Source organism: Sceloporus occidentalis, unplaced genomic scaffold (genome assembly GCF_023333645.1).
Source record: "Sceloporus occidentalis isolate IW3139 unplaced genomic scaffold, rSceOcc1.0.p SCAF_94, whole genome shotgun sequence".
NCBI lineage: Eukaryota > Metazoa > Chordata > Lepidosauria > Squamata > Phrynosomatidae > Sceloporus > Sceloporus occidentalis.
In genome coordinates, this window is record NW_028317074.1 from 2,724,096 (window position 1) to 2,782,340 (window position 58,245).

At 40.0% G+C, this 58,245-nt stretch overlaps 1 protein-coding gene across 1 annotated transcript; it reads right to left on the reverse strand.

Moving 5' to 3' along the window:
• Positions 1 to 11,433: 11,433 nt before the first annotated feature.
• On the reverse strand, positions 11,434 to 21,469 carry LOC149284404 (WW domain-binding protein 2-like). The gene is made up of 8 exons (XM_089496835.1): positions 21,411 to 21,469; positions 20,620 to 20,728; positions 19,525 to 19,660; positions 18,569 to 18,661; positions 14,556 to 14,762; positions 13,534 to 13,659; positions 12,759 to 12,835; positions 11,434 to 11,481 (listed from the first exon to the last, which is right to left on the reverse strand). Exons 1-8 carry the CDS (start codon positions 21,467 to 21,469, stop codon positions 11,434 to 11,436), a joined length of 855 nt encoding a protein of 284 aa, XP_089352961.1.
• Positions 21,470 to 58,245: the final 36,776 nt, after the last annotated feature.

The window sequence follows — 58,245 nt, forward strand, 5'->3', positions numbered from 1 at the left end:
ATTTTTTCCTTTTTTTTCTCCTCTAAAATCTAGGTGCGTCTTATCAGCAGGTGCGTCTTATAGAGCGAAAAATACGGTATGCACTCCGAAGCCTTGTTCATTTTGTTCACTTCTGTGCTGTGCTAATAGTTATTCAGGCCTTACTTATTCAAGCACCTCTACCAATGACGTAGGCTTGAATAACTTTATTAAACAGCACATAAGTTAACAAAATGGACAAGGCTTCGGAGTTTGTAGTTTGTAGAGGTCTGGCCCTCTAAAACATTCCAATTTCTCATGTGGCCCCATGGGAAAATTAATTGCCCACCCCTGCTCTAGGGCATGAAGTTCACCAGAGCTTCACCGGTTGCTACTGGATTCCTCTTCCACTCCTCCATGATGACATCACGGAGCTGGTGGATGTTAGAGACCTGCTCCCCCACCTTCTGTTTGAGGATGCCCCACAGATGCTCAATAGGGTTTTAGTCTGGAGACATGCTTGGCCAGTCCATCACCTTTACCCTCAGCTTCTTTAGTAAGGCAGTGGTCATCTTGGAGGTGTGTTTGGGGTCCTTATCATGTTGGAATACTGCCCTGCTGCCCAGTCTCCACAGGGAGGGGATCATGCTCTGCTTCAGTATGTCATAGTACATGCTGGCATTCATGGTTCCCTCAATGAACTGTAGCTCCCCAGTGCTGGCAGCACTCATGCAGGCACAGACCATGACACTCCCACCACCATGTTTGACTGTAGGCAAGGCACACTTGTCTTTGTACTCCTCACCTGGTTGCCGCCTCACACGCTTGACGCCATCTGAACCAAATAAGTTTATCCTGGTTTCATCGGACCACAGGACATGGTTCCAGTAATCCATGTCCTTAGTCTGCTTGTCTTCGGCAAACTGTTTGTGGGCTTTCTTGTGCATCATCTTTAGAAGAGGCTTCCTTCTGGGATGACAGCCATGCAGACAAATTTCATGCAGTGTGCAGCGTATGGTCTGAGCACTGACAGGCTGACCCCTCACCCATTCAACCTCTGCAGCAATGCTGGCAGCACTCATACATATATGTCCCAAAGACAACCTCTGGGTATGATGCTGAGCATGTGCACTCAACTTCTTTGGTCGACCATGGCAAGGCCTGTTCTGAGTGGAACCTGTCCTGTAAAACCGCTGTATGGTCTTGCCCTCCATGCTGCAGCTCAGTTTAAGGGTCTTGGCAATCTTCTTATAGCCTAGCCCATCTTTATGTAGAGCAACAATTCTTTTTTTCAGATCCTCAGAGAGTTCTTTGCCATGAGGTGCAATGTTGAACTTCCAGTGACCAGTATGAGAGAGTGTGAGAGCGATAACATCAAATTTAACACACCTGCTTCCCATTCACACCTGAGACCTTGTAACACTAACAAGTCACATGACACCCCACGGAGCGGAAATGGCTAATTGGGCCCAATTTGGACATTTCCACTTAGGGGTGTATTCACTTTAGTTGCCAAGGTTTAGACATTAATGGCCATGTGTTGAGTTATATTTGAGGGGACAGCAAATTTACGCTGTTATACAAGCTGTACACTCAATATTTTACATTGTAGCAGAGTGTCATTTCCTCAGTGTTGTCACATGAAAATATAACATAAAATACTTACAAAAATGTGAGGGTTGTACTCACTTTTGTGAGATACTCTATACATGCTAGCATACCCAGACAACCATACTAACATACCCAAAGACACATGTTCACATACTAACATACCCAGACACAGATGCTAACATACTGAAAGACACATGTTCTCACACTGACACACAAACATATATACTAACATACTCATACAAAGATACATGTTCACACACTAACATACACAGACATGCATACGTACCTCGGCATACACACACACTTTCTTATCCAGACAGACACACATCCCCAGACACACATACATACCTACACACATATATACCCAGGCAGACACACACTAACATACTCAGACAGACACACACTAACCCCGTGCAGTCTTAGCCTGTGTTTGATGCAGGTCGCCCAGTGACTTTGCGTGATCCTGCCTCCTCATGGAAGTTATTACAAACGAGGTGTATGTGTGTGAAATGTGGCACTTCTATGAATTATAACAACATGCGTACAGGCAGCTCCTCCTTAGTACTCCTCACAGTACTATTAAAACAATAGTAATGGATACAGGTAGGGAAGCGCAGGGTTAAATGATGTGGAAAAAATTGTATACAGGTGTGACGGCCCCGGGTTAATCGGTACCGTCTGTAATAGTTATTGTTTGTGATACCTGCATTTCCCAGTATATGTTGTAATTATGGTGTGTGCTTTTGTTCCCCTTGTTTGCTACCCTGTCCAGGTGCCACATGTCCTGCCCCCTCCCCCCTTACACAGACTACAGTAGAGACCCCCTACTGGGCTGAGTGCTAATACTCAGTCATATGCAAAGGAGGGCAGGATGTAATTCCCTTGTGTCTATTGGACGCAATTCCCTTGTGTCTATTGGACGCAATTCCCTTGTGTGTCCATTGGACGTAACTCAATCCCTTGTACTGTTTAAATACCCCTGTGTTCCCAAATAAAGAGAGTCCTGTTTTCCCCTCAACATGAGTGTTGCCTGATGCTTGGGGTGGGGTGCTATGATCCTGTATTGTCCTTTTCAGGACAATAACCATGCTGTGTAGCTAAGCTTCGGCTAGCCACAGTGCCAAGGTAGCTCCGGTGCAGCGACGCCCCCCCTTCTATCTACAACGCTGGTTCTGCCAGGCGCTGAAGGGGTTAATTGTTGGTGTCCCGGCAGGAGGAAGCAACGTTTGGCGGGAGTACCCAGTCGGGGTACAGGTCGGTCCCGTCACACCAGGACAATCTGAAATGTAGTCCTTTCCAATGATCTGTATAAAAGAAATTATACCATGGCACAGTATAGCAAGTAAAAAGTGTTGCCCCTATTTATTGGAGCAACTTACAAGAGGTGATGGCTCACAAAGTGAGCTACAGCAAGATAAAAGCTTCCACGAGGAATCCTCTGGTAAGTGATGATATGAATGGATGAAGATATAATCAGCGTTTCACCAGGTGCTGTGCTGGCTTCCTCAGGAGACAAATTTGCTGATCGCAAATAAATCAATAATAGTAGTCATGGAAGTTAGGAAGACTTCCCTACTCCTGGAGTATGCCACCGTCTATTTCTGGATCTACCAATGGAAGTTTATGAGGTTTGGCACGCAAGGGATGGTATTACACAGGACTCAAATAAATCCAGAGGGGTCTTCTCTTTATCAAACATTAATTGCATTGAGATACTAGCTATATGTTTATATTACAGCAGAAAAAGATGGTCTACTGGGAGCACGACATTGGAGGTAGGGCCAAAGCCTGTGATGACTTACCGAGGCCTTAGTCCTCCCGCCTCACACATCCCACAGGGCCCTTTCCACTTCAGAACCATCCAGGGATCCTTTGACTCAGGCAAAGATGGCCCTTGGTCAGGGCCGGCCCAAGGCAAAATGCCGCCTGGGGCAAATTTTAAAATGCCCCCCCCCCTTATCTACCCTTCCTCTCCCTCCGTCCCTCCCCCCCCCCTGTACTTACCTTTCAGCAGTCCTGCGGCGAGTCTCCCTGTTCAGTCTCGGTGCCGGCTTGTAATGCTGAGTGCCGGAAATCTTCCGGCAGTCAGCATTACATGCCGGCACCGAGACCGAGCAGGGAGACTCGCCGCAGAGGAGAGAGAGGGGCGCCGAGCGGGTACTGACAGCTTGGTAAGCGACAACCACTCAGCGCCCCTTTCTCTCTCTTTCGCTTTAGAAAGAAAAAAAAAGGGCTTGGGGCGGCGAAGTGCCGCCCCTTCAAAAGTGCCGCCTGGAGCGGCTGCCCCACTCGGCTCCATTGTCGGGCTGGCCCTGCCCTTGGTGATGCTGCAGTTTTTAGCCTCAGTCTAGAGAGACTAAAGGGTCTCAAAGATCCACACATTCAAGAAGGTACATAGCTCCTTCTTCCCCTGCTGCTGTGCATGGCAGCCAGACTTTTCTGTTCCGATGACAGTTGACAACGAGGGTGGCTCAGGCAGTAGGTACATTTCTGGCAGTTAGAACAAGCAGAACATTGTGGCTAGTTCCTGTCTGCCACCTAATACACCATCTACTCCATTGAGTTTTTTTGGATTGTAGGGGAAACTTCGGGTCCCAGGTCAGCCCTCATTTATCGCTAATAACACTCTAATGTGGAATATAATGGATCTTTTGGTGGGTGTTAATGAATTGTTACAGGTCTGCGAACAGCTCCTGAAGCAGTTTGTATGGTGGCTTCTGCCCCACAGCGGTTCTGTAGTGGCTTATTCAGAGGTAGGAAATTCAGGGAATGCCATCCTATGTAGCCAGTTCAAGTCAATGGAAAGGCAACAGACTAGCCCCGTGGGCCATTGGGGGCACATTTGAAGTACCGTATTTATCGGCGTATAACACGCACTTTTTTAACTAAAATATGAAGTTGAAACCCTACCTGCGTGTTATACGCCGATAAATCCTAGAGCTGCACAATCTTCCCCTGCACGGCTCTCTCGCGCGCCCTCTCTGATGCCGGGAGCCGGGTGATGAAGTCACTCCAGCCCCGGCATCAGCACAAAAAGTAAAATGCTGGAAGATAAAGAGGACCCATACCAGATCTCCCAAACGATAGGTAGTAATATATAAAATTAATGTGTTTGTGTGTGTGTCTCTGAGTGTGTGTCTTAGTGTGTGTGTCTGAGTGTGTGTGTCTGAGTGTGTGTCTCTGAGTGTGTGTCTGAGTGTGTGTGTCTGAGTGTGTGTGTGTGTCTTAGTGTGTGTGTGTCTTAGTGTTTGTGTGTCTGAGTGTGTGTGTCTGAGTGTGTGTCTGAGTGTGTGTGTCTGAGTGTGTGTGGTTTCCCAGATAGCAGTGATTCTGATTACACTTTTTTTTTTGTTCAGTTTTTTTGTTCAAAGATATAATAATTAATTAATTAATAATAATACTAATAAATGTTAAAATGTAATAAATATTATTCCAACATTAAGTTCAGAGCTTCCAAGTCATTTATTTTCAATTTATTTATTTTTACTCAAATTTCCTTGTTAAAATGGAGGTGCGTGTTATACACCAGTGCGTGTTATACGCCGATAAATACGGTATGTCTCCTTTGAGTGTTGCCCTGAAGAAGGAAGTTGGAAAGGTTTGGCTCATTCATCATCTTTCCTTTCTGAAAGTGTGGTTTGTATGTGACAGCAACGGACCTAAGCTTTGAAAAATTTCATATGCATCTTTTAATCGCGCTGTGTTGGGAAATGCGGCAGGGGGCTATTGATGGCAAAGACTGAGATTGAAGCACTTTTTCATTTACTGCTAGTTCACCTGGCTTGTTTTTGGCTTCTGTGATGCCAATGGAACAGTGGGTTACGTTAACAGGTGCCTTCCGATGGTTTGTTCTATTACGGTTGTTACAGGGTTGCTGTCAGTGGTATCATTACCTGGACAATTTTCTTTTAATTGGGCCAGCTGATTCTCAGGCATGTATGGATTTGCTCAAACTCATGCAGGTAATGATTTTACATTCTGGTTTTCCATTGTCACCTGGAAAATTGGTCATTGAGATTGATTCATACGGTATGCTTTGTTGTCTGCCATAGAACACGTTACAGTAACTGGGTGGATTACCGTATTTGCTCGATTATAGGACGACCCCCCAAATTTTAATATAACCGTATTGGCTCGAATATAGGCCGCACCCGAATATAGGCCGCACCCTTAAAGTTTGATGCTATTTTAAAGAACAAAATATTTTTAAAGAAAAATATACATTAGTGGAATGGTAAAACAGTATTTTATCTAATGAACAGGAATATATGTATTTTAACATTTTTGGCATCTACCGGTATTATACAGTTTGCCAGCATATGTTATAAATAAACAGAAAGCCAATAGCCATTTTAAGGTCCCCCCTTAATTCGTAATACACCTTCATAACCCCTGATATGCCATTCTGCCCCCCAGATATGCCACTCTGCCCCCCTTTATGCCCCTAGAAGTGTCACCCTGCCCCCTGAAATGCCACTCTGCTTCCTAAAAGTGCCACTCCCCCCCATAACTTACCAATGCACCCCCAGACTCCCTGGTGTCTAGCGGGGCTGGCCGATGGACATCTGCGCGATGCGTGCAGACAACCTCCGCTGCTGGTGACCGGACCACGTATCGTAGCTTTTAGACCTTCTGTCCGGTGCTGTTTAACCTCAAACGTCCGCCCTAGGCTACAGATTACATGAGAGTCCAGACAGTAATTTCACTACTGACTCATGAATCTCAGAAATAGGCCCATCAATTTATGTGTACTAACAGTTCCATGTTGATTCTCTGCCAGGGCATGGGCTCACTATATTATGACACCCAGAGGGCATCTTCTGCAACCATCTTGCTTTGTGTCTTAAATCAAAGCTGCTGTTCTGTAGAAGAATGTGTTATTGACTTCAGGTGACTAGCCACCAAGACCACCTGGAACAAGCCCTTTTGGTTGAATTCCATTATGGACTCTCAGAGACGTTCAAAGATGAGCTAGATAGAGTTGTATGCCACGCAATCCTCCTAGTCATTCAAACGACAGATGGCTAAGAGAAAGGCACCTGGTCTACAGGTGTACAGGTCTACAGTTATCCAAGCTGCCAACCTGCTGCCTTGTCTGCACCCACACCTGCACTACCCCTTAAAGAACCCATGCAAATAGGGGTAGCCCAATGACTATTGTTTAAAGAGGAGTAAAAAAACATAACCTGTGTTTATACAATGGAAGCAGGGGCATATTGTTTGAGACTGTAGGGCCATACAATGAGCATCAATAGGTGAGCACCTATCTGCCTATGGCTTTCAGACTCCTTATGCCTAGCTCCCCTTACCTTTCTGTCTTCCTCTGCTTGCAGTGGACTAGCTGGTCATGTTATCTGGTTTGGTGGGCTTAGGGGCAAGTGAACCTAGTCAGAACTCTGTCTATTCCCACAGTGACCAAACCTATCCATATACAAGTGGTAGGTGGCAGTTCTTTGGAATCTGGTCCTGTCACGGAAGAAACAGACCTACAATGTTGTCACATTGAATAGTTTTAAATATACCGTAGTATACAGCAGGGACATGAGTATACCATATACTCATGTCCCTGCTGTCGCTGTTACGCTGGTCCCTAGTGAAGGTTCCCACCGCAGAAGTTCTTCTGCCCAAGCTACTGCTGCTGGGAGAGGAGCCCCCCGGCAACAGTAGTCCAGGACTTAGATGATCCCAACAGTGAGATACCTCCTGCCAGCTGGAGATAGGCTCTGAGAAATAGCAGCAAGGTGAATACCAAATATAGCAGGAAACTAAGCGCCAACAGAGCAGTAGAGGAGCAAAGTCAGGAAGCTGGGTCAGTAACGGAGAGGGCCAAAACACACCAGAGGATGAAGCAGGAGCCAAGGTCAACAAAGCCGGGTCAGTACACAGGATTTACAGGCAACGGTACCAAATCGTGGAGCAAAGGGACGTCAGACAAGCAAGGGTCAATAACTAAATGGACAGCAGGAACAACAATACTAATCACAGTAAGGACCACAACAGGGTGCTTGTGAGAATCACAACCGGCCTTTTACAAGCCCCTCCCATATAACAAAAACCACGCCCCCGACCGTCCATCAATTCCCCGAACCACACACACACACATATACATGTACACTGCCCTTACACACACATACATATACACAGCCTTTACACACACATATATACACTTCCTTTACACACACATATACATGTACACTGCCCTTACACACACATATACATGTACACTGACCTTACACACCAGCTACCAAATAACTATACTGCTCTTACACACATCGGCCCATACACATACACAAGCTTACAAACACAAAAATACACATACACTGCCCTTACACCCCTTTCTCCCCCATCTCTTACCTCTTCCTCCATCCTTCTTCCTCCAGCCTCCATCCTGTATCCTGCATCCTGTGGTGGGAGTGCGGGGTCTGTCACTTCAGATCTCGCTTTACTGCTCCCTCATCACTACGCTGCTATTGTTGCAGAGTGCAGGGATGACGTCATATCCCCGCGCTCGGCATTATTTGGAATCAAAGCATTTGCTACTACAAATTTTTTTTGATGAAAAAGTTCCATTTTATTCAGTGGAACAAAACAGTGATTCCATTATTCTTCACAATATTTTTGTAAGAAACTTTTATTTCTTTATTACCGTATTTGCTCGATTATAAGACAAGTTTTTTTCCAGAGCAAATGTTCTGAAAAATACTCCTCATCTTATAATTGGGGTTGTCTTATATGATTGAGAAATTTTTGTTTTTGTTTCCTTTCATTTGCCAACCTGCCCCCCAGTTACAATTACATCTTTCCACTGTGATCAAAATATAAACCTCATATTGGCAACAATTCACCTAATCTATGACTTTAAAATAACAACATATCTGTAGCGGGCAGTGCAGGTGTCCTAAACTAATAAAACACAAATAATTTGAAATTTGGCCCACCTGACTGTACTAAATGAATTTAAAGGATTACCTTAGGAAAAATAAAAATAGATATTAAGGTCCTCTATTAAATTTTAGGTCCACTGGTCTCTCCAGGCCAATGTGCGCCGTCATGAGTTAAAGGGCCGTGCCACGCAACGCCATGGCTTTCTTTCTGTGGGTTACTTGGGTCAGGAAGTACGCGCACCTTGTTTTACCACATGCTGTGTCCCCACGGAGATGGGGCGTTTGTAACCACGTGCCATGTTGCTGTGTAACACCCTGTGCCTGCCGTACCGATTTCCGCTCTGTTCGACCGCTGTGTTCATTTGGCTCTGTAACTGTGTTTCGCTGTTGTGCTACCTGTATGCCGCACAGTGTGAACTGTACCTGTACCCCTCTCCCCCCCTTTTTTGATTTTTTGTACCCTTCCCCTTGTTCCTTTTAACGAAAAGTGAAAACCTCAATAAACATTGATTAACCCTGAAAGGCGTGCCAGTGAGTCTATTGGTCGCCTGCAGGGCTTACCTTGGTTTCTCTTTTACAACTCTTGTGTTAAACTTCTCTGCTGCTGCTGCGGTGCACAAACTGGCCACTTAGAGAAAGCAAGTCACTTGGAAAAATGCAAGCCCCTTACTGTTCCAGTTCTTTTGTGCAGATGTTGCTTCCAGAGTTTGTAACAGGTGATTGTAATGCGTTCATCACTCCACAACCTTGCTCTGCGAGTGTGCATGGTCTGTGGTTGCTCTTAGACACTTTAACTTCACCATAATAGCACTTACCGGGACAGATATTTCCACATTTAGCCACCTGGGGTCCTCAGTACGACCGATTCTACTCATTTTTTATATACCTGTTAGCAATGGGTTTGTCTGTAACACCTAAACTCAATAATTAAGAAGGGTGTCCACATACTTATGATCATATAGGGTATTTTAATACCTAAAAACATTTTACAGGCACAGTGGCAAGCCAGGGGGCAGATGTGCATAACTGGGAGGTAGGTTGGCAAACACAAGGAAAATGAAATAAAAACAAGAAATACATTTTTTCTCAATCATAGTTTTTATTAAATATGAAAAAATAGTTTACATGTGAATTAATATTTACTAGTAAAACTTTTTTCCTATAGAGTAGTCTTATATTTAGGCTTTTTATTTTTTCCTGAATTAATATTCAAATATTTTCATCTTATAATTGATTGCTAGTAGGTACAGTTTAGAGTTGGCCTTTTCTTCTCTATTGCTCATCCAACTCTCTGATTTTACCATCCATTGTAAGTGGTCCATTCCTGGCAAATTTCTCTACAAGAATAGCTAAACTGTCCTTGCATAATGCATAGCTAAATCAGTGAGGTGATTTTATACATCCAAGTTGTTCTTTGAGAAGTAGCTCACTAGGGCTAGCTCTTCATAACATGAAGACAGTGAAAGGACCTTGTCACTGCCAACTCCCTCTTTACTTGATAAAGCCTATAGTCTCCTAGGCAGATACAGACACATAGAATCAGCCTCAAAAATATTACATATCTATACACACACACACACACACACAACATCCCCAATAAGATAAGTGGGCAGCCTCTATACCTAAGGTTACAGTATGTCATTACAGTGGCCAGAAAGAAATCTGAAGTACTACTATATACAATACTGATTTTTATATATATATATATATATATATATATATATATATATATATATACACACACACACACACACATACTATACGTTCCAGTTCTGCCATTTTACCACATTACTGGAGGCTAACATTCAGAGCAGCGCGTTTCCAACAAATGTTTATTAAAGTCTAACAAAAAAAAAAAGAAGAGAAAAGCTAAAAGGGAGATATTTTGCCAGTTTTCCAATGGCACATGACTTGGGATGATTAAAGTGAACATGTCTTATAACAAGGGAAAAAAGTAAAAATTATAAAGATATTCTCAGTGAATCTGTAAAAACAGGCAAATAACTGGTTAGCACATGTTTGGTTTTGTCCACATGTTGTAGCAGCATTCACACAGACATATATTTCTACAATAATACTTTTATTTATATATAGATTACGTTATAAGAAAGTCTAAGAGTCACAGCTTTGAATTAGCTCTTGGGGAAAAAAAATTTGATGTGCCACCCACCCAACATTTCACTGGATATAACAAGTAACACCAGCAGAGGGTGCCACAGCCAAATTACAGAACTATACATTTGACAATGTACAAGTATTCAACGTTGTGCAGAATTATAAAGTTACTAGGGGACAATGTACAGAGAAAATAATTACATATATCATTATTAGAATACTACTGTGTTTTAATGTTAATTTATGATGAGTTTGTAAATAGTAGGCAGTTATAGTCACTACAGGTATGTTGAATTTATTGCTTTTAAAAGCTTATATATGTATGCTTTCAATATCTTTTAGTCAAAGCATGACACATTCATCAAGATGCAATATTCCTCACATGTATCTTTCTTTTTAGTTTTTTTTTTCTAAGAAAAATATGAGAAAAACTAAGTTACTGATATCAAGCCTATTGCCCATCTCTATTTTTGTAATGGGGAGAATGTCAGGATGAAAAGTAATTAGCAGTGAGAAACAAACACCATAAACACTATGTGTAAGCATAAAAGTAAACTGACTGGTGCCACAGACACCACACCATGTGGTTAATCGTTACTATTGTGCAAAATACTTATTTGATATTTTTACAAGAATTGTAGAGAGATAGGTAGAAACGCACAGAAGCAATTTATATTATATTACCATAATGTATTAAATAGGTGCAGAGAAAATATTTCTTGAGACTCAAATATACACGGTTCAGGTCTGGATAAATAACGGTTAAAAAACAATTATAAAAAGGATTTTATATGTTGCAGAGTACAAAGCACACAGAACCACATCAAATATGCGTTACTAAAGAGATGCTGGATCCTTAATAGTCTTAATTTGTCTTTTTGTCATCAGTAGGAGCATATGGTGGTGGGCGTTCCTACAAAATAAAACACATCATTTAGAATACCTTTATACAAATACAGCATGAATGCATGCTTACACATATCTATATTACATTGGTAAGTCTGTATATTGTGGCAAATGGGCAGGGTTTTCACCATAAAAAACTATAGCCAGCAGTGATTTTCTTAGGATGTATTAAAAAAAAAAACAACTAAAAATAGTACTATGTTTAGTAGCGTCCATCAACTGGACAGCTAATCCAGTAATCCTAGTTTGAAGTAATTTAACAGGATTTTAAACTCATGGAATAAGGTTAAATTACATCCACTTGAAAAAAGCTATATTTGATTTGTTATCCCTATCATGCAGAGAACAAAGAGTGTTTCAACCTGCTTCTCACTACAAATTTATCTTGAACCCTGCTACAATATGAGCATCAGTACTCCAAAGTGAAAGCTTTTTACACAAGTCCTCATTAATTGCATATGTATGAGATGTATTCAATCAGAAATGATCCGATTACAAATGGTCCAAATCAGCTCTATATGGCTCTGGATGTGAAGGAATAAGAAATTATATATTACAGATTACCATATCATGTCTGTTAATTTTGGGAATTAAAGTTTTGAGCTAGCAGGGGATTTAATCTTGTCTGAGATCGCACTTTTTGACATCAGGATTTGTTGTGGAAGTAGAACAAAAAAACAAAAAACATTAGTAACAGCAGAAATCTGACATGTAAATCCTTTGCCAATGATTTGGGTCTCTGTATATGCTTGTGTGTCTCTACACTTAATGTGTTCCATGCTTTGCATTTCTGTACCCCTTTCTCCTGCTTTCATTCATGTTATGTCAATAGGGTTTATTCACCAAACAGTTATGAGAAGAAACATGTAACCATCTCACCAATTTAACTGTGCATTAAGGAGGGTCACGTTAGCCTCACCAGAGAACAAACTCACCCTTCATAAAGTATAATTAACAAAGTGTTTCTGTCAGTGTAAACATTTTAACACAGCAGCTTCCTGCTGATGTGATATTATTATAGTTTATCTTTAAAAGAGTTGAGGTTTAATTATTCCAGTATGCAGGGATAACTGAGCCTTTTGTTTGTAGCAGAAACTCAGTATGGTTGACCCATATAATGCATAGTAAAGGCAGTAAGTTGAAATGTTTCATCTCTCTTGGAAATGAGGTTTTATAGTCAATGAGATTATGTTTTCGTTGTTTATCACTGGCTGTATTTCTGAATACTGATATGCAAACTAGTCACTCTGAAACGAGGGGAACGAAAAACATTCCGTTACTAACCATAGGCACGTAGACATTGTGAGGATTAGCCGGGTTATAATACGCACTGGACGCAGCTTCTGCAGCTTTGCTTCCTCCTTAAGAGAAAAAAAAAAGCTAGCATCAGAAAATATCTATAGCTATTGTGCAATTGCATTACACCTTTCACTGTTAAGGATGTTTCATTCATGCCGTTATCTGTATCATTTTCTTTGTACAGCGCTGCGGAATCTGTCAGCGCTTTATAAATAAAGTATAATAATAATAATAATAATAATGGAGATGCATAATGCATTAATATTATTGCTAAATGACTTGCTGCAAGGATCTTGTTTGCCACATCCTAACACCAGGATTAAAGTATAAATAAAACAGAGAGCCACTGTGGAGAGATTAATGGCAGTGTTGTGGCAGACTAAAGTCCTGCCTTAACCATGTATGCATCAGAATCTAGTGTCATAAAGATGTTGTTGCAAGTCATCTGCCTTATATATACACACAAAAAAATTGCAGCAGTACTGGATATTCCTTATACAATACAATCCCGCCAACTAACATGAGTACCATGCATATTGCGGAAAACCCACGTCTGTGACATCAATTGAAAATTGATTTTATTTAATCAATTTTTATTTTTTTTATTATGCAAAATGCCTTTTTAGTCTACACAATGATAACTTTTATGTTCTGTTTATATATGCGCTGAAAAAAATAAACACAAAAACACATCTACTGTGTTATCTAAATACATGACACAGGAATGTAAGCAAAGTAAAACTCTGGAAAGTTGACTCACCAGGTTCCATCCATCCAGAGGGTGCAGTAGGTGCTGGAGCTCCATTGTATGGTGGTCCTGGATAGGGAGGTGGAGGGGCCATGTACATCGGGTTCATTTCAGGTGGAGGTGGGTACATGCCAGGTCCTGTATCAGATTGGAATGGGTGGATTACTAGGGTTACTCATAGCAGGTAATAATATACCCCTTGGCTTTCTTTTTTTTATGGTCTGATGTAGGTCCCCCAGTCATGTACAAGTAATACTATTAAAAAAAGGTAACACTAAAAAGATACCATTTGAAATCACTCATTATGTGTTAAACAATGATGTTTAGAGACAACAATGAAACTCTGCTAAACAAATGTAACTTTATAAATTCAGACTGAATGTGGCTACACTGGTTGTATTTGGCTATTAGCGGAGTTTCTCACAGTTGTTGAGCCGAGTCTCACTTTATTGGGGATTGAGTTCTTAAGTTGTACTAGGATGGGTTGCAGTAGTGGCAACTACCTCCTGCATTCAATTCACTCAGCACCTGTGTATTTTACAGGTAATAGTTCTTGAGTTATTCCCAAAGAATAACCAGGTTCTAATGGTTTATCAACCAATTTAAGCAACCATGACAAGCATTGGGGGTTGACATCTTGCTAAGGCATCACAGGTTTTAAATCCTTGAAGACCTTATGGATGTACTATTATGTCTGAAAAAAAGATGTCAAGATTCATTTTATTTTTATTGATGGTGGAAATCACACTGTATGCTGACAGTTTAGATACTCTCATGTCACCAGACCCCAGTATCACCATTGGGTGAGCCATTAAACTTCTTTTTCCCAATCCTCATTAAATGTTTAAACACCCATACATACTATAAGAAATGGACATTAAAATGTTGCTGAAGATTTAAAGAAAAAGTTTCATGGCACTTTAAATAAAATTACAATGCCGTAAGAGTCACTAGATTAAATGTTGGGTTTTTGTTTTTTGTTTACCTTTTTTGTGAAAAAATATTGAATCTGATTATAATTGCATTCTAAATACCTGGAGGTGGGGCATAAGGGTATGCCATCGGCTGAGGGGCTGGTCCATATCCATTCATAACAGGAGGGCCATATGGGTATGGACCAGCTGGTGGTGCTGGAGAATATCCTGCAGGAGTAGGTGGGAAGCCACCAGGTCCATAAGCCCCTGGAACAGGAGCTGGTGTGTATCCATATCCTGGGTTAGGATTTTGTGGGGCCCTGGATGCTAAATAACAACATAATATAAAATATTAATCCACTGACAAACTTATGGAGAGCACAAACATATTAAAATAATTTAGTACCATAGCATCCCTGAGCTACAATACAGAAATAGCAACCCCTGTTCAAAAGTCTGTATACCCTTAGTTCTTAATACTGTGTATTGCCCGCTTTAGCATCAATGACAGCTTTTGTAATAGTTGTTTATGAGACCCCAAATTCTTGCAAGTGGTATAGCTGCCTATTGGTCATGGCAAAATGCCTCCAGGCCATCTTGCATGAACCGCACGTATGAGATCTCCCCAGAGTGGCTCGCTGATATTAAGGTCAGGAGACTGTGAGGGCCACTCCAGAACCTTCACCCTTTTCTGCTGTAACCACTGGAGGGCCAACTTGGCCTTGTGCTTAGGGTCATTGCGGTGCCGGAAAGTACAAGAGTGTCCCATGCGCAGCTTTCACGCGGAAGAATGCAAATTGTCTGATAGTATATTCTGATAACATGCTGCATTCATCTTGCCATCAATTTTCAAAAGATTCCCTGTGCCTTTAGAGCTCACGCACTCCCAAAACATCAGGGAGCCACCACCACACTTTGAAGTAGGGATGGTATTCTTTTTGCTATAAGCCTTGGTGACCCCTCTCCAAACAAAGCGCCTTTGGCTGTGACCATAAAACTCTATTTTGGGCTTGTCACTCCAAATTACAGCGTGTCAGAAGCTGTGAGGCATGTCAAGGTGTTGTTGGGCATATTGTAACCAGGCTTTTTTGTGGCATTGGTGCAGTAAAGGCTTCTTTCTGGCAACTCGACCATGCAGCTAATTTCTGTTCAAGTATCGTCGTATTGTGCTCCTTGAAACAACCGCACCATCTTGTTCCAGAGCAGCCCGTGGTTACCGGTAGGCTTTTCCTTTGTATCCCAAACAATTCTTCTGGCAGTTGTGGCCGAAATTTTTCTTGGTCTACCTCACCTTGCCTTGATATCAAGAGATCCCAAAATTTCCACTTCTGACTGGCATTATCAAGGCTTTGGATATCTTTTTTATATCCTTTTACATCTTTATAAAGTTATCTTGCCTTGTTATGCAGGTCTTTTGACAGTTCTTTTATGCTCCCCATGGCTCAGTATCTAGCTTGCTCAGTGTATCCATGTGAGAGCTAACAAACTCATTGACTATTTATACACAGACACGAATTGCAATTTAAAAGGCCACTTGTGTGGGAAATTTACTTTTAATTACTATTTTAACCTGTGTGTGTCACCTTATGTGTCTGTAACAAGGCCAAACATTCAGGGGTATGTAAAGTTTGATCAGGGCCATTTGGGTGCCATCTGTTATTATGATGGAGCCAAACAACTATATGATAATAAATGATTTCATATGATCACTAGCCTTAAATAAAAGTTTTTTGCATGATTAGTCATATTTTCTAAATCAATGCTAACATTTCACAATTTCTGCCAGGGTATGCAAACTTTTGAGAACAACTGTATCAGACCGGGTACAGCCCATTATTATTTGCATTGCGAGTTATTTGGATGCACTACAGTGTAAATATTACCCGTCTCATTTGTCAAGGGCAGGCACAAAATTCTTTTCACTAGGGCTGCAACAACTAATCGATAAAATCGATAATCGATAATGAAAATCGTTGCCAACGAATTTCATTATCGATTAGTTGAATCGATTTTTATCGATTATAAAATGAGGGTTTTTTCAGAGCAAACGCTCTGAAAAATACCCCTCATTATATAAACTGTTTCAGTGACTCACAGCAGCAGCTCCTACTTACCAGTCCCTCCCTGTAATCACTGTGACAACTGGCCCCGCCCCTTCCTTCTCCCAGAAGGCCAGAACCACATGGCTGTGACACTCATCTAACTGTAAGTATAAAATTAATATTTGGGCTGCTGAAAGTTAGGGGAGGTGGGGTTTAATTTAGGGGCAGTTATGGTTAATGGGGTGTTTAGGGTTAATTTAGGGGAAGTTATGGTTAATGGGGTGTTTAGGGGCAGCTATGGTTACAGGGGTGTTTAGGGTTAATTTAGGGGCAGTTATGGTTAATGGGGTGTTTAGGGTTCATTTAGTGATGAGGACTGAGGGTTAATTTAATAAAGTTAACTTAAGGCGCAGTTAGAGGTAAAGGGGAATCTAAATCATGGGGGCAGTGAAGATTAACCCAGTACTTATTTATAAAAGTATGGTGTCAGTGTGATGCGAACAGGTCTGTGACTCTGAGGGGACTATGAGATATCTGGGGGTATAAGGCATATCTGGGGAGGATGGAGTGACATATCTGGGGGTATAAGGCATATACAGTATATAAGGCATATAGGGTATATAAGGCATATGTTGGGAGGGCAGCGTGGCATGTCTGGGAGGCAGTGTGGCATGTCTGGGGAGGATCGAGTGGTGTATCAGGGGGTATCAGGCACAGTGGCATATGTGGGGGTAGAGTGGAGTGGCACATGTGGGAGGCAGCGTGGAGTGGCACATGTGGGAGGCAGCGTGGAGTGGCACATGTGGGAGGCAGCGTGGAGTGGCACATGTGGGAGGCAGCGTGGAGTGGCACATGTGGGAGGCAGCGTGGAGTGGCACATGTGGGAGGCAGCGTGGAGTGGCACATGTGGGAGGCAGCGTGGAGTGGCACATGTGGGAGGCAGCGTGGAGTGGCACATGTGGGAGGCAGCGTGGAGTGGCACATGTGGGAGGCAGCGTGGCAAGCCTGGGCTCAAATGTGCATGTGGGAGGCAGCGTGGAGTGGTATATGTGGGAGGCAGCGTGGAGTGGCATATGTGGGAGGCAGCGTGGAGTGGCATATGTGGGAGGCAGCGTGGAGTGGCATATGTGGGAGGCAGCGTGGCAAGCCTGTGCTCAAATGTGCATAAATTGGGGGGGGGCTGGTTGGGAAATAAAGACAAGAAATGCATTTTATCAGTTTTTTTTTTTTATTCTGCGTTTGTATTTAACATCATTTGTTTATTAAATTATTTTAAATAAATGAAAAATGTACATTCATTTTTTTATCCGATTAATCGAAAAAATAATCGGCCAACTAATCGATTATGAAAATAATCGTTAGTTGCAGCCCAAAATCTCACAGACTTCAATTATTGCAGCAAAAATGTTTTAATTAATCCTTAAGCACAGTAGGCATAATAATGATGTTTTAAATACAGTGTGTTTTAAAAGAGTTTGTTTATCATTCTGAAGTTAATTCACTAAAGTGGGAGTTATAGCTTCAATTCATTGGCTTAAAGGGGAACCCCCACCATTTGTTTTTTGTTATCACTTGTATCATATTAAAATGTTTTCAAAAGTTTTTTTTTACATTTTTTTACATTTTACAGTTTTCTCTTTTGGAAAACAGTTCTAGTGTTTGCATATTTTAGACAGCTTGATATTAGCCATTTGCATCTATTTTGGCTGTATTATTTTGGAGTAACCTATTAGACAAACACCCTGACTTCCTATACCATCTTGTAGTAAAGAACAGAATGGTTGAAGGAGAAACATTTTTGGATGTTCCCCCTCAATTATGCATTATGAAAAGTGACAAGAGCTAAACTGAGCATACATTACATATGGTTCCATCACCTAGCAGACTTAGGCAAAGTGGGGTTGGCCCTTCCAACTCTGTGAGTTAGTAAGTTAAAACAGCAACTCTCATAGAAAATAATGTTTAAGTTAATAAACTTTCGTATCACTGGCTGGAATGGAAGTGTTAAACATTCTCATTAACATTGAATACCCTCTGATTTTGTAAGAGACAAGATCATTTTGTTTAGAGAATTGCCACATTTAAACATACCATTTGTTGCCATCTTAAACATAAGTTGTCCAAACTCAATGGCTCCTCCGCTGTTAAATGTAAGTTTGAATGAAGCCCGACCTTCCCAACCACCTGTGCACAACAAAGTAACAGTCATCAGAACTAAACACTGACATCGACATCAACATCATGTTTTCCCTTTTGAAATATTACTTCAAAATATAAAGGAAGTTAAATAACATATCCTGTTTTAATTTTTGGGCAACGTAGCTACTGTCCAAACCATAACAGAAATATAGTAAATAAATAAAATTTTGTAATGTATTGGACATTTAATATGTTTAATATACATATATTTTACAAACATGTGTTTCTTTAAAGATGTCCTCATAATACCAGCATTGATAAAGGAGTTGATTAAGGAAAACATGATTTCGTTTATGATTGATCTGAAGGTATTACTATTAATATCTATTTTTATAGTGCAATAATATTCTGAAGCACTGCACAACGAGTACAGGACATAACAAGTAGTGCATCAGATAACAATTTGTACTTTGTTTTGAGCCTGGTTTGGGAGATTTCGTGGAAATCTATGTCCTTATGCCATGGCTTTTGCCCCAAAATGTTACCCCATTCAGCTTAGCAGGTGTGAAAAAATATACACTTTTGGTGGAAGTTTAGTTTGTGTACAAGACAGCTGAAGCCTATGGCTCCACTCATCATAAAGTCTACCTACAGTTGCAGAATCAGTAAATTTAACTACTGACCAATCTCACAAATGTAACTAGTTATTTTTTAATCCATGATTTGTCACTTTTGGCTAGTTGTTATGGTCAGGATTTTACATTTGACATTTGCACTAGTGCCAAACATCTGTTCAACAGCTCATTATTACTAAAATATAGAAATAAGAGTTTACCCAACTGTCGGTATCTCTACAGTAACCACTGGTTGAATATCAATATTAATTCTCACTGGAAACATACACATACCGCCAGGCTCGGCAGAGATTGTCCCCTTAATGTAGTTTGCTGAGAAGACTGGCTGTTCTATGGAGCATCCCTTCACCAGATAGAACGGCATCATGAATGACAGCATAGGATCTTTACCCTTGCTCAAAAATATCACCTGTATGATGAAATATATACAAGAAAAAGAATAAGATATTGAAACAAAAATATCACCTGTATGATGAAATATATACAAGAAAAAGAATAAGATATTGAAACAAATAGAACAAATTCTAGAATGCAATTTCCAAATTGTTTCTGTGTGTGCCATCGTTTTTCTAAAAGCAGCTCCTACAGAATCCTGACCAGCTTAACTTGATGGTAAGCAGAATTAGTCTTCCTTTAATAATATGTGCAGAAATTTCATCATAGGGAGTTATAGCTGTGGTGGGGCAATAATACGCAATAGATTTTTTTGCATTAGGATTCCTGATAAAGCATATAACAAAAATAAGCAGATATTGTGATTTAGGCAGAATTTATGAGTCAGAAGCGTAGCTTACTTACCACCACAGAAAACAAAACTCTTAAGGGATCTCAAGTCAACTTAATGAAAGGCATCAGTGGTAAATATGCACACTACTGGTAGTTTACCCACTGATTTCTCACCAAAAATATTTCTTGTCTTAAGATATAACAGCACAAAAGTGTCGAAATATTCATCTAATGAGCAAAACCACGTTAGAAGTATTCTTTTTTGTACCAAGTAACGGGACAAGAACTGTACAGAAAACACTTTGGACTTCTCCAAGGGGAGAAAATCACCTTGCCAAATTCTACATGTTACTGTCCCATACTGTGAAATAACCCATTTAATAGTATTTACAATATACATTCGTTAAAAACCCACTTTATACACACAAAATACAACTTCTCCAGATTTATGGTTTTTAGTGCTAATTAAAGGGGTGCCAGTCATCATACTTACTTTAATACATATGATAGCCAAGTGACCCTTTAAATAATTATTTTGTTTCCGATTTTGCAGAACCTCTTCATATGCATTTTCCTATTTCCCTCCCCCAAGCTTGCAGTATGTGTTTAGCCAAAGTATTATACGTATAAGTGATAACTTACCCTGTATGCTGTGAGATATAATGACCCCTTTTTGGTGCCTTTAAAGGGATCTGACTTGTGTGCCATTTCACTGAAGGTAAGCTCCACATCTTTACACTCCTTGATTATACTGAGAGAGAGAGAGAAAAAACAATCAGGTCAGTGTTATCAACCAAGGAGCTATGCAACTGAGACCTAGACCTAGAAGGAGTTTTCCACCGAGCACCCTGTCATCCATAATGAGGAGACTTTCACAATCCGTCCGCAAGGCTCTAACTACATGAGACAAAACACATTTACGGGTGAATCCTTTTCTCCATTTCAGGGCCCGTTTTAGTAATGAAACGTATATTCATCCCAGTTAATGTTTTATTTCCCTTTGCTAAAACCACTTTTATGTGCCCACTCCATACGCAGTTGGAACTATTATCTATTTGTCGAGGTGTCTCTAGTGTTTGGAACACCGCGATCTCGTTTATTCCCAACCTCTTTCTACTGAGGGACGGCCTACCAAATGACTGCACTCAGTGCTATGTCAGCGTGGAGTACAAAAAGCAACAACGGGAAACTATGCTGTGTGACGCGGAATTCCATACTAGGTTGTTTTATAACAATAATACTGATTACTAAACAATATGTTCTCTAGTGCAATACGAAGAACAGTGACATATGAAACACTAATGCCAGGTGAAGCTCAATAACGGCATTTTTAATTCGAGAAATCAATATATCATTTCGCGGAATATAAAAAAAAACAGCCGTCAATGCGTGAAGCGTAAAGAGAAAGAAGACGTTGATAGTGGGGCACCGACCTCTCGCCGTTATTTATAATGATGCCACCATTCTGAGAGTGGTTCCGGTTTAACGCCATCCTGCTCCAAACCACAGGACCGACCCCCGACTCTGCTGCCTGGAGAAATCGAGCTGAAGAGACAGAATTCAGGAAGTTAAAAAGAGGGCGGAACTGTGTACACAAGACGTCATTCCACAGGGTACAGTGCTTTCTGAGTCATGGGTCAGATGACTGAGATGACATTCGTCCACAAAACAAGTACCATACCAGATATAAAACAAGATTTTCCCTCACAAAGGCCATCTTTTCTTAACCCCTTAACCCCTTCGAGACAAAGGCTGATTTTACTTTTTGTACCCTTCGTGACAATGGCCTTTTTAACATTTCTGCGCTGCTTGTGTTTAGCTGTAATTTTCTTCTTTCCCGTTTACTGAACCCACACACATTAGATATTGTTTTTTTCAGGACAAGAAGGCCTTTCTTTAGATGACATTGTTTTGATTGTATCATATTATTTACTATTAAAAAAATTATAAAATATGGTGAAAAATTTAGAAAAAAATGACTGTTTCTAACTTTTAGTTGAAAAATCTTTTACTCATCTATAAAAGGTAATGAAAAAACCTGCTAAATAGATTCTACTATTTGTCCTGAGTTTAGAAATACCCAATGTTTTTATGTTTTTTTGCTTTTTTCTACCCATTATGGGGCAATAAGTACAGGTAGCGTTTTGCTATTTCAAAGCCATTTTTTCCAAATCTGGTAATTCTTCCCCCCATGTGCCATTTCGGGTATCTTTGAACCCGGCCAATGCAATTTACCCCATCAAGTCATATATTTTTGAAAACTAGACAGCCCAGGGTATTCCAAATGCTAGTATTTTAACTCTTTCCATGCACCATATCTACCACCAGTCTTTGTCAAACTTTATGGTAGTCATTTTTTGCATTTGTTTTGTCATACACATTTTACTTCAGGTATGAATTAAAATGTTCTAGTTTATGTCACTATCACAAAACACCCCAATATGTGTTCAGCAACATCTCCTGAGCGCAGCGATACCCCACATGAATGATTTTGCCTGGCTGTTTGGGGGCAAAAGGGCCACATTTGGGGCATGCGCATTTTTCAATGTTGAACTTTGGCATTTGGGGATCCACTGCCCATGCCCTATTTGGTACATCTTTGAGCCGGGCCATTTCAGTGTGCCCAATAAACCCATATATTTTTGAAAACTAGACACCCCAGGTTATTTCAAATGCTAGTATTTTAACTCTTTCCATGCACCATATCTACCACCAGTCTTTGTCAAACTTTGTGGTAGTCATTTTTTTGCATTTGGTTTTCCACACACATTTTAATTCAGGTATGAATTAAAATGTTCTCGTATATGTTACTATCACAAAACGCCCCAATATGTGTTCAGCAACATCTCCTGAGTACAGCGATACCTCACATGAATGATTTTGCCTGGCTGTTTTGGGGCAAAAGGGCCACATTTGGGGCATGCGCTTTTTTCAATGTTGAACTTTGGCATTTGGGATCCACTGCCCATGCCCTATTTGGTACATCTTTGAGCCGGGCCATTTCAGTGTGCCCAACAAAACCATATATTTTTCAAAACTAGACACCACAGGGTATTTTAAATGCTGGTATTTTAACTCTTTGCATGCACATATTTTACCACCAGCATTTTTTCAAAGTTTGCAGTAATATTTTTGTGTGTGTATTTTTCCCACACACACCTACTTTATGTATGAATTTACAGCTCCTGGTATATGCCGCTGTCACACGACACCCCATAATGTGTTCAGCAACATCTCCTGAGTGCAGTGATACCCCACATGCATGGGTGTGTCATTTTTTGGGGGAACTAAAAGGCCACATTTGGTACGTGTGCATTTTTCTAATTGGAAATTAGATGTGTGGCCATCCTTCCCCCCGTGTTAATTGGGACGTTGTTGAACCTGGCCCATTCAATTTACCCCATCAAATCATACATTTTTTAAAAGTAGACACCCCACGGGCATTTAATATGCCAGTATTTTAACTCTTTCCATGCGAGAATTGTTTTAAGCTAATATGCTAATTTTAGGACTTGCTCACAAAAATATATTTTTTATATATATATATATTTTTTTTTATTTTTTTTTTTCAACTTGGAGGTTCCCCTGATAGTGACATCAGTGGGAAATGATTTTTACATTTTACTGTTTTTTTACTATTTTTTTCTAATTATTATTAATTTTATTTTATTTTTTAATTTATTTTTACTAATCACACTGTGATTAGAAAGCTGGGCTCCATTGACTTGCATGGTGAATGCAGTACCTGTATTCAACCTGCAAGTGGAGCCAAAGTTCTCTAGATGGTCTGGACTATCTAGCGAACTTTTAAAATTTGTGGTTCCTGTTACAGGACGGCGGCCATCTTCCTTGATGGCGAAGATTGCCGGCAGCTGCGGCTGTGACCGCTCTCCGGAGCGGTCACAGCCCATCAAAAGGTTAGTGTTTGGTGTCGCTGGATGCCTCCTGATCGAGGCATTCCAGCGACACCATTTAAGTTTAGGAGGCGATCGTCGATCGCCTCCTAAACTCTTTTAAAACGGGCGTCCGCCGCCATACAAAGTATGGCGGATGTTGACGCCCCGTGGAGGGGCCAGAGATGGCCCCTTCGTGCCGATCGCGGCGTTGCTGAATGCCTCGAGGTCGAGGCATTCAGCAACGCTTTTTGGGTGCAGAAAGCGATAGTAGATCGCTTTCTGCACCCGTTTAAAGACGTGCCGGTCCTGGCACGTCAATTGTCGTAAAGCACATGCTTTTCCGTGCCGTGCCAGGACCGGCAATTGTCATTAAGGGGTTAAGGACCAGGCTATTTTTTTCTTTTTGACTGAGTTTTGTTTTTTTTTTTAACATTTTTGGTGTTTTTAGCTGTGATTTTCTTCTCTCGTTACTGTACCCACATAAGTTATATATTGTTTTTTTTTCATAAAAGAAGAATTTTCTTTAGATACCACTATTTTGATGGTATCATAATTTAATTTAAATATATAAATATAATAAAATACGGTAAAAATTGGGAAAAAAGTTTTTCTCACTTTTATTTGAAAAATATTTTACTCATCTATAAATGCTAATGAAAACTGCTAAATAGATTGTACTATTTGTCTAGAAATACCTAATGTGTTGTTAGCTTTTGTTTGCAAGTTATAGGGTGATAAGTACATGTAGCGTTTTTCTATTTTATAACCATTTTTCCCCCCAAATCTGGTAATATTGTCCCTATGTCCTATTTGGGGCATCTTTGATGACGAACAACTCAATTTACCCCATCAAACCATATATTTTTGAAAATAGTGGTATTTTAACACTTTCCTTGCACTAATTCTACCACTAAGTTTGGGGTAGTAATTTATTTTGTGTGGGTTTTTTGTGTGTACAGTAATACCACCCATGCATAGATTTGTTGGGTTGTTTAGGGGCTAAAAGGCCAGATTTGGGTGGTGCACATTTTTTTTTCATTTTGACATCTCGTCAGGCTGTGCCCATGTGCTATTTGGTACATCTTTGAACCCAGCCAAATTAATTTACCCCATCAAACCATACATTTTTTTTTAAACAAAGACACCCCATGGGTATTTCAAATGCTAGTATTTTGGGAAGATACAGCTGGGAAGATACAGCATTAATATTAGCACTTGCTCATAAAAATTAAGCTTTTCTTGTTTGTTTTTTTTGTTACTTTTTTTTTACATTTTGTTGGAACTGGATGGTTCCCCTGAGGGTGACATCACCGCATAATTTAAAATGTTACTACATTTTTGTTTATTATTTAACTATTTTATTTTTCAATTTTTTAAATTTTATTTTACTAATCACACATTGTGATTAGAAAGCTGGGCTCCATTGACTTGCACGGTTGAATGCAGTACTTGTATTCAGAGTTCTCAGCAGGGTCTGGAGAGATCCTCTTGGAAACTTGTTTATTTTTAAAAGGATACCGCCACCTTTCAAGAGGCAAAATCTCTTGCAGTGGCACTTGTGACCGCTGTCCAGATCGGTCACAGTGCGCCCTGGGGTGGATTTTGGGTGTCGCTGAATGGCTAGCTATTGAGGCATTTCAGCAACACCATTTAATCCATTTAAGATCGTTGATCCCCTCCATAGCTCTTTTTAAATCAGGGCATCGACGCTCTGAGGAAGGGCCACATGGGGCCCCGGCTGCAGTTTTTGGTGTTGCCAAATGTCTCAACATTGAAGCATTACAGCAACACAGTTTAAGTTCTAAGCTTATTTAACACACACTCCATCTCACCCCACTTACACATCCATGCTCACGCACACAATTATACATCCATGCTCACACACACAATTAAACATTCATGCTCACATCCATACATACATATATGCAAACACATATACATATTTCCCACACTGGGAGATTCGCGTAGACAACTTCCGCTGCAGCCGGAAGGAGGTGCGGTTAGCAGCGGGGGTTGTCTGCATCCATCGCGCAGACCTTCCCCGGCTGTCGGAGATCAGAATTCCCCCGCGCCGGTGCAGGGAATTCTCTCTGAAAGTCGGGGTAGGTCTGCGCGATGGACACAGACAACCCCTGCTGCTAACCGCACCTCCTTCCGGCTGCAGCAGAAGTTGCCTACGCGAATCGCATAGACGTCTACCCGCTGCCCGGACAACACACCGGGGATATCATGGGGCACAGTGGCATTTAGAAGGTTAAAAGGCATATCATGGGGCACAGTCGCATATAGGGGGTATAAGGCAATTCTGGGCAGAGTGGCAAGCCTGGGGGCAGATGTGCATGACTGGGGGGCAGGTTGGAAAATTAAATGAAATAAAAACAAAATATTTTTCTCAATCATAGCTTTTATTAAAAAAAACTAGTCTACATAGTTTACATGAATTAACATTTACTGGTAAAACTTTTTTCTTATATTCAGGTTTTTTCTTTTTTTCCTAAATTAATATTCAGATTTTGGGGGGTCGTCTTATAATCGAGCAAATACGGTACATACATTGTGTCTGTAAAGACTTTAAAAGTAGTGCAGGCTCTTTGCGTTCGAGCATATTGCTAGATGAGTGGCAGGGAGATCACACTGACCTACATTCAGTGACATGTGATACCCGCCTTCCTGATCTACTGTGACACAATTCTTTGGCTTGTTTATTAAAACTAGAGACTGGCAGCCGTCAACCACAGCCTTATCACGGTTCTCTTTCTTATATAACCTGGACATCCTATCTCTATATTATTATTAATAACACACGTTAGTAAAACAGGTGTTAATGGTACTAATTGTGTTGAATTTGGATGGCCACAATATATTGGGTGTGTTGTTTTTATACGATTGTTAGTGGAAACCTTTTAGGAAACCTTTTAGGAAACAAAGATAGTACATATTGGTATACATAATAACCTATGTACTTTCCATTCCTTACTGCTCTAAACAGATGCCGATTGAATTGTTTATGGACTGAAGATATCAAGCATTTTTTAAATCACCAACCCAAAGTAATAGCAAGCATTTATGTGACGATGAGATTATAGTTTAGTTCCTGTACAACAATTCTTTCAGTCCTGTGATTTCAATGAGAAGCAGGAAGATAAAATGAAAATTGCTCCCAATATTCTCTAAAGCAATAGCTGATTCATTTTAGCTATTCATATAAGCAATACTTACTTTTACGGAATGTCAGAAGCAGAATTTAGTCACTTCCCAACATCCATGTCCTGTAGATTACACAACACAAAGTAACTACAAATCCCAGGACTCTCCCTGATGCTAAACCATTAACTCTATGCTTACACTTAGTTCTCTTGATGTCAACAGCTGTAAAATAAGAAGCACCACCTAGTGGAAGCTGCAAATTGTCCACATGTAAGGTTTTAAATTAAAAGTGACAAACTTTTATATATGCAAGAAGGCTAAAGCAAAAAAGGGTTACGTCTATTTGTGTGAAAACTGTTATCGATACTGAATTTACATGACATCTTTATAAAATCCGTGCCATGTTGTCAACCTAACCAATCAAATAGCAAACCAAACAGCAAATACCTTAAAAAGTGCTTAAGGAGAATGCTAGTCTTTCTGGTGGGAAATCTAGCTCTGGCCAACAGCCAAGAGTTAATATGCAGTGGATCTAAATGAAATGCTAGTTTTACTGAAATACAGCTACATTGAAGCAAATCCCTTTTGGAAAACTTCAGACGAAAGATTTGCATCAGACAAAAGATCACCATAGGAAGTAAGGCAAACATAAAGACCTTACTCTGCATGGGCAATGTGACCATCCTCTGCATCTTGAGTGCACTCGTCCAAGTCTGCAAGGACCTCAGCAAAGCTTTAGACACAAAAGTCAACTGTAAATCTGAGATCATGTTTTGTGAGCACTGGGACCTGTCTCCTGACCCACTGGCCAATGTCTCGAAAGATGAACTTGCCCATACTGATACTCCTCACTCCTTTGGAAGCTCTTTTTGTACTTCGCCAGGATTTTTGGTGTGTGTTTCTTTCCTGCTAATAGGAACTTACCGGTTCCCTGGCTCACGGCCAACCGTGACAGATTTTTCAAAGAAAAGTCAGAAAAAGTCCTTTTTTAAATTCTTCACCATATTTTATATATTTTTTAATAGTAAATTAGAGGATACGATCAAAATAATGGTATCTAAAGAAAGCTTTTCTTGTGTGTGTATATATATATATATATATAAAAATAATTATATAATTTGTGTGGGTACAATGAATAAGAAAAAAGAAAATTACAGCTAAACAGCAATACTGCTAAAACAGCCACTGTCACTAAGACTACAAACAAAAGATCTGTCCTTAAAGGGTTTCCATATTAGTACATAATAATATAAAAATCTAGGACTTTTTTAGAAAGGAAGATCTATGTGGAACAGCACCTTTAAATTGAAATGTAGGGCCTCTAATGTGTCTTAAATCCGACATGGACCCAACAAAATTCCAAGTTAGAAAATATTTTTTTAATACTTGTACCAAAATATACTAAAATAATGAAATGTGTTTGTTAAAAATGAAAAAAAAAAATTTTTATTGCAATGTTTAGCACAGATTCGTGATAAAAAAAGGTTGAATAAAGAGTGTAAAATGCCCCTAGTAAAATACTTTGTTATGTCAATATATACTTTTTGTTTATTTATCTAACCCAGTGTTTGGGATACTAAAGAGTTTTTTTTTCATAAAAAAAAATTTTCAAGTAAAAAATGACACCTGAGCCCTTGTGGACTACATCTCTCCTGAAGTACACAAAGAGTGGTAATTTCCGAAAAAATACTTTAAGCCTTGATTGTGTCTACCCTGTGATATGCAATGTACTGTCATCTACATGGACCTTGTGTGCAATCTACAAATATGTACAACCATATTTGTTGGGTAAATTTTCTAATTTGTGGGTGTCACTGTTTCGCTGGACTATTAAGGAAGGTCGTCCCCGCAGAAGTTCTTCTGCCCAAACTACTGCTACTGAGAGGGGAGTTCCCGGCAGCAGCAGTCCAGGACTTAGACGATCCCAACAGTGGACAACCTCCCACCAGCTGGAGATAGGTTCTGAGTGGCAGCAGCCGCGGCAAGGCGCAGCACGAGACAGGAGCACAAAGCGGGTAGTCAGCAGAGCCAGGGGTCAGATACACAGAGTGGGTAGTCAGCCAAGCCAAGGGTCAGATTCACGGAGCGGGTAGTCAGCCAAGCCAGTGGTCAGATTCACGGAGCGGGTAGTCAGCCGAGCCAAGGGTCAGATTCACGGAGCGGGTAGTCAGCCAAGCCAGTGGTCAGATTCACGGAGCGGGTAGTCAGCCAAGCCAGTGGTCAAATGCACGGAGCGGATAGTCGGACGAGCCAGGGGTCAAAACCAGAAGTCACAAGCGAAGGTACCAAATCGTAGAGCAAGGGAGAATCAGGCAAGCCAAAGGTCAAAACAGGAAACTAGATAGCACGAGCCGAATACACAAAACTGAAAGACTTTTTTTTTTTAAACTGTAGATGTACTTGCAGAGAGAACATGCTTGATCATTGCAAAAATGCATTGGAAATATTTTACAGACTTGAGAAAAGAGACATCACAACTAGAGGACAGTGAAGAGTTGAAACGTACAGTACCTATATTGTAAAGACTGCAGATACTAAGTAGGACACTTATTTTTCAGGAAGGTTTTTATTGCTAATGCATGATATTTACAATACAACACATTTTCTGTGTAAAATGTAAATTTATAATGCACACATATTATGTTAATACTAAAATATATTTTAATATTTTGATTTAAACAGGTGTTTATTATAGTTCTAAGATGGAGAATTGGTCATAACACCATCAGACACCTTTTAGTTAATGGTTTCTGATAACAATAACAACTGTTACTTTCTATAAACCTTCCTCCACCTTTATTTACACATTTTGTAAGCCACCATTTTTTTACTGCCCAAAAGATGACAATTTGGGAATCAGAATAGTAAATATCATATGCCTGCTAGTTGACAGAAGTTAAGTATTTTCTCTTCAAAATTTTTTGTGAATTGGTGATTTGAAAATGGTGATTTCAGACAGCTCTAAGGATACTGGATTACTTCTTTATAAAACAACAGTAGGAGAGCCACATACTATACTCTTGCCGAGTTGCACAATAGTGTTATAGAAAAAGTTATAATGCTCTTATGGAAGTTTCTACAAGTCTTGTTACAAATCTGGTAAAAGATGCAATAGAAACATTTGTTTTTAAGGTATATTTAATGTCTGTATTTATACCGTATTGGATCAGTTATAGGCCGTACCCGATTATAGGTCACACCCTTAAAGTTTGGGGCTATTTTAAAGAAAAAATTATTGTTAAAGAAAAAAATACATGAGTTTAATAGTAAAACAGTATTTTATCTAATGAACAGGAATATATATATTCTAACATTTTTGGTATCTATTATACAGTTAGTCAGCATATGTTACATACAAACAGAAAACCAATATAATTAATAATGTACCTTACTTATAGATATGCCACTCTGCTCGCCCCAGATATGCCACTCTGACCCCCTGATATGCCACTCTGACCCCCCTACTTACCAATGCATCCCCAGACTCCCTAGCTGGGGCAGCCAGTGGACGTTTGTGAGGTGCTCGTAGACAACCTCTGATTTACTCACCACTTTCGCTGGGGCTTCTATAGGCGCTCTGTCATAGAAGCCCCGGCGGAAGTGCTGATAGCGGCCGAAGTTGCTGCGCGCATCACACAGACATTCACCGACTGTGCTGCAGAGGACCCGGGTCCTGCTTCCCTCGGAGCAGGGCTAAAGGGCGGTACAGATTGCGCATCCCTGCGCTAAACCCCAATTATAGGCCACAGACTTTAACTCTGCAAATACGGTATAGGTAAATACTGTCAGTTTATTTGAACTGCTTTTCCTAACAAGTGAAAAAGGCAAAAATAACTAAGGAATACAAAAAACGTATACATACAAAAGTATGAGCTACAGATAAGCATTCATTCTTGCTCTGCCAAGTCTAAGTTCATGTAGTGGATTGGAATACTAACCATGCAAGGGTTCTTCCTAAATGCTATGACCGTGAGGTAAGATAAGTCTTTGAGTATAGACCTAGATTTTCACTTTACGTCTTCTAATATATACTCTTCTCTTGACTGGAAATGGTCTATGAGGTGGTTGGGTGATCTTTTCTTTCACCTGTTGGAAAATGAGGATGCGTCTTGGAGAAGTCGCAGGGTTTCTAGGAGCCACATGCAACCTTCTTCTGATTAAAGTCCTATTGATTCCATAAAGACGGTCATTTAATTCTCCTAAGCGTTTTTTTACAGCATTCAGATCCCTCATAATATCGTCAAGAGCTTCAGAAAGTGATCGAATTCTACAAAAACATAAATTATAGTGATGAGAAGAAAAAGTATTTAAATGGAAATATTTTTATAACATTGAATTTTGCTACTGAATATAAGCATGTGACCTCAATCAATTATCATACACAGAAACAAAGGTTGGAATACAGCATTCAGTTGTGAGATGGTGCACGAGCCAGGGTACCACCAAGTCCTTCAATAAGGCTTGAGAAAGACCTGTGTGTCGAAACGTTGCCTGTGTGAAATAAACTCACCATTTGAGTGCTGAGCCTCTGCTTCTTTATTTTGGATCAATCAATTATCAACGTACGATTTTTAACAGGTATCTTACCAGTGATGAGTACGAACACTCTAATGTGTAGAGTTTGGTTGAAAACAGTTTGTCTATCTCTTTCAATTTGTAAAGTAACCATTTTATGTGGAATGATATCAAATGCATTTGCAAAATTTAAATAACATCCACTAAACACTTTGATCTATAGAAATACAGAATTTAATGGCAGATAAACCATTTTAGTCTGCCCATGTACTGTAAACCTCTATATTTAAAATATAATAAAGTTAAAATGACACAATCTGTCCTTTATAATACCATGTCGAATTATACTAATGATTTTGCTGCTGCTGAACTTGTATTCCAGAATATTATGAATAATTAAAAACAATTCCCCACCACAAATGTCACAGGTCTACATTAACATGCCTGAAGTTTTGATCTCATCTTAAATATTGCCACCACCTCTGCTTTACTCTAGTATTATGGCACTATGACAGACAAGAGAGAATACTTGAAAATTAAAAGCAACTGTCTGGCTTTGTGCTGATCCCTTTGAATTATATAATACAATAACAAATGTGCTAATAAGTTCAAGATATACACCAATCAGCCATAACATTATGACCACCTGCCTAATATTGTGTAGGCTCCCCTTTTGCGGCCAAAACAGCCCTGACCTGTTGAGGTATGGACTCCACTAGTGGTATCTGGCACCAAGACAATAAATCAGACCAGGCCACCTTCTTCCATTGCTCAGTGATCCAGTTCTTATGCTCACGTGCCCATTGTAGGCGCTTTCGGCAGTGGGCAAGGATCAGCATGGGCACACAATACTATAATATAATCATGGAGCACACACAACACCAGGGAGTAAATAATGCAGTTGTGTGAAAAATAAAATACACCCTCTTTGGTCTAAATATTAGGTAAATACAACCTCAAATGAACAACAACACATGACATATTACACCGTGTCATGATTTCTTAAAAAAAAATAAAGCCAAAATGGACAAACCATGTGTGAAAAACTAAGTTCATCTTATGATAGCTTGTAGAACCACCTTTAGCAGCAATAACTTGAAGTAATTGTTTTCTGTATGACTATGTTAAGCCCACTTTTTAGGCCATTGCACCACCTTGAGGTGTGCTTGGGATTGTTGTCCTGTTGCATGACCCGGTTTCGGCAATGCTTTAGCTGTCGGACAGATGGTCTCACATTTGACTCTATGATACTTTGGTATACAGAGGAGTTCATGGTCAACTTAACCCCTTCAATCCCAGGGGTTTTTGGTACCTCAAAGCCCAGAGCAATTTTGCCATTTTTGGGGTATGTCGGTTTAGCGATGATTCTCTTTTCCTGTGAATAGTGTACCCATGTAAACTATATATTGTTTTTTCAAGGAGAGATAGAGCTTTCTTTTGATACCATAGTTGGATGATTAGCTGAAAATTTAGAATGAGAAATTTAGTAAAAACTAGCGAAGATTAGAAAAATAAACTAATTTTTTTTTACATTTTCCCTCTGAATCCTCACAAAATTAGGTAAAGTGATGGAAAATCCCCTCCAAGTTTATCAATTCAGCTGTCCTGATTTCAGAAATACCTAATTTATATAGATTTTCCAGACTTTCCCAGCACCAGGGAGCATACTATTAGGTGTACAATTTTGTATAATTTTTATGCCTATGGCTTAACGGGTTTGGGGGTTGTGAACGGGGGCAGGAGGGTTATACTGGCTAGATGTTATGCTAGGGCAATGGGATGAAAGGTTTGTTTAAGAATTTTTTTTATTATCTTTTTTTATATTTTTATTTTTTTATTTTTTTTAATTTTAATTTTTTTTACATTTTTTTTATTTTTTATATATTTTTTTTTAAACAGTAATGGTTAGAGGTCCTCCTAGGGACCTCCTGAACATACCAGTGATGTCACAGTGACATCACAGCTCATATTATAATTTTTTTTAGTATTATTTATATTATTATTTTAATGATTTTTTTAATATTATTTTTAAATGGACTAACGTTTTTTTTTTTCTGCTTTTCTGTTACAGGCCGGGAGGGGGAGTGAGAGAGATGGTTTCTCACTCCCCTCCCCGCGATCCCCCTGCACCGATCACACTGTGATCTCTATGCAGGTCCTCACAGACCTGCATAGAGATCGCAGCGTCTCTGTGCCTCATCGGAGGGCAGGATATCCCCGCAGGGGATATCCTGTCCTCCGATGACCTTCCGGGTTACGTCAGCAGTGACGTAACCCGGAAGGGAATGCCCGATCGCGCGTTTGCAACTGCGCGATCGGGCAGTTTACCGGTAACAGCTTACCGGCTTTCATGCCGGAAGCTGTTGCGGGAGATCGGACAGCAGAAAGCCGGCAAAGCCGGCTTCTGCTGTCAGTGGGGAGTCCAGGCTGTCAAACGACAGCCTGGTCTCCCGTGCAGCGGCAGGGATGTGTCCCTGACGCTGCACGAAGGGCTGGACGTACCGGGACGTCCATAGGGGTTTCTTTGTGGGCGTTTTTTGGACGTCCCGGTACGTCTATAGGGGATTGAAGGGGTTAATGACTGCAGGGTTCCCAGGTCATGTGGCTGTAAAATTAGTACAAATCATCACCTCTCCACCATAAGGCTTGACAGTTGGTATGAGGTGCATGTACTGATATGCTGTGTTTGGTTTTCACCAAACGTGCATTATGGCCAAACATCTCCACTTTGGTCTTACCTGTCCAAAGGACATTGTCCCAGAAGTCTTGTGGTTTGTTCAGATGCAACTTTGCAAACCTAAACCCTGCTGCCATGTTCTTTTCTGAGAGAAAAGCAACCCTTCCAAACAAACCATACTTGTTTAGTATTTTTCTAATTGTACTGTCATGAACATTAACATGCAAATTGAGGCCTGTAGAGTCTAAGATGTTACTCTTGTTTTTGTTAAATTATGTAATGTGTTGTTGTTCATCTGCGGTTGTGTTAATCTATTTTGTAGGAACAGATGATTGTTATTATGTCCTGATATGTAAAACTATAGCATTCATGGAGGGTATACTTTCCTTCTCACACGATTGTACACCAAGATCAAAAGAAATCAGGATTATGTTTGAGGCTATGTTAATAGAGGATGTAGAAAAAACTGATAACATGTTTAAATATAGATATCATTTTTATTAAAGTGAATGGAAAGCCCTTAAAGATATCCAGAAGGCCAGGCATATCATCGTGAAACCACAGATGGGGGGTATTCTCATTTTTGCCAAGAGAATGGTCCTTTACAGAAGCTTTAAAACAGCATAATAATAGGAAAATCTATGAAACTCTAGGAAAATATCCAGTTAATGAATATATAAAATACTTTTGACCTTTGTAGTTTGATGTTTAAGGTGTGGTATTTTAAACAAAAATACATATAATTATTTAATCCATTATTCACAGACCCCTGTTTTTTATGTGACCCTGCTGCGTTCCTGCTTCCCTTCAGAGGTAAAAAAAAGAAGTTGCTTGCACGATGTGCTAGCAATACAGAGGTAAGCTGTCGGCCCGTGGGGAAGTTGTCGCAGTTGTGACTCCGGTGACCGTGGTTGTTGCCAATGCTGCGGTAACACATTTTGGGCTAAATTAGCCTAATTAGCCTAATCCTGCTAATTTAAGATAATTTAATGTGAGACGTGTTAGGCATGGTTTTTCATTCCCTATCCTGGTGTTTGCTGAATACTCTACATTAAATGTCTACTTTTGAATGAATATATTTTGTAAGTAACAGAGTGCTCTGTTTTGGTTTTCGTTTTGATCAAAGTTTTACATTTGTTAATTATCAGCAGATCCAGGCAGGTGCTCTTTCTAATCAATACATAAAGCTTTTATTTAACAGGTCTAAAAACATTGCTGAGCTACTTTTTCAAGTATTTGAAGCAATACCTCTCCTTTTCAATTTGTTCAAATCCTCCTAAAATCTGTATAGGTATTTACATACCTATACTTCAACCATGTTTCTGTGATACCGAATAGGTCATACTGTTTATTACTTGCCAGCTTTTTTCATTTTCTAGCAGATATGTCAGTTTACTACCAATCTTGATAATTTGCTTTCTGTTAAGCAATTTTTAACATGTTGCAATTTAGCTAATTCCTTATCTGTGCTGGTCCTACCACTCCTTTCCACATTTTTCTAAAGCTAAGCCCTGGCATAAATCTATGGTAGCTACCCATTAATTTTATTTCTGCTTTCCTCTATCATCATTTAAAATGTCCCTTAGCTCTTTAACCATCTCTCCCCCACACACACCCGTAACTTTGTACCAATGTGTGCTGTGACTGTTGGATTATCACCAATCCCTCCCAAAAATCTGCCTCCCTGGCTGTTCTACATTTAGGGTCTTGGTGGCAGGTTACCCTATCTAAGTTCATTATAATTAAATCCACTATCACCTGTCCAGCTATACAAAACCTATGCCCCCCTCTGTACAGGGGAAGCTATTAACTTGGGTGATCACCCTGTTCTGGGAGTGCCATATCTAAACCCTCCACAGCATATTTTGCAAACCTAATAAGCATCCACAAATCTATTACGCCCACTTCCCATTTTTCAGCTTAACCAGCTCAGTAAGCTGCTTCACATGTTGTCAACCTTCCCCAGAGTTGCCTGCTGCCCTCTTAGATCCGAGGTCTTAGATTCAAAAAGGCAACTTGTTTACAGCAATACAGCCTTTTTGGGCTCAAGATTAAATTTCCAGTGCTGTTGAAATAAAAATAAAGAAAAACTTTCACAAGCCAACCAGGCTAAACATGGCTCATTAAAGAGATACTCCAGTCCTCATATGTACTTGTGTTGGCATGAATTTGTATGTGTAAGTGTGTATGTGTAAATGAGTGTCTTAGTATGAATTTGTAACTATTTGTTAGTGTGTATGTGTACGTTTGTGTGAGAGCCATTGTGTAAATGCGTGCACTGGCTTATATGTTGAGTATGTTACCGTAAGGGAGGGGTTCAAGGGGTCTTGCCTCTCCTGCTCCCTGGGCCAGTTGGTGCCAGCACTCCCCTGCTGAGAAGCATGATAAGTATGCAGGGGCGGACTGAAAATCGGGCACTTGGCATGGACCGAGGGCCTGCAAGGGGCGGGGCGCCCGCCAGGGTCGGAGAACTGCAAGGGGTTCGGTGGGGCCAGAAGGACCACGAAGGTCAGAAGGACCGGGAGTATAGTGACCACATGTCCCGGATTGCCAGTCCCGCAATGGGACTTTAAGTCCTGGACAGCCTCAATTCCCGGAATTGAAAAGGCCGTCTTTTTTTTTGACGCGGAGGAGAAAGAGGGGCACCAAGTGGTCACTCAAGGTTCAGTTTTTAGCAACCGATCGGCGCCCCTCACTCTACTCCGTGAGGCTACTAGCTCGGCCGTGGTGCCTCCATTTCATGCTGAGCTCCGGAATATGACGTCATATACTGGCGCTCAGCAGTCAAGCAGCGCGCCCCACGGCAGAGCAGCGAGACAGAGGCCTCGCACTCCCACTGCAGGAATTCTGCAAGGTAAGTGAACTACAAAGGGGGGAGAGGGTAGAGAGTAAGAAGGAGAGGATGAGAAGGGGTAGATAGTGAGAAGGGGGAGAATGGGGGGAAAGAGAGAAGGGGAGAGGGGGTAGATAGTGAGAAGGGGTAGATAGTGAGAAAGGGGGTGTAAGAATATTGAAATAAAGAGTGAGTGAGAGAATGAAAACAATGTGTGGATGAATTGTGTGAATGAGTGAGAGAATTGATGAATTCATGTGTGGATGAATTGTCTGAACGCTTGAGAGTATGAATTGATGTGTGGATACATTGTCTGAATGAGTGAATTAATGAATTTGAGAATGCATTAATGAATATGTATAAATGATTTGTGTGAATTAGTGAGTGAATAAATGATTGTGTGAATGAATTATGTGAATGAAAGTGTAAATCTTTGAGTGACTGTAAAAGTGTTTGTGTGTATCATAGATGTATAGTTGATTTGTGGAAAGCCAAATATGGCACTAGCAGAGTGTTTGAGCCTTGGGGATCAAGATGGCACAGGCAGGGTGTTTATGGGACAAAGTTGTCTCATGCTGGGCTCTTTGGCAAGTCCTATGCATGTAATTTGGGTGCTGGTCAGGTTGAATGTGGGCAATGTGGATGCCAGGGCTGGCTTTGTGGTGTGAGACCTGTGATCTATGCCTGTAATTTAGGGGGTTTTATCTATACAATGAGACAAAGATAAATCTTATCAAAAGTTTTTCCACCTTTAATGTAACCTATAACATGAACAATTCAATTCCAAAACAAGCTGAAATCTTTGAGGGGGGGAAAAAACCTCACAATAACCTGGTTGCCTAAGTGTGCACACCCTTAAAATAATACTTTGTTAAAGCACCTTTTGATTTTATTACAGCAGTCAGTCTTTTTTGGGTAGGAGTCTTAGCATGGCACTTCTTGACATGGCATTACATGCCCATTCATCTTTGCTAAAGTGCTCCAAATCTGTCAGATTACGAGGATCTCTCCTGTGCACAGCCCTCTTCAGATCACCCCACAGATGTTCAATTGGATTCAGGTCTGGGCTCTGGCTGGGCCATTCTAAAAAGTTAATCTTCTAGTGAAGCCATGCTTTTGTGGATTTGGATGTGTGCTTTGGGTCGTTGTCGTGCTGAACTTCCTCTTCAGCTTCCTAACAGATGCCTGAAGGTTTTGTGACAAAATTGCCTGATATTTGGAACTGTTCACAATTCTCTCCACCATGACTAAGGCCCCGGTTCCAGCTGAAGAAAAACAGCGCCAAAGCATGATTCTGCCACCACCATGCTTCACTGTGCGTATGGTGTTCTTTGGGTGGTGTGTTGCTTTTGCGCCAAACATGCCTTTTGGAATAATGGCCAAAAAGTTCAACCTTAGTTTCATCGGACCATTTTGGGAACTTGATGTTTGTTTTTGCAAACTTCAGCCGGGCTTGGATGTTTTTCTTTGTAAGAAGTGGCTTCCTTCTTGCCACCCTACCCCATAGCCCATTCATATGAAGAATACGGGAGATTGTCATCACATTGTGAATATTGAATATGTGCCTTCAGCTTCTCAGCAGACATTTTTATGTTAACCCTGAGTGTCCTTTTCTGTGTGACTCTATGTGCAATGAAAGGTTAAGAGTGGACAGGTGGTTGGCTATTTCTTGCTCCAAGTAAGTTAAAAGAAACTGACCAAGTCTATTCAAGGACCACAATGAGGGGGGTCAGAAGTGATTGATTATCTCAGCTGCAAACATGGTCTTTGACATAAACTGACCATAATAGGATGAATGGTTTTCTGTATCTTTCTGTATGTATATTTCAGGACACTTGCTACGTAGACAGATCTTAGCACGTAGCTGTCTTGTTTGTAAAGGTATATAAGACATGTGTTGTTTTCATTGAGAGGTAGTAGTCTGGCTGATGACACTCCCTCGTGTGCACGAGCAATAAAATCTGCTTATTCAACTCTTTTGGGAAGAATCTGTGTCTCAAAGTTACTGAGCATTCACAGTTGGGGGCTCGTCCGGGATCCCACATTTCGGACTCAGGATCCAGACGGTGCAGACTCACGATCCTTTACCCAACATTGAGCTCATCTGAAAAAAGGTAAGAGGCACCTCTTTTAACCCCTTCAATCCCCTATAGACGTACCGGGACGTCCAAAAAACGCCCACAAAGAAACCCCTATGGACGTCCCGGTACGTCCAGCCCTTCGTGCAGCGTCAGGGACACATCCCTGCCGCTGCACGGGAGACCAGGCTGTCGTTTGACAGCCTGGACTCCCCACTGACAGCAGAAGCCGGCTTTGCCGGCTTTCTGCTGTCCGATCTCCCGCAACAGCTTCCGGCATGAAAGCCGGTAAGCTGTTACCGGTAAACTGCCCGATCGGGCATTCCCTTCCGGCATCCCCTGCGGGGATATCCTGCCCTCCGATGAGGCACAGAGACGCTGCGATCTCTATGCAGGTCTGTGAGGACCTGCATAGAGATCACAGTGTGATCGGTGCAGGGGGGTCGCGGGGAGGGGAGTGAGAAACCATCTCTCTCACTCCCCCTCCCGTCCTGAAACAGAAAAGCAGGAAAAAAAAAAACGTTAGTCCATTTAAAAATAATATTAAAAAAATCATTAAAATAATAATATAAATAATACTAAAAAAAATTATAATATGAGCTGTGATGTCACTGTGACATCACTGGTATGTTCAGGAGGTCCCTAGGAGGACCTCTAACCATTACTGTTTAAAAAAAAAAAATATATAAAAAATAAAAAAATGTAAAAAAAATTAAAATAAAAAAAAATAAAAAAAATATATATAAAAAAAGATAATAAAAAAAATTCTCAAAAAACCTTACATCCCATTGCCCTAGCATAACATCTAGCCAGTATAACCCTCCTGCCCCCGTTCACAACCCCCAAACCCGTTAAGCCATAGGCATAAAAATTATCCAAATTGTACACCTAATAGTATGCTCCCTGGTGCTGGGAAAATCTGGAAAATCTATATAAATTAGGTATTTCTGAAATCAGGACACCTGAATCGATAAACTTGGAGGGGATTTTCCATCACTTTACCTAATTTTGTGAGGATTCAGAGGGAAAATGTAAAAAAAAATTAGTTTATTTTTCTAATCTTCGCTAGTTTTTACTAAATTTCTCATTCTAAATTTTCAGCTAATCATCCAACTATGGTATCAAACGAAAGCTCTATCTCTCCTTGAAAAAACAATATATAGTTTACATGGGTACTCTATTCACAGGAAAGGAGAATAATCGCTAAACCGACATACCCCAAAAATGGCAAAATTGCTCTGGGCTTTGAGGTACCAAAAACCCCTGGGATTGAAGGGGTTAAAAGAAAGCCTTTAGTGTAAAGTATTGGGTAGAGGATACGGGGGTCGGCCACTGGGTACCTATCTGAATGACGGGATCCATAAGAGTTGAGTAAGTAAGATGCATGCATGTTATTCTGTTTTGTATGTTTATAAGAAGTAAGTTATTGTATTTTATGGTATTGTCAGAAGTTGCAACTAAGTTGAGTACATAGCCTAACCCGCTATTGTAGAGTACATAGCCTAACCCGCTATTGTAGAAGTACATAGCCTAACCCGCTATTGTAGAAGTACATAGCCTAACCCGCTATTGTAGAGTACATAGCCTAACCCGCTATTGTAGAAGTACATAGCCTAACCCGCTATTGTAGAGTACATAGCCTAACCCGCTATTGTAGAAGTGCATAGCCTAACCCGCTATTGTAGAAGTGCATAGCCTAAGCCGCTATGGTAGAGTACATAGCCTAACCCGCTATTGTAGATTTGTGTTTTGTGTAGAGGAGAATAAGATGGGAAATCTTTTCTCCAGAGTTACCCCGGGGTCCCCTCTAGAAACCATGATTAATAAGCATGGCAAAGAGATGGGAAAATATATGTATAAATGGAAATTAGCCTCAGAATCAGATGAGGATAATTTTTATTGTTGACCCTCACAGGGATCTTTAAATATGGAATCCTTAAAAGGACTCCGTATGACTTTAAAGAAAGACATGTCACATGTCTCCAAAAATGAATGGAGAGTGTTTTGTATGTGGTTTAGGGAAGGTTTCAAAATCTGGAGAAAGCATAATGAGTCTGCTCCACTTGAAAACTCCCAACACCCTCAGGCGGCCGCCAGTTCCCTTTATCCTGTTAGGAAGAAGGAAACTGATAAAAAACTGCAGAAAGAATCTCAGAATGTTGTACTTGTTGATAAGTTATATCCTCCATTGCTTACTAACAATGATATGACTATTGATGATTTGATATTTAATCCTCCCCCTTATAATCATGTTGCCCCTGGAGCTGATGCTCCTGTTCTCATTCCTGAACCTGTTCTCACCCCTCCCCATTCTGTCCCAACACCCTTTTCATCTCTATCACCCTTATCCCAATCTACTGCTTCCCCTCCTCCTCTGCACCCAATTTCCCCTCCTCCTTCTATTGATGTTAAACACCCCTATGATTTAAGAAATACAGATAAAACTGTTAAAGTAAAACAGATTGCTTCGAGCACAGAAAGCATGTATCCTATGAGAGAAATAGGACAAAGGGATAATGCTGGTGTTCCCTTTACCACTCATCACCCTTGGGCACCGGGAGAACTGTTAGTTCTAAAACAACAATTTCCCCGTCCTGGAGATGATATTACTAAATTTTGTGATGTTTTGAAAGGACTGATGACTGCTTATGACCCTGTTAAACGAGATTATGATCAATTGTGGCAGATTATTTTAACCAGTGCAGAGTTTACTTGTTTTAAAGCAGCGTTTCCTAAAGTAGTACATGACTTGAATTGGGATACAGATGTTGAATTGGTAGAGCGCAATGCTGCCGCACGCAAGACATTGAATGATAATATTATTAAAGCTTTTGTTGAAGGATTTCCTCAGAACACTGACTGGACTAAGATTAACACTGCTTCACAGGGTAAAAATGAAAGTGTTGAAGAGTTTGCGGATAGAATTAAAAAGTTGGTGAAAGCATATAGTGGTGTGAATGACCCAGAGAGAAACGCAGAACCTATGATAGTTGCTGCATTTGTGAAAGGATTGTTACCAGAGGTAAAGAAGGGAGTAAAAAGAGTGGTGATTGGTTGGGAAGAGAAGAGTTTAAAAGATGTGGTCTCTGCTGCAAAGCATTTTGAGAAATATAAAGAGGATTCTAGAGAAAGGCAGAGAGTTGCTGAAGTTAAGGAGTATAGAGCTGCAATGAGAGCAGTGGTCTCTGCTTCACAGCCTGTGGCTGGAGGGGGAAGTACTGATCAGTTGGTGCAGCAACCTGGAGGAAACATGACATGTTATAATTGTGGCAAACTTGGTCATATAGCTAGGAATTGTAAATTCCCCCCCAAAAAAATGTGAATAATGGTGAAGGTTATAGCTTTGACAGACGGCAATTCTCTAGTGCAACCGGTCAACAGAGAGCAAAGTGGGTACCCCCACTATACAGACAGGACAGTAATGTACGAGATTGACTAGTTAACACTGACACCCATGCTCCTGCTGTTTCTGACTCATTCCCCACTATAACGGCTGAAGATGAAGGCCCATTTATTAAAGCAAAGGTACAAGGTAAAATACTGAAATTTTTGGTAGACACCGGAGCTCACCGCTCCTGTCTGTCTAAAGACTGGATAGGGAAATTTCCCTTAAGCTCAGATCTGCCAGTTCTTGTAAAAGGTGTTGGTGACAAAGCAATTCCTCACCCTGTTTCTCAGCCTCTAAACTTTCAATTGGCAGGAATAAATTTACAAGTAAAATTTCTCGTAAGCCCCACTTGTCCCATAAATTTGCTAGGAAAGGACTTGCTGTGTGATATGGGTTGAACCATATCTTGCACTCCAAATGGCCATATTGTTTTAGAACTTCCTGAGTATGAGGAATTGTATTTGGGTAGGTTAGAAGAAGTGATCAAAGATAGAAAATCGATGTCTACGATTGATTTTGATATTGCATATCCATTGACAGAGCAGGTTATAAATGATATGTGGAAAGGGCTACCTAAATGGGCATGGGCAGTCCCAGGTGATTCTGCAGGGTTGATTTGGGAAGAACCCCCGGTTAAAATAAAATTAAATTTTATTCCCAAATTGATGAGAAAACTCAACAATATTGGGAACAAAAGGGGGGAGTGGAAGAAAATGGTTTTTGGCATGGCCCTCAAATTTTTCAACATTTACCAGCTTTACCTCCTGATTTGGCTCCCTATATTATCAGACTAGCGCATGGCCTGAGTCATGTGTCTAGTAAAGCAATGGTTAAAGCTATACTAGCTGATTGGTGGGCCCCAGGTATACGGCCCCTTGTTAAAGAATATTGTTTACAATGTGTTATTTGTCAACAGCACAATGTGGGTAAACCAGTACAAATACAAGAGCATGGGAAGACTCCGTGTCCCATGGGACCCTTTAGAAGTTTGCAAATTGACTTTATTGAAATGCCAAGATCTTTGCATTATAAATACGTCCTTGTTATAGTGTGTACATATTCCCGCTGGATAGAAGCCTACCCATGCCAAGGTGCAGAGGCAAGAACAGTAGCAAAGAAACTACTACAGGAATTTATTCCTAGTTATGGTATACCGCTGCACATCTTTTCAGATCAAGGAACGCACTTTACTGCTGATATAGTACAGGAGCTTGCTAGAGTTTTAGGTATTGTGTACCATCTGCATTGTCCATATCACCCTCAGAGTGCAAGAAAAGTAGAAAGAGCTAATGGAGTCTTAAAAAAAAAGATTAGCAAAATATGCGCAGAAACTCATATGCTCTGGCCAGAAGCTTTACCCTTAGCATTAATGTCTATGCGAAACTCAGTTCATGCAGCCATAAAAGTTACACCTCACGAGCTCATAATGGGACGTCCTATGCTAGCAGCTAATTCACTAGAAGTATTAGTGCATGATCATGCTATGATAGATGACACGATTAGCGTGTATTGTAAGACTTTAATGAAGTCCTTTAAGTCTCTCAAATCACAGGTGCAAGCAGTGCGCACGGACACAGAACACGACAAACCAATTCACCAAATCCAACCAGGAGAATACGTATTTGGTCAAGAGTTTTCAAAGAAAGTTCTTCAACCTCGCTGGAAAGGCCCATATCAAGTCTTGCTTGTAACTAACACAGCTGTAAAGGTAGCCGAGATTGCTTCTTGGATCGATTGCAGCCATTTAAAGCTTTTCCCAACTCCAAGGAAATCAACAAGTTAGTCCTCCAACAGGCACAATAACCCTAGCTGACTAACCTACGTGGGAAAGCCGAGAAAGGCCAAGAGGCCACTCGTGAAACCATGCAGCAAAATATTGGAAAAGCTGAAAGAGAGATCTAAATGTTTTTTTTGCATGTCTTGTTAGATTTTTATGGGATTGTGCATGTTGGTAGAATTCCCTTTATCAGTCTAATAAGAAGTGGTCAACTCTATTGTCAGATACAAAAGGGAGGAGATTAGATACCATGGGAGAGGAATGGTTTGTATATTGACATAGGCAGAATGTTTTGTGGAGCTTCGGGTGTGATCAGTCATGTTGGGTGTGTGGGTTTGTTCCACATGCTGCGGGTACTCCCTGTGTTGGGTGTCCCTGTGGCAGGTCGGGGGTTTCACGGGAACTAGGTAATGGGTTTAATTTTATAAAGTGATGAGGAATGGGATCCATTTGGCCTTGAAAGATGGTTCGGTTCACTTGGAGCAAAGCTGGTGACTGGTATGATTGTGGCTTTGTTTGTTATTGTATGTGTGTGTATGTTTTCTTTCTACTAATTAAGTTGCTGAGTGTAAAGTGTACTGGCACTAGCCACGCAATGCCTTTGTTGGAAGGTGAAGAATCCCCCAATTTTAAAAGACCCGGAAACTCTGGATGACACATTGTATGATGATCCACATGAAAAGGAATTAATGGACGCATGGTTCACTATGCAACAAGCTCCATCTCGTCCAAAAACAAATTATTGATTACTTAACAGGATCTGTTAAGAATAAAAAGGGAGGACTGTGAATATTGAATATGTGCCTTCAGCTTCTCAGCAGACATTTTTATGTTAACCCTGAGTGTCCTTTTCTGTGTGACTCTATGTGCAATGAAAGGTTAAGAGTGGACAGGTGGTTGGCTATTTCTTGCTCCAAGTAAGTTAAAAGAAACTGACCAAGTCTATTCAAGGACCACAATGAGGGGGGTCAGAAGTGATTGATTATCTCAGCTGCAAACATGGTCTTTGACATAAACTGACCATAATAGGATGAATGGTTTTCTGTATCTTTCTGTATGTATATTTCAGGACACTTGCTACGTAGACAGATCTTAGCACGTAGCTGTCTTGTTTGTAAAGGTATATAAGACATGTGTTGTTTTCATTGAGAGGTAGTAGTCTGGCTGATGACACTCCCTCGTGTGCACGAGCAATAAAATCTGCTTATTCAACTCTTTTGGGAAGAATCTGTGTCTCAAAGTTACTGAGCATTCACAACATGTAGCACACAGCCGCTACCTGCCAGAAATTCCTGCAGATCCTTTAATGTTGCAATAGGCCTCTTGTAAGCGTCCATGACCAGTTTTCTTATTGTCTATTTATCAGGGAATCACGCATAAATAAGTAAAGTTTACTTTAAAAATGTCACTTTGGACAATTTCAAGCTGTTTAGCAAATATATATATACCGTATTTGCTCTATTATAAGACAAGGTTTTTTTCAGAGCAAACGCGATGCGCTCAGACAACCTATGCTGCTGCCGGCACTTTCGCTGGGGCTTCTATGGTGGAGCACCGGAAGGTAATGTAACGCCGACGCTCCTTCATAGAAGCCCGGGAGTAAGTGATGGCAGCAGCGGGGTTGTCTGCACCACACAGATGTCCCCCTGCTGCTGGAGAGGCAGATTCAGGTCCCCTGCAGCGCTGTGAGGGATCTGGATCCCTACCCTGCTGTTTGCCCGCAGCAGGGCTAAATGATAAAGAAAAGGAAGAAAAAGCACCTGCCCAGCGCCCGGAACGGCATGTCCGGGCGTCGGACGACACAAATTACGCTAAACCCTGATTATAGGCCGCACCCCCACTTTAAGTGGGGGGAAAATTGTGGCCTATAATAGAGCAAAGAGTAAAGAAACAGTTCGGCGAACTCTACATTTTTAAATTAACCGTTCGCAATAACCAGCAAGAACCGGCTGAATCCCATCACTTATAGGTCACCTTAAAGGTGGAAAAAGTTCTGACATGATTTATCTTTGTCTCATTCTTTAAAATCAAAATAAAAAAATATAAAAAGAACCTGGCATTTTAACAGGGGTGTGTAGACTTTTTATATCCACTGTATATATATATATATATATATATATATATATACATTCATGTAATCTCATGCGCTTCATAATGTGGCCCTGAATGGCATAATGGTGGTCACCCTAACCGGGAGTCAGGAGGGCCGCGAAGGATGGAAGGACAGCAAGGGTCTGGGGGAGGGACTGAAGGAGCAGGGCCGGTTAGAGAGATCTAACTGGCCCCAAATCAAGGGAGCGGGGCTCAGCGGGCAGCAGGAGGTCCCCTGTATAACATGAGGAGCGCCAGCTTCTTATGCTGTGCGCTGGGATTTGATGTCAGATCCTGGTGCTCAGCGCTGAAGTGAAGCCAAGCCCACTTCAAGACCAGAAGGCCGCTTGTTCCCTAAGGAGAAAAAAGGCAAGACAGAAGAAGAAAAGGTGGAGAAAGAGGGGCTACGGGAGAGGAGGCAGACACAGGAAAGGTAAGAAAACATTGTGAGAGGGGCATCACCACAGAAGGCCCATGACTTTTTGTTGCCCAAGGCTCTGGATGGTCTCACTCTGTCCCTGTAAGTATGCACATCAACTGACCCAGCTGAGACAGTAATGGATAAAAGGACAAACACAATAGTACACAATGAAACCAATGTGCAACACTAGTGGAACAGATAACAGGGTACATGGAAACTTTGTTATACTTATAAAATCTAATTTGTCAAAATTATAAAAAAATAAACGTTGGCATTAATATTTATATATTAGTTGGGTGGAATGGATACCCATTGTAATCTGGGAGTAAGGCTTCAGGTTGGTACATCAAGATGTCTTTTCCCTCGTTGAAGATCTCATTTGCCCATTTCTCAAGAGTTCCTGTAATGCTATGAATCCCCACGATATTTACTTTGTTTGCTGAAAAATAAGACACAACTCAATGTAAAACCAAATCATATTTCATTTATAGCACGCAGAATTAGTGTAATCTACCTTAGGTCCACAGCCAATATGAACAAAATATTAGTGATATATTTAGGACAGACACTTAAGTGGAAAGAAGTGCATTGTTCCACCATAGGACAGGCTATTAAGTACTGTATTTGCTTGACTATAAGATGACCCTAATTATAAGACAACCCCCAAAATTGAATATAAATTTAGGAAAAAAGCCTGAAAATAGGAAAATTGTTTTACTAGTAAATATTAATTCACATGTAAACAATTTTTTCATATTTAATAAAAATGATGATTGAGAAAAATGCATTTCATTATTTCTTTTTATTTGCCAACCTGCCCCCCAGTTATGGACATCTGCCCCCCCCGGCTTGCTTTATACTCCTCTATATGCCACTCTGCCTCCCTGATATGCTTTATACCCAATATATGCCACTCTGCCTCCCTGATATGCCACTCTGCCCCCCCCCCCCAGACTTACCAATGCATCCCAAGACTTGTCCCCCATGCTTCAGACTCCCTGGTGTCTAGTGGGGGCAGCTGATGAACCTCTGCGTGATATGCTTAGACAACCTCCGCTGCTACCCGCCACTTCTGCCAGGACTTCTATGACTGAGCAGTGGAAGGTTATGTCATGCCAGCACACCGTCATACAAGCTCCGGCGAATGTGTCAGGTAGCAGCGGAGAACTCGGGGAACTCTTGGGGCCCACCCCGACTAGAAAGGTGAGTCCAGACGTGGACCTCTTTTCTGTCTTGTACCTAGAGGGATACCAACTGGACCACAGTGACGAGTCCCATTCAGGTTGAAACATACGGCTGGGGTTATTGATTCCCTCAAGCAGAAGAAAATTTGTCTTGCATTTCTGGACTGCACTTGTGATGGGATGAGACTGATATTTTGATTAAGATTTTTTCCGTAATGGCGCAAGAGGACAGTCTATTAAGCAGCTTTCTGTCCACAGTGAGCTAATCTCAAACCTTTTTGACAAATAATTTTTGTTAAGTGTGGATTTACAAGGTAAAATAGAATATCTATATATTCTTGATTCTATGTTATTTTTTTCTTTACCTCCTTCTCTATAATTCCACTTCTCAAGCTGGTCAGTCAGGTCTTTTTTCCCATAAGGAGCAGACACAAGTGCGAGGAAGGTCAGCATTGACAAAATAGCTTCATGACCCATTTTAGTCAATTCTGTGTACAGGAAATAAAATCACAGATTATTTTCATAATTACATATACAATGATAAAATCTGGAGAAGGAGGAATTTAAGAATCTGAGAATTATGATGGACCTGCCCCCATACACCAGACAACAAATATCTTATTTAAGAATTATAATAGAAACCTTAAAAAGATCAAATGTAAAATATGAATGAGGATATCTGGCAAAACCTCTTCTAACATATAAAAACCATAGACCAATATCATTAATAAACGTTGCTATGAAAACGTGTAGTAGATTAAATCAAATTATTTTAAAACTGGTGCATTGTGATCAATTAGGCTTTATACCTTTAAGATCACCAAGTAATAATATCAGGACAATATTAAATATCATGTATAGGACAAGCTCAGGGTGAGGCCTTGCTGACAGGGTCAGCTGGCCTTAATTTAAAGAGACATCAAAATGCTTTGGTTTATTGTGCCCTTCTGGATGCTATTTGGGCTTTATATAAATCACCATGTACAAGAATGAAAACTTAAAAATGTGTCATTGTGCAAATAAAACATGAACTCATTGTGGGGAACTAATTTTAATCAGAACCTTAAAAAAGCCCTCTGTTATCAGTTTGACTGTCCTGGAGACATCACATAGCGTATAAATATGGTATTTCAAAATGTAATTTTAAACCTGTTTTATAAGTACTTATTCTCCTTTAAACTCACCTGGCTATTCCTTGTCCTCTATTATAAAGAATTTTATTGCAATTGTAATATAAAAAAAGTGAGCAACACATAACTTCTAAGGATCAGTTCTCACAATGTTAGTCGGTGGAGCCAGATTTTGCAAAATAATATTCCTCAGTTTCTAGATATAAATTCCCCTCAACCGTGCCAGTTTTGGTGGGACAGTACCGATTTTGGGATACTGTCCCGTTGTCCCGCCTATCACTACCTTTGTCCCACTTTGCTATCCACTTCTGACCACGACAGATTGCGGAAACCAAGTGCAAAATGCTGCTAGCCAACCGGCAGACAATGTTTTGCTTTGAACCAATTGGCATTCTGCATGTTGAGCCAATCAGCATCCAGTCTCTGAAACTCTCATTACAGAAGAGTTGGAAAACTGGGAAACAGCAAATCAGTGCTGCTGTGGAGGAACTGACTAACATCCCGTGCCGTGACGAGGTCCCACCAGCAGAGGCGTATCTACTGAAAATATGCGCCCCTGTCCAAATATATAAAACCCATTTATTAGCCCTTGCTGCCCATATATATATATATATATATTTTAGACCCTGCTGCAGGTATTGATCAACACATTAACACACAAACCCAGCTTTGCATGTATAGATCAATTGAAATTCACTTGTGATCTCAGCACTGAAGGTATAGATCAAATAAACAGAATCAGACATACAAATCCAGTATTTGCAGGTATACAATAATAATATATGAAATGTAGCATTGCAGGTATAGATCAAATAACATATAAATAATGTATGGAAACATAGCATAGCACATATGGATCTACAGAATAACACAAAAACCCAGCTTTGCAGGTATAGATCAACTGGAATTCACATAAAAACACGGCATTAAAGGTATATTTAAAACCACCTAAATTACAGGCATAGATCACAGGTTGCACACCCCAAAGCCAGCCCTAGCGTCCACACTGCCCACATAGAACCTGACCAGCACCCAGATTACACACATAAGATTTGCCATCTTTGTCCCCAAATAACCCAGGAACTTTGTCCCCAAACAGGCCAGCCTGTGCCATGTTTGTCCCATATACACCCTCAAACATCCTGCTAGTGCCATCTTTGCCCTTCCACAATTATACATCTAACAAACACTTTTACAGTAACTCACTAATTCACACTTTCATTCAGACAATTCATCCACACATTAACTCATGATCTCCCTCATTCAGACAACTCATGCTCTCCCTCATTCAGACAATACATCCACATATTAACTCATGCTCTCCCTCATTCAGACAACTCATGCTCTCCCGCATTCAGACAATACATCCACATATTAACTCATGCTCTTCCTCATTCACTCAATGCATCCACATTAATTCACACTCTTTACTTATTTCAATACTCTTACTACCCTCTTCCTCACTATCTACCCCCTCTCCCTCCCTTGTCACTTTCTAACCCCTCTCCCTCCCTTTTCCCTACTTCCTCAATATCTACCCCCTCTCCCCCTTTCTATCTACCCTCTCTCCCCCTTTCTCACTATCTACCCCCTCTCCTTCCCTTATCACTTTCTACCCCCTCTCCCTCCCTTATCACGTTCTAACCCCTCTCCCTCCCCTTTCCCTACTACCATCTTCCTCAATATCTACCCCCTCTCCTTCCCTTATCACTTTCTAACCCCTCTCCTTCCCTTATCACGTTCTAACCCCTCTCCCTCCCCTTACTCACTATCTACCCTCTCCGCCTTTGTAGTTCTCTCACCTTTAGGTCCAGCGACAGGAGCACAAGGCTTCTGTCTTCCTGCTCTGCTGCGGTGCCCGCTGCTTCAGCATGAAATGCGGCACCATGGCGGGGTTGAGGCCTCGTGGAGGAGAATGAGGGGCGCCAGCGGTTGCTAGGCGCCCCTCTCTCTCCTCTGGATCAAAGAAAAAAAAAAACAGTGTTTAAAAGCCGCTGACTGGTGTCCGCTGCTTCACTGATGAGCGCCGAAATATGATGTCATATTCCGGCGCTCAGCATGAAATGCCGGCACCGTGACGGAGGTAGAAGCCTCGTGGAGGAGAATGAGGGGCGCCGAGCGATTGCTTGGTGCCCCTCTCTCTCCTCTGCATCAAAAAAAAAGACGGCGTTTAAAAGCCGCTCACTGGCGTTCCCCTTTCAAATGGCGCCTATGGCACGAGCCATAGGTGCCATACCTTAGATCCGCCTCTGCCCACCAGGGACCAGATGAACCTGCCTCCAGGCCAGAAAGGTAGGATCCTGGGAGCAAGGCTAACATTAGCATTTTTTTTTTATTAAAAAAAATCTCTGCTGTTGTGGACTGATCTTCCAATGATGCTCAGCCAGTATCATGGTGGATACCTGGCTGACTGTTACTGTTTGGCTGAGTCTAATGGGAAGTGTTAGTTAACAGCAGATGATGCGACAGGTGTTAGTTGTGGACTACAACTCCCATGATGTCTAGTCATGGTGGACACCTTGCTAAGCATCATGGGAATTGTAGTTCACAGCTAACATCTGCAGCTTTATCTACTGTTAGCTACACTTCCCATGATGATCAGCCAGCATCATGGAAGTAGTATGTCTGGCTGAGCCTCATGGGAATTCATTTTTTAGTGTGTTGGTTATTTAATATGCATGACAGTGCTGACAAAAATGAAGCGTGTTTTGAGTGGTGGTGCAAGCGCGACATTGTAAAGTACAATTGCTTGTATTGGTGAGTTGTGTGAGAGCGATTAGAAAAAAAACACTATTTGCCATTTTGTGAAATGTCCCTCTTTCACATTTTGAAATGTTGGGAGGTATAGATATACAAGAAACTTTAGTAGCACAACATCTGCAGTAGTGTTACTCTGTGAAACAAATCTCATGTAAAGAAAGCTCATGACTAGATTGAAAATTATGTTGACTACTAAAATTGACATCTTAAAATTATCAGTTTATAGCCTAAAAAATATGTTAAAAGGTATGAGATTAACCTGTACACTTCACTTCACACATTATTCTTGACATTGTGTTCTTAAAAAGACCATAATTCCAATATATCAGTGGAAGCTGTAATTAAGAAATTTAATATGACCTTTCACTGTGTCAACATTTCATCACTTAAGATTTAAAGATATGATTGTGATTCCACCAATTATAGTAGCCACAACTAACACATGAGTGTCAGTTCTGTCAAAAGACTTTTCATTTTTTAAAAAAAAACAGAAGTCAACTAAACATGCAAAGTGATAGTCGACAACAAACACATATGCAGAGTAACTATGGGTCCACAAAAGATAGGACATTTTTAATTAACATATACTGTATTTTCTCGAATATATGACAAGGTCAATGCTCTGAATAATACCCCTCGTCTTATATTCAAGGTAGTTTTATAATCCGACCTCAAATAGAGATCTGACTATAAGACTAAGATCCGGATCCGCCGCATATAGTTCTCTCCAGCAAATATATTGGGACAGCATACATATAAGTTGTTTTTGTCTGTAAAAACCTGGTGATGTGTCTAAATTGCACTCAATCTATCTAAAACTTATCTATACTGTAACATTTTAGGAAAATAATAATTAATCAAAAAGAAAATCTATGCAAATTGTGAATTAACTAATCAAAAAACGAAAGTACATTTTTTTGAGTCATCCCATAAATTCACATTTTTATAATTATAAATAATTTTTATAATTAAATAGACCGCACACATTTCATCTATACATGAAACGGATGGTTGCACATGTGTTATATTAGAACCTAAGACTTGGAGCAGTGTACAAAGACATATTCAAATACCAGGAAATGCCTCTACAAATTCATCAAAAACAAAGATATATGCAGAGACTAGAACTTCCCTGTTTCAACAAGTGTACTTTTATAGTGTCTACTATTTGGAAAGAACATAGAGCTCTGGGAATGTTAGGAGACCTCTTGCTGGTCTCTTACTGGTGGGGAGAGCTTAATGACATTGTCTTTAATACCAATTTCAGCTAAAGTGTATGGGGAAATGTAAAATTAGTGATCATGAAGTGATTCCGCAATCTCTCTAAAATTATGTATTTTTTTTCACAGGAGTTTGTTTTTAACACAGCATTTTTAATAAATTGTCAAATACATTTTGTGTTACATTTATGATTCGTCCTATTTTCCTGTTGAAGATAGGCTATTAGACACTAAGAACAGAATACTTATGCTCATATATGCTGTGGAGGGTGTTTGTCTAGTTTCCACCAATATATGTGTTTGGAAGGTACCCTATGTAAAAAATATTAAAGTGGTTTTCATGCTTTTCATGTGGGAGGAATTATCCCTCCCATGATCTTAAAGCTTCTCAACACGCATACATTTTGTTCCATTCTTGTTTACATAGCAGAGACTTTACAAGAATAACTTTACATTCCATTCCAAGTTATTCTGCTTACCAGTTCTGAGTTGTTGTTGAAATGGAAATAGGAAGAAAACAACATCTCCTTCCAAAGTGTTGGGCAACAGGTCAATATATAGTTCACATGGATCAACAGAAGTTAATACTGAACTGTATTCTTAGCTCATGTTATTTTAAACAATCAGGAGAAAATTTGCTGATTCTAACAGTAGAAAATATTTGATGGGCAACCAGGCAGTGACCGGCTTAAACTATATTTCTAGTGTTGTAAAGGCAATCAAAAGACAATTACCAATATAAACAGTTGAGTTTATATTAAGTTATATTAAGTTAGATGATAGTGTCAGACTAGAAGGTAAAAGGATAGTGCCAAAAACACTTCATGTTGAAATACATTTTCTGCTCTAATGTTTGAAACCCCATTCTAAAATTGGGAACCAAAGCATCTGGTAAAAAAAGTACTGCTAAACTAGGGGGCTATGCACCTTGCAACCACCTTAATGCTCACATGACTCAATATCAAGTTTTCATGTGTAGATATGGTTCTGGAAAAGAAATGTATTCGTGGATGCACTAAAATTGTTAAAAGAGCTTGCTTATGTAGGATGTTTGTATGTATAACCTCACTGTCCTGTGTGCTGTGGAATCTGTTGGTGCTTTATAGATAATTCAATAATAAACAATAATAAAAGTGTAGTGAAGTGAAATGATTCCAAAAAGCTACCCTCCAGTATGCCCCCTGATTAAAGCTCTTTTAGGAATCTGAAATATTTCATAAATTCTGTCTACATTCTCCTGGTACTCAATACCTCACTATTTTCTTAGAGTGCATTAAATAAAAAAAAGTTGAAACAATCCAAAACAAAGTATTGACAAAAAAGGAGCCATACAAATATGGTATCCAATTATATGAAATAATTCCATACATTGCTCCCCAACATCATTCAGGTTGAAATACTGAGACCTGTGTTAAAAATAATTTAGATTATTTTGTATGTCCAGACAAGTGATAAAGCTGACTTTACTCCACCAACACATAGAAGTAGACTCACCCCTATTCTTAAAGCTCTGTTCCTGAATTTAGGAGGCAATAACCTTTCTGAACTAGAAATGGGGTACAAGCCAATGAATTATAATTTAAGGGTATACAGCAGTTCTTTACTGAGAACTATTAAGACAAAAAAAAACATTTTAAAGGTTGTTGCTATGTATTTCAATATGTACCTGCTATACACAATATTGTGTACTGTGATACATTCATACCCAACAAACATACTGAGAGCAACAAACACATCACTTTTTATAAATTGACACATTACTATGGTACAAGTATATATATGTACACATTTGTTAAATGTCTGTTTATGTAACTGTATGCATGCATGTAATGTTTTACCTAAATTAACTTACATGACACCAGAAAACTGTAATGGTTTATAAAACACAATGCGTCTTGCAGAAAAATACTCTAACTTCTACACGTCTATTTTTTATACTTTAATAAGATCCGTGGGTGCTATTAATATTTATTGATCTATATGTTGTCATCATATTTCTGCAGCACTGTACAATGGGTAAACAGGACAAAACAAGTAGTGCTTCACATAATAATCAACTGAAACAAGCAGTGACAAAAGCCATGCTCAAACATACTACTTTCTCTTTCAGTGGTGAATGGTGGATCTTATCCATTCTGAAGGAAAAATGCTGTAATTTACTGCAAATTCTGTAGCCATTAACCCTCAGCCATGCTGGTAATTACCAATTCATACCTCTCTCCCATTTGAGTACTACATTTATCCATGTGTCTCTTGCACTGTATACCTAATGCTAGAAAAATTATATTGATTGCATTAGTTAAAACAGGTTGATTATTTCCAGCTAATAATATTAATGTGCAAATTAGGCCTGAAACAACTAATCAATTAAATAGATAATTATCAATAATGAAAATAGTTGAGAGCGATTTTCATTATTGATTATTTGGTCCTATCATTAACTCCTCTGGTCTCTTCATTAACTTCCTCGGTCCCTGCATTCAATTATTTTAAATAAACAAAAAAAGGCATATAGCCACTTCTATCTATGGCTGGATAAATGCTATAGTACCAGCCTAAAAAATTATTACATACAGTACTTTTCTTTTACTTTTTATTATTCTCCAATTAATCAACACTCTTCATTGATGATCAGAATTAGCTTCCTGTCTGTCTGCTCAACAATGCCGTTATCTGCATTTTAGTTTCATTCACGAAGCAAACAAAAAACAACATTGTACTATATATATATATATATATAATGATTAATATTGCTACACACTGTTTTAAAATTGCATTTTAGTTGCATCATCTTGGCAGATTGTTTAAATACAACATGATCTTTTTGCTCGTCATCACCGCCTTTTAATAGCGGACAAAATAAAATCATGTTTTGTAGCAAGTCAATAATAAATCAGAGGTTGCAGAAAATTATAATACCCTACATTTTGTGTAATATAAACAATTCATTCAAACAGTTCTGCTCTGTCCAGTTATACAGTTTTTAGATTAATTTTATTTTATTGGTATGTTTTATGTGCGTGTTTATGGTTTAGTGCTTTCTGTGGAAGCTTGCAATGGGCTCAAGTGCCACATCATATACATGCCCTTAAATACAAAGCTTAGAGCAGCACTACTGTATCGGACCCTGACTTGTGCATCACACTGACTTGTACACATAGGAACTGATGCTATTAAGTAGATATTCTGCAGGAGCTAGTCACAAGAGTTGCATCAGTATGCATCATAAGTCTGGCATTGTTTCTACATATTAAAACAATGTACTTTTTTGGCTTACACTCCAACAAAATACTTTCCCTGACAGTTACACAGTTCTATTTTATATGTACGTAAACACCATTAAGAAAATATGAGTTGCTTGGACATGACAAAAATGTAGCACACTCTCTCATGAACTATTATGATTACCAGTAGCACTGTTTATAATATAGTAAGTTTAATATATTTAAGTATTACCTAGATGCAAAACAAAATCAGCACTTTAAGAAAGTTACCTTGATCCTGAGTTAGCTGCCCCAGAAGATGATCTACCCCAGCAGGGTAGCAGTTGTAGATCTGTGGTTCTTGCCTCCCCATAAAATTTCTGCTTTCCACATGAAATAATTGTCTTATGAACGCTTTCCAACCCCTCCTCACTCCCCCTCCACTATCAGACTTTCTCCAAAGCTGACATCACTTTGCACACTCCGACACATGGACACAGTATGCACTGTCAAAAGTATTAATAACACCACCCTCTTTCTAATTAATGTTTGGTTTTCTTTTTTTTATTTGCAAGTCTAGTACTGAGTGTATCATATGTATTAGTGTACTTCCATTTAGCACCGAAAGCAAAGTAGTTAGGCATCTAGAAAAAAGTGTGCAAATTGAGCTACAGAACACATTTCTTGCAGGGCTCTGCCAAACTTGTCAAACCTTGCCTTTATGCACAGAGGGGGGGCAGGAAAGGGCCTTCCCCAAACTGGTGCCATAGGATTGTCTAAAATGTCTTTGTAGCATTAACATTACTCTTCACTGGAACTAAGGGGCCTAGACCAAACCCTGAAAAACTGTCCCAGGCCATTAGCCCTCCTCCACCAAACTTTACAGTAGGCACTATGTATTCTGGTATTCATATACCTGTTAGCAATGGGTGTGGCTGAAGTTAGGAGGGGTGTCCACATAATTTTAATCATAGTGCAGAGATGGCGAAACTATGGCACGTTTGCGGCAACTATGGCACGCCAAGGCCTCTGTTGTGGTATGTGGCCAGGTTGCTCATTGACCAGTTAATGTTTGAAATCGCCACTTGTGTCACATGTGGAAGATGCACCAGCATCACGCATGAGCAGCTCACTGACTTCATTCAAGTCAAAGAAAACATCTTGTAGGTTCATAGCACAGCGGTGTGTATACTTATATATCTTTATTTTAAAATTAATATGAAAATAAGCTGCATTATGGACAGTCACAGCAGTACATGGGTTCCATTTCAGAAGCCTCTAAACATCTAGCACCCATGTTGTTTAATTTTAATATATTTATATACATTTAGATTAATCCGTTCAAGGTGTTTGCATATGTATGTATACATATAGTTAGATTAACTGCTTAAGGACAGAGTTGTTTTTTTTTATTTTTTGTACCCTTCATGACAATGGCTGTTTTAAAATGTTTGTAGTGTTTGTGTTTAGCTGTAATTTTCTTTCTTGAAATTTACTGTACCCACACAAATTGTATATTGTTTTCAGTACAAGAAGGGTACAAGTAGCATATTGCTATTTCATAACCAATCTTTTAAATCTGGTCATTCTGCCACATGTCCTATTTGGGACATCTTTGAAGCCGGCCAAGTCAATATACCCACATCAAACAATATATTTTTGGAAACAAGACATACCAGGATATTTCAAATGCTGGTATGCTAGTTAAGTAGATAAAAAAAAGTGGTAACATGTAAAAATAATTCTCCAGTGATGTCACCATCAAGGGAACCATCTAAGTGCTGTATCACATACATCCTGATATAGAAAAGAGTTAAAATATTGGCATTTGAAATACCAATGGGATGTCTAGTTTTCGAAAATGTATGGTGTGATGGGGAAAATTGAATTGGCCAGGTTTTAAGATGTCCCAAATAGCACATGGGCACAGACTTAGTAGATGTCATAC

Bases quoted from the DNA above. Each gene is read 5' to 3' on its own strand.
- LOC149284404 (XM_089496835.1), bottom strand. From the start codon at position 21,469: ATGGCGTTAAACCGGAACCACTCTCAGAATGGTGGCATCATTATAAAT. The intron at 14,763-18,568 runs GTATGTTTAAAT...GTTGTTATTTAG, and splicing joins GTTTAAGATGGCAACAAATG to CATCCAGGGCCCCACAAAAT. The intron at 11,482-12,758 runs GTTAGTAACGGA...TTTATTTTGTAG, and splicing joins ACAATGTCTACGTGCCTATG to GAACGCCCACCACCATATGC.